This window comes from Pistacia vera, unplaced genomic scaffold (assembly GCF_008641045.1).
Source record: "Pistacia vera cultivar Batoury unplaced genomic scaffold, PisVer_v2 Contig237, whole genome shotgun sequence".
NCBI lineage: Eukaryota > Viridiplantae > Streptophyta > Magnoliopsida > Sapindales > Anacardiaceae > Pistacia > Pistacia vera.
Window position 1 is genome coordinate 23,728 of NW_022196043.1, and position 72,089 is coordinate 95,816.

A 72,089-nucleotide genomic window follows, 5' to 3' on the forward strand; every position below is an offset into this window, starting at 1 on the left:
AACAATGACTGACTCGTTTGTTGTATTACATTGATATAAATACCCACATTGTATATACTGGCGCTATGATTTTTTCTAATATTGTGAGTTGTTTCTCTTCTTTTAAAAAACTCTCACCTGGTATAACGGCAATATGCATTACATCTCCAAAGCGAGTCCAAGTTATGTCGAGGAACTTGTAGATTGTTAAAAAAGTGTTGGAGTTGTCAACTATTTCAGCATTATTGGGTTATGCAAACGCATTCGAGGGTCTTGCTGACTGGTCAGCAGGTGGGGGCCTCGCTCCTCGATGAGCGAGCGGGGGTCATGGAGGCAGCGCCCCCAAGCCCGTAGGCGGTTTGGGCCTTTTCCATGTATAACTGTTGTAAGATTTTTTTAAGTTATTAATTCCTTATTGGGTTGGGCTTAGGAATAGGAATCCTTGTAAAACCAGGTTTTGTCACTTAAACCTGGATGTAAACATGTTTTTCTCTTGTTATGAGTGTGATAGCAAATCATAGGGCAATTCATTCATTGTAAACGAGAGAGAGGTGAGGAAATATTGCAATAATATTGACTAGGCTGGACGTAGTCCATATTGGGTGAACCAGGATAAATCGCGCGTGTTATTTTCTCTGTGTTTATTATCTGTGATTTGCTTTATTGTTGTTTTGTTCCCGCTACTGTCTCTATTTCATTCAAAAAGACATTACCGCAAAAAGAATAGGAATCCATAACATCCCATCTTTGAAGACAATAAACATAATAGCACAAAACTCTACCACCATTGATTCCACTAAGAAAAGAAGTAAGGTTAACCCCCAAGCCAAACAAAAGGCACCCGCTGAAGGAAATCCACTTCTTCACATCAGGAAGAGATAATGGTTATGAGCATTAGTATGGAGAAATAGGACAATAGTAATGCTATAGTATCTGATATTGCAAAAACTATGAAGGAAGCTCTTCGGACAAAATGTGAAGTCCCTGTCTCTTCATTAGTGCCACCTGGTATTGTGAAAGCTGCAGTGAAAACTAGTGGCAATAAGTATTGCCCCCATGATGTTTGCATTTGCAATGTCCTTAGTCCATTTCTCTGCTTCCTTTCTTAACTCTCTATGTTGTTCAGTGAATATAGCTTTCCCTTATTATTTTCAGCTTCAGCATCCATTGGATGCAAAATTCTCTTCACTCTCTACAATATTACGATATATCTATCAATCAAGGGAAAGAAATATTATTTTTTCAAATGAAAGAGGGGATTTCATTAATATTCACCTTGAACCACCGCATCCGATAAACATTTTGAAATGTGCTGCAATTAATTCAGCATTGGGTGTATCTTGTTCTGGCAACTTTGCAGCCAAATGCAAGATGTTGTTCCCTTTCTTATCTGTTTTCTTAACTACCAAATTTTTCAACAGACCTATGGTGTAAATAATTTTGAAAATGTTATAATGACGATACCTAAAAGCATAAGGAAATGTGGTGTAATTATTTTCGTCAACTTCAAACATCAGATAAGGATATTCGTGGAAAATTATGTCTAGAAAATGGATACCCCACATCTTAGGACGGTCTCAAAAATCGCCACCCATCCAAATGGGGTATTCTTTCGATAAGAGTCCCTCAGAACCATCAAATTAAGCTGCAGTGCATAAACCGTTCTTATGCACTCCAAGTCCCTGATGGTAATTGAGGAATGTGGTTCTTTTCGTAGCCTATGGACTGGAGACCGCGTGGGTTGACCCAACTGTATCAAAGCACAATTGGAAGAGCCTGTCATGTTGGGATCCGAGCTTCATGCGATGATTTCCTTAGAGACCTCGGGGGTTGAATCCTCAAGGATTGTTGAGCCCATGGGCGAATCGAACATCTGATCGATTGTATGACTGCTAGAAGAAGACATGGTTATAGCTCGCTTCAAGGTACATAAAATATAAGCAAACATGTGCTAGAGCTCGAAAAACTCAATGACCAATCCACACTTGTTTTCAATTTAGGCACCTAGAATAGCTCACATCACACAACGAACGCACGCAACCTACCCAGGATTTTGGCAACCGCAGCAATAAACCTTTCCTAAACCCAAGATCGCTGGAGACGCACCCAAAAACCCTATTAAAACCTTAGAACATTCAATGTGGAGACAATAGTGGCCATCATTTGACGCGAAAGTTAGAAAAACGGATAAAAAAAGGGAGAAGAACCTTACCGAAACAAGAGGAGTGTAAGAACTCGCCGGAAAGAGCACCTTGATAATGATGAAATAGCAGCAGAATGCACAAGAACGCCAAAAAACTTTTGTGATTTGAATGAATATTCTGACGACTTCACTAGCTTTTATAGTGGTTTGCATGGGAGACGAAAGGGCCGGGTTCAATTGTAGCTATTGATCTACGGTGAATCTCAACCCTTCATTCGTTGGGCAATCTCAACCCTTAGACATGGCCATGTGTCGACCATCCCCGAGGAGCGACAACCCGTTAGACTATTACACTGGTAACCATCGTTGCACGTTGCCTCGACTTCGCACGTGGACAGTTGTAGTTGCCCACGTGTGACGAAACGTGACTGACAAAGGCGGCCGCATTTAATGCGATATGACCACACAGAAATTACATAATTGCCCTAACTTTTCATATTCTGAATTTGTCAGGTATCGCGGGAAATGAAAATCCAAGTGTGAAATACGTTGACTAGGTATGAGGTTGACCCTTAGAGCTCGACAAAATTTGCATCCAGTGATCCACTGACGATGCTGAGCTTGATCTCAAATCAAGCATTAGTCTTCGAAGCCCGAAATGAGCATCGAACACTATAGGGCAGATGTTGTGTGTGATTTTCCCACCAAGCTTGGGCCACCACAAGGATGTAACTGGAATCGAGATCAATCCGACTCTACTGGTTGTCTGACTCAGCATAATCTCGTCGACATATATATAGCTCGACCCAGCACAAGCTAGTCACAAACAACCCGAATGATAATTCAATCAATTTCTAGATAACTTCAGATCCTAGATATTGCGGGAATGACTAGATCAACATCAATCTCTGCACAATCACAACACCCAATCGCGAGAATATCATCATTGTAGTTCAGATCAATTGTAATTCTTTTATTTTCACTCTTTCCCTTATATAAACCTTGTATATAAACCCCCTCAAATGATGAAAATGTGTTACAAAATTTTGATAGAATTTTTATCGTACGCTCTCACAGCAAATACAAGAACAGGGGACGTATGCTCAAGAGTTTACCTCACTGAACCACTTTAAAAATCACTTTGCCATTTGTTTTATTGCATTTATAATTCACCCATTGCTGATTATCCGTAATCATGCACACATCAATTTTGATCCCGCCAAGGTCAATCAGATCACTCTAGTTAGTGCAGATTTCTTTATCAGCAATTTTTATATAAATTTTATTTCATCTGATTTAAAATGCCACTTTTACATCTAGTTATAGAATTAAAATTTTCATCAAAATATTCTATTGTATTTTTTTTTTTTTTCAAAAGGACTAATAAAGGTATACTATTAGTAGCATTCATCGCAAGAACAACCACTCTTATTTGTAAGATATAGTTCTAATCCTACAAAAATAATATTCTATTGGATAAATGGCCACAAAGATGAGTGTTAAACGTTGGTTATAAGGAATTAACACTCATACTTTTATACAAAATAAGTTCACGCTACAATGATTATTTCAGTTAAAAAAAAAAAAAAAAAAGACCAAAAATGATTATTTCATCTTGTAAATTCATGCTAAAATAAATAATTATTAGTAAAACAATGAGTGACTCGTTTATTGTATTACAACGATATAAATAAGTGAATAATGAAAGCTAAAACATAAATACTCATATTTTAAATAATGCTGCTATGATTTTTTGTGATATTGTGAGTTGTTTCTCTTCTTTTAAAAAACTCTCACCGGGTATATGAGCAATATGCATTACATCTCCAAAGCGAGTCCAAATTTTGTCGAAGAACTTGTAGATAGTTGAAAGACAGCATTTACTCCACAAGAATGGAATCCAAATATCCCATCTTTGAAGACAATATAACATAGTTGACAAAACGCTACCACCATGGCTTCTACTGGAAAGATAAGGTTAATCCAAGCCAAATCAAAAGGCACCCGCCAAGGAAATCTATTTCTTCACATCGGAAGAGATAACGTTATGAGCTTAGTATGGAGAAACAGGACAATAGTAATGCTATAGTAATCTGATATTGCAAAAACTATGAAGGAAGCTCTTCGAACAAAATGTGAGTCCCTGTTTCTCCATTATGCATTGGTATTGTGAAAGCTGCAGCAAAACCACGGTGGCAATAATATTGCCCCCATGATGTTTGCATTTGCAATGTCCTTGGTCCATTTCTCAGCTTCCTTTCTTAACCTCTGTGTTGTTTATTGAATATTGCTTTAGCATTTCCCCTTTTTAATTTTTAGCTTCACATCCACGGATGCAAAATTCTCTTCACTCTCTACAATATTTGATTTATCAATCAATCAAGGGAAAGAAATATTATTTTTCAAAAAAAGGGTGTTTAATTATATTCACCCTCGAACCACGCATCTCGATGGACATTTTGAAATGTGTTGCAGTTGATTCAGCACCGGTATATCTTCTTGCGCTGGCAACTTGCAGCCCAATGCAAGATGTTGTTTCCCTTTTATCTTTTTTCTTAACTACCAAATTGTTCAACGACCTAGGTGTAAATATTTTGAAAATGTTATAGTGACGATACACTAACAGCATAATGAATATGGTGTAATTATTTTTGTCAACTTCAAACATCAGATCAGGATATTCGTGGGAAAATTATGTCTGAACCGAAGTTTCCTTGTTTTGCAGCCTTGATATTAGCGACCAGGTTTTCTAATATTTTCAAAATTGAGTCATCCAAGCGCATACTCTTTCCAAGGCATTCAACTAGTTCAAAGCTGAATCGGGAATCTCTTCACCTCTACTAAAACAGCAAAAGTTTAGTTAAGCCAACATTAGTTCTAAACAGAAAGTTTGAGGACATGTATTATTATCCATAAACAATTATATTAGTTCTAAACTGATAAAAGAATAGAAGAAGGTTACCCAACAGACAACAAAATTTATATTTATACTATAATTCCTAAATAAATCCAAATTTTTCATCCCAATGTCATTTACTACATCAACTTTTTATTTACATATCAAGAATTATTTATTTAACTCTTTAATACAAGAAGTACCTTTGTTAACTAGAATTTGACTTTAGATTTTCAGTCTAATTTTAAATTGCAAACGGGAATTTTCATTTTCACATATTATTAGGGTGATTCTAGCAGTGCACCCCAAAAAATATCTTAATTTTCACTATTTCAATATCGTATTTGATAAATTAAAATAAAAACCTCGTCATCACACCCCGAACAAAGTTAAATAATTCAGAAAGACAAACATTAACAATACCCCCAATTGACTTTCCATTTGGCCTTCTTAGTCCGATCTCCAGCACATCTTTTCCTTCTCTGTTGCTCCCATCATTTAGCCGATCCCTAAAGCTCATCGGCTCATTCTTCTTCCCCAACACTGAATTTATGACCTTTCTTTCACTTCATTATCCTGCTTTGAATCAACAGAAAGCACCTTTGTTCTTACATACAATTGCTTTGATAATTTACATAATATAAAAGTTTTGTAAGGCAAAGTATAGTTTTCTCATCTTACAAAATAATATATAAAATTTCATAAATTATGGCTTTAGAAGGACAAATTCAAAAATGTTATAATAACAAATATTATCTTACAACTAAAAAATTCAAACTAACCATTTCCAATTAAAAAATTCTTTAAAATTATTTAAATATTATATATTTTTTGGATAACACAAAGAAAAAAAAAATTGATCAAGGCGAAGATGTTAATGATTAGAGAGAACTAACAAAGTAGATCGTTGATTTCCCGCAAAGTCTTACTCAAGCTCAAATCGCCAGTAAGTCTCGTACATGTAATCGTGCCAAGTGGTGCAATACTGTCTCCCCATGTTCACCAGTTATGAGCTTTTTGTGGGTGCCTCTCTACAAAATCCAACGCAACATTTATGAAAAACACAATCACATCATAAATAATATAAAGTGATTCTTTTGGTAATAGATTTGCCTAATCATTTGTCTATTAAGGTAAAATACAATGCTCTTTAAAAATTGACCTTGAGTATGACTTAGGTTTTTGAAATTCATCTAAATAGCCCAAATATAATAATTAAAAACTTACATACAACCATGTGGTACTAAATCAGTCGACAACACAATTTTGACGCGATTCATTATCATCTAATAACTCATCTCGAGTGGCTTCATAAAAGTATTCTACCATCTCTTTGTTTCCCATCACAGCTGCTTGGAGAAGTGGTAAAATGTAATTATCACCTCGGTTCTTTACGACGTCTTCATTCTTCTCCATCATGTCTTTCTCACGGTTCTTTACCAAGTCTTCATTCTTCTCTTTCAAAGCTTTGACGATGTCAACCTCCCCGGATGAAACAGCAAGAAAAAAGGCTGTGTTGCCAGCATTATTTTTTATGGATAAGTCATCTTTGTTCATATGCTCAAGCAACTTTTTCACAAAACCAGTGCGCCTTGCTGCAGCTGCAATGTGTAGAGCTGTGTCTCCTTCCTTTGATAGCTTAGCTGTCATATTAATTTCATGTTTCATGTCAATTCCTTGAAATCTGTCCCAATCACCTTTCAGTGTAGCCCGGTACAGTGCGAAGCGTTTATTCCTCATTCCAATTTCTGTCAAGTTGAAAATATACTAAGTTTATGCTTAATATTTTGTTAAGGATACGCATGCTTCTTGACGTGCAGTAGTCTATTTGGGTGTAACTGTAACCCTGAATAACCTATCAAAATTATATTAGATTAATTCTAATGAAATACAAAGCTTCATTTACTTGAGAAAAAGAGGCCGCCGATACATAAATTTATCCAAGATAAAAATAATAATAATAAAGTAGATCTATTGTGGAAGATTAAATTTGTTTTTCCTTGAAATTCCCACATAGTTACATTGAGATCTAATTGTCCTTCGAAATATCCACATTACACCCTAAGGATTTAAATTAAAAGAAAAAAATTAGAGTTAGCAAAATTTTGAGATAAATCTTATGTTCTTATATAGTAGTGTAGGATATTATTCCTATAAAAATAATGCATTTTAAAAATATAAAATAAAATAATAAACAATCTACAGGATACAGGATACCATCAAATCTTACCGCCATGAGGAGGGGATGCGACAAGCTCAATCCCATTTTCATGTAGCAAATAGTTTTCCTCTATGTCAATCCTCACTTCATGAATAGACATTTTCCCAGTAAACCCGGCAAGGAATTTAAAATATATTTAGATCTAAGTCTAATTTAAATTATAAGCCTACATATTTTCAGTTGAAAAGAGACTTTCAAATTACATTGAAGAAGTGGTTTTGAAAGCTTACCTCTTTTGGAGTATGGCTTGCTATGTATCTTCAGCTTTTAAAAGAAAAAATCGGATGAAAAGCCTAGATAGTTCAGCGAAAGACTGAGGTAACTAGCTTATATATATACACTTCCAAAGACAAGGTGATTATGTTTAAAAATTTTCTCTGGTGGCATGCATTGACCAATTACTCAACTGAAAATTGGTAGTCATTTTTTAATATTGATTGTACAACTCATTTCAAGATATAACACAATTAAATATTATAAGATAGTAATTTAACTAATAATTGTGTTCAGTAATGTTCACATTGAATCAAAGGACAACTGTTCACTGGATAATATTTAAATTTCTTGAAGGAGTTCTTTCAATGTTGGGATTTTAAAACCAATCCTTAACAGCCAGGTGTATGGTAGCAATATTAATTAAGAAAACTCATATTTACTAATGTTCAATTTTTTCTAATATCAATCAAAAATTTTCAATAAAATTTCTGTAGATAAATCCCTAGCTTAGCAAGAGAAACCAAATTTATAAAGTACTCTATAGAAACGATGTTACATGAAATTCAGAGAATTTAAATCGAATACCCAGTGACGGAGCCAATTAAGAACAGGAAGAGAACAATTATTTTAGGGTTTTCAAAAAGATAGAAAAGACACCAGAATAAATATTTATTTATAAGAGGTTAATATATAGATGGGTTTATGTATTATTATTTTGCTTGCATGATTCAAATGACCACTGAAGAAACAATAAATATAGACAACCATAATAATATATATATTTTTATTTCATTTAGCAAGGTAAAAAGAGACAACTCACTTCAGTATTGGCTCGAACAAATATATAGAATTAATATGTCGACTTTCCCAGCATGATGTTGTTGATTAATGATAAGATAAGTGTTGTTACATAGATTAAATTATAAGTTAATTAATATTAAAACATAGTATGAATTAATTATAGAACAATAAATCATGTGGAGTTTTTGTTACAAACGAGGATTACGATCCCCCGATCCTTGGAAATTATCGAGATTTGAGTACTTATAAAAAAATTCCTTGAAGATCATCTAAAGATAATGTGAATTTCAGTTGGGAGAACGACCGTTTCCCTACCAAGGTTTGGAAAACAACACTTTTCCATCCTTTGATGTTCAAAATGACACTTTCCCACTCTTGTTAGACTTTGTTATGTTTTGGTTAATATTTGATTAAAAAAACAAAGATATTCTTAAATATTTGACTTTATAAATTTTTTATTATTTTTTAATTAACCAAAAAGTCAAATAATAAAAAGTCAAAAAAGAAAAAATAGTTAACCCTGACTAAAATATTAAGAGTAATGCTATAAAATTATTTAAAGTTAAATGATTTTAATATTTATTTATAATGTCATCAATATCCTATCACTATTATTTAATAATCTATTAAATTTATAATGTTTTTCATAATATAATATTTTTCATTTTTACTAATTAACATTGGAAATCAATATTTCTAAATAATTAAATAAACAAAAGGAAAAAATAGTATTTTTACATTTGAATTAATAAATAATCAAGTAAAGATTTTAACTTAACTAAAATTTCATTTATAATAAATTAATTAAGAATAAACTATTTAAGAGTATTTTTGTCTTTTTAATTAAATATTAACAAAAAATACTTACAACATCTAATGAAGGGATGGAAAATGATATTTTGAAACTTGAGGGATGGGAAAATGTATTTCGCAAAACCTTAGGTGAAAATGATACAATTTAAAAGGTGCGAGACGGTTGACTTTTCAAGATGCCATGTGCTTTACCATATATGACATATGGCATTCAACAATAAATAATTAATAAAATAAACAAGTATTAAATAATTAATAATTATAGTATAAAATAAGTGTTATTATATAAGATTATAAGTCGGTGTAAAGCACGTAGTATGAACTATTGAATGCCGTTTCTCTATTGACTTGTTTGCAAATGACAATTAGATAAGTAATCACATGGAGTTCTTGTCTTCTCTAAATATTATAGTAAACAATTTATGCTAATTCACAGTTTAAATTTATCGATATAAATAATGCATGTAACATATATAATAATCTTTTATTAATAATACGCTGAATCATACAATTAATTAATACACTGAACATCACCAATTTTACAAATACAAATTTGAATTTATGAATGGTGAGATGGATGTCATGTGCTTATTTCATGGCAATTTTCTTGTTCTTTCTCAATATATGTATTGACGGAGGCTCACATCAGGGAGTTATATGTTATCCTAACGATCTTTTCAATTCATCTGTTAAAAATTAAAACCTTAGGGTGGTCTCATATTTATAATAACTGTTTTAGATTTTGAATCAACATTATCTTGTTCTTTGGTCACAGAACAAAGATGGCGGACCATTAGATTTTATGTGGCCTAACATAAGGGGTTGCTTCCACTTTGCTTCAACTCGATGGCAACTTTTTGTTCTTGTTAACCTTTTTGATCCCAGAGAGCTGTGTTCCTCTCCATACTTCATCTTATTAACCTTTTTTAATTTTGAAGCAACATCTTTATGTATTAGAAAGTACTTTAAATGGGCTAAATATAAATTTTTGAAAATTTATTTTTAATAATATTGTATACTGCAAGGGATATTAAGGTAATATGGTAATTGATAAGATTTACTCACTGCCACATTTAGTTATAGAATTAAAAAGTCAATCATAATATTCTATCGTTTATTTTTTTTTTTTTTTTTTTTTTTTTTTTTAAGGAAAGCCAAATAAGATCAATCTAGTTGGTAAGACATGGTTCTAATAAGACAGTATAAAGCGCCACAATTGGGTAATCTATTTCCGATTTAATAAAACGGAAAAATATAAGTATTACATCTTATATCATTCATGATAAGAAACAATGAGTGCACGTGACTCATTTGTTATATTACATTGATGTAAAATAAGTAAATAATGTCACCAGTTTTTATAGGTATAATGCATCACTTCTCCATAGATAGTCCAAGCTCTACCCTTGTACATGGCGATTGCGAAAATAACCATTACAGTAAGAAGAACAAGCGTCCATCGCAACTTATCTTTGAAGACAATGAACACAGTTGCACTAAACGCTACCATTACTGCTTTTACATAGAGTAGAAGTAAGTGTAATCCCAAAGCCAAATTACCAGGCACCCGATTAAGGAAATTTGCTTCTTCACATTGGGAAGAGATAACAGCTAAGAACACTATTATAGAGAAAGAGGACAATAGCAATGCTATAGTATCTGATATTGTAAAAACTATGAAGGAAGCTCTTCGAACAAAATGTGAAGTCCCTGTATTTTCATCGGTGCCACCTGGTAACGTGAAAAGTGTAGCGAAAACCACAGTGGCAATAAGTGTTGACCCCGTGATGTATGCAGTTGCAATCTTCTTGGTATATTTATCAGCTTTATTCCTCAAATCTTCGTGCTGTTCAGTAAATAAAGCTCTAGGAGTTTTTCCATCTTTATTTTTAGCTTCAGCATACACTGGATGCGTAATTCTCTTCACTTCCTACAGTAGTTATGAAACATTTATCAATCAAGGCAAAAAATATATTTTTTTTTCCAAACAAAAGACGCGGGTAAATTAATATTCACCTCGAACCACCACTTGTCAATTTGCATTTGAATATGTAATGCAGGCGATTCAATATCAGGTATATCTGCTGGTGGCAACTTTGCAGCCAAATGCAAGATATTGTTCCCTTCTTTATCTGTGTCCCGAACTACCATATCCTTAAATCGACCGATGTCATAAATGAAGTAGAAAATGTTAAGGCGACGATACATAACAGCAAAATGAAGTATGGTGTAATGATTTTCATCAACTTCAAACATTAGATCAAGATATGTGCAGAAAATTCTTTTTAGAAACCGAAAGTTTCCTTGTTTTGCAGCCTCGAATATTAGAGACCAAGGTTTTCTAATAATTTCCAAAATTTGGGAGTCATCCAAAAGCATAACTTGTTTCCAAAGATGTTCGACTAGTTCAAAAGCTGAATCGGGAATCTCTTGACCGGTATCTGAGACAAGAAGTTTAGTTAAGCCAACATTAGTTTACAAAAAAATTGAGGATGAAGAAAATATTAGAGAAGCGATTAATTAATCCTAAACCGAAAAAAGAAGAGAGGATTATGGCACATTTCTAATAAAAGATTATCCAGGAGTAATTAAATACCCATTTAATTAATATATAAGATAAAATAGGAACTTGATTTATCTTCTTAATGACACACTAAAAGTGCTCATAGACAATAATTAACTTTTGTTAACTGAAATTAACTCTATATTTTAAGTTACACATGAGAATTTTCATTTGTATTTAATATAGGGATGATTCTAGTAGTGCAACCATAAATACCCACAAAGCAGTTGACGATTCGTCTCATTAATCCGATACCCCCAGCCGAGCCTTTGCTTTCTCTCATTCATCAGTTCATCCCTCTCATTCATTCGATCCCTCAAGCTCAGCTCATTCCTCTCCTTCTCCCGCTTCCTCCCAAACATTGGAGGACATCTCTTTATCACGTCTCTTTTTACTTCATTATCTGCTCTAAAATAAAATGAAATTAAGCACCCTTTTTTCTTACAATTATATATTAATATAATGATTAAAAAACAAAAACTAATTAAAGCAATCTGAAAGTGCTAATGATTAGAGAAAACTAACACGTGTAGATGGCTGAATCTTTGCAAAATCTAATGGAGTTAAAATCTAAAATACGTGTCAATACAGGCATTCGTGCCAAGAGATGCAATGCTGTCTCCTTATTTTTACCACGTGCAAGAGCTCTCTCTGGATGCCTCTTCACCAAATCCAATGCAACATCTAGGAAAACAATGATCAACATCATAAATTATATAATTAATATATGATTAATTGAGGGGTTGTTAAGTTGAATATGTATTAAGTTGTTTACCCCAAGGGCTCAACCGGGTGGTTTAAGCTGACCTACCATGTTCGACTCGTAAGATTAGAGTATGACTTAAGTTTTAACTAGCTAGCCCGAATATACATATTAAAACTAAACTTACCATACAAACCATGGTTTATTAGATTGATGAGCAAGTGGAAGCAATCATTATTATCCAATAACTCATCTCCAGTGGCTTCGTAAAGATATTCTACCATCTCTTTGTCTCCCTCTAGAGCTGGCTTGTGAATCGGTAACATATCATTGTCTCCTCTAATCTTTACTATGTCTTCATTCTTCTCCATCATAGCCTTGACAATTTCAACCCTTTTGGATGCAGCTGCAAGAAAAAAGGCCGTATTGCCAGCATTATTTTTTACGGCTAAATCCTCTTTATTCATTTGTTCAAGCAGCTTTTTCACAAAACCAGTGCGCCTTGCTGCAGCTGCAATATGGACAGCGGTGTCCTAATCCTTTGATAGCTTAACTTGTGTATCAATATTATCTTCCTTGTAAATTCTTTCAGTAGTGTTCCAATCGCCTTCCAATGCAGCCCAGCACAATTTGAAGTGCCTATTTTTTTTTTCAATTTCTGTCAAGTTGAAAAATAAACAATTTTATGCATAAAAATTTTGTTACACATAATAAAAGGGATGCTATAGCCTATAATCAACATAATAAAAAGACTTCTTTGAGAATGAGATAGAATTTTGCAGCAGGCACACTGATTCTTCTTCTATCGTGGAAGAGTCTACCAATACATTCACATTAAACTCTGATGGAAGTTTGATATATAAAAAATTTATTATGTTTACTTTGTAATTCCTCTTGATAATTTCATTGAATAGACCATTATAACGTATTAAAACAAATTTTTTTTCTAAAATCAAGTAACTAAAAAAAAAAAAAAAAGACATTTATGGATAAATTATTAGCCATAAATAAATAAATATATATATATTTAGAATTACAAAAGAAATAATAAATGCAATAAGTGACACCCATATGTGTAGGTGAAGATATCATATCAGGGACATCCTATAAAATAAATAAAATAGTCACATTGTTTGTTATCTAAGTTTTAATGAATGTTTGCATTGTATTATAGAATTATATCTTGTGTGCTAATATGAATCTTCTATGTTTATGTCCTTAAAGAACAAAGAGCCTTAAAGTGACATATCAGTTTCCCCCAAAAATTGGGAAAAAAAAAAAAAAAAATTGGGTATTCTTTGCCTTTGATTTATGACTTTGATAACAAAAAAGAAAAAAAAAGTGTTTACTATTGAGAGATTCAATTTCACACATGATCATCTTAAGATGAGAAAGTCTTCAATACATTTTATTGTAATACAAAAATCCAATGATTCTCTCTCTCTCTCTCTCTCTATATATATATTGATATTGGATTGATGTGATTAATAATCATTGGTTAATTGTATTGTAACATTATGTATATAAGGTTTTCTTATAATACACAGTGAATCAAGAATAAGAGGAATTTGTGAAATTAACCATCAATAAAAATTTAATATCTATTTTTAACCCTCAAACTTCATAAGCACTTCATAATTACATAAAAACAAGAGAGATTAATGGAAAAAAATTAACGCCAACTTAGGAAGTGCATATCACATCTACCCTAAGACACTAAAGGGTATTCAAAAAATGCATTTTACTAAAAAAGAAAAATGCAGCATTAATTGCAATGTCAAATCATACCATCCATTTTTTGATAAGGTGGAGCAATCACAATCTCAACATTTTCTTTTTTTGAGGCGCTTCCTGATGCAGCAACGTAATCCTTCATGATTTATTTTCTCGTTTATTCTTGGTAAATCTACAATGAACTTTATAAGTATTAGATAATAAATTTTGCAGCATAATATGAACCTTGTGTTCTAATTGGATTCAAATTGGGAATGAATAGTAATTAGAATAATAGTCATTCATCTTAAGTACTCCAATATCTTATTTATATGTACCATAATAAGAAAAATCTTAGCTACTGTAATAATTATATATGCACATTGCAGCAAACTGAAAGAACAAAAATAATGAATCTAACTTAAGACTTTACAAATCAAAGAAGAAGAAGAAGAAGAAGTAGTGGGCTGAAAGACTTGCCTCTTTTGGCACCCTGGATACAATCTGCTGCTAGTTAAATTTATATTAAAAAAAAAAAGGCCTGAAGTGAAGAGTAAGAGAACAATATAGGGAAGAAGAAGAAGTGGGTTGAAAGACTTGCCTCTTTTGGCACCTTGGATACAATCTGCAGCTAGTTAAATTTATATTAAAAAAAAGAGTGATGCTATGGGTACTAATGAATGAGTACTAATATGTGTACTAACTAAAGCATAGTACCCGTACTATGCGCATAGTACGGGTACTATGCTTTAGTTAGTACACATATTAGTACTCATCCATTAGTACCCAAAGTATTATTCTTTGTTGAATTAGTAACGGATTACAAATTTTGATGTTGGGCTAAAGCCGAACCTCTCTATTCATTTGTGCGAATAGTACGGGTACTATGCTTTAGTTAGTACACATATTAGTACTCATCCATTAGTACCCAAAGTATTATTCTAAAAAAAAAGGCCTGAAGTGAAGAGTAAGAGAAGAATATAGGGCTCAAATGGCCTAAAGTGAAGAGCTAAGAGAAGAATATAGGGCTCAAATTACCTTAAGTGAAAAGCAAGAGAAGAATATATGGCTCAAATGGCCGGAAGTGAAGAGTAAGAGAAGAATATATGGCTCAAATGGCCTGAAGTGAAGTTTAAGAGAAGAATATATGGCTCAAGGCCTCATAAAGTGAAGGAGATACCAAATGATGATAACATTTCCTAAGAAGAATGTAGGGATTTCTGAGAAGAATGCAGGGATTTCTGCAATTTGTGTCTTCCTAAAGGAGAAATACTATGTCTAATTAAATTCCCATGTGGGATATATTAAAGTTGTTCTATGTTTTTTACCAAACTACTTATCTAATTCTTTCAAGTTTTTTTTGAGAAATATTTCAAGTAGTTATATTTTAGTTTTAGCATTTATATATAGGTGTCAAATATTGGTTTCAATGAAGCAAACTTAATATGAAGTTTATAAGTTGGTTACATGATCAGAGGTTTTACGTGTGAGTGATTGAGCAATTAGATAAAGAGTTGGGATTTGTTTATCATGATTTGATAAATTAAATGAATCTTTGTTCATTACTCAGCATTTCCAATACATAATGAAAAGATTGTTTTGCAGTGAGCTAATACAAGTGATGATTTGAACTAGAAAAAATACTAACATTTACAAGTGACTAATCATATCAGAAAGAAGGGGGAATTAGAGCAGAGGAAACAGGGTGACAGGAACACAAGCAACAATGGCTATTGGAATAGCTATCCATGCAAATTCATTGCTTAGAACAATGAAAAGAGTGGCTCCAAATGCTACCATCATGGTTGCTATAGAGATGAAGAGAGCTGCAAGCCCTATTATCAGCCTGTTTGGTAATGAATGCAAGAAATCTTCTTCTGCATAGCGCGAGGTGAGAATGGAGAGGAACATCAATATTGAAGTGGCAGAGCAAAATAGTGCCAATGCATCCGATATGGCGAAAACCAAAAATGACCCGTGATGTAGAAAAACAGGCTTGCCCATAAGATCGTTATTGCCACCTGATACAGTGAAGGCTGCAGCAAACATCACAGTTGCAATAAGTGTTGCGACAACCATACATGAAGATGCAGTGTCTTTCATCCACTTTTCCCCTTAGCGAACAAGTCTTCTATGCTCCTCCGAAAAAAAAATATGAGGTGTCCTCCCCTCGGAATTTTTGGTTTCTCTATAAGATGGTTGAACAACTTTTTCGACTTCCTGCCAGATCAAAAGGAACAGTCCATCAAGATTCAGACCCAGAAAGAAAATGGTTAATTGGGTTCAGGTTTTGCTCCATTTACATGTTATTTCCAAACAAAGATAATTACAGTGAAGTGCAAGTTTTATAGTTGAAAAGTAATTATTAACCTTGAACCAATGCAACTCTCGTCTAAGTTGCAGAGCTGCATCAGAATCAATTTTGAGTTTATCTGGGTGGGCAAGCTTTCCAGCCAAATGCAACATGTTATTGTTATTTTCATCTTCATAAGCCGCTATCAAATCTTTGAGCTCCAATCTCATGAATCAGATCAAAAATGTTTTCCTGACGATGCAACACTGCAATGTGAAATATGCTTCGACTGTGATCATCTACTTTCCAAATAAGGTCAGGATACTTCTGAATCAGCACTTTTATGAATTCAACATTCCCCAACTCTGCAGCAGTAAACAACAATCTTGAAGGTTTCCGAAGTAGTTCTCCAATTTTGGAGTCATCTAGCAACAACACTTGCTCCCACAGTTGCTTCACCAATTCTAGAGCTTGAAGATGCATCAACTTTTTTGTCAATGGTTGCCCTGAAACGTGGAACTGAATGTGCAGGACGCAATCACCTCTTTGTCCAAAACCTTTTATTTTCTAGAAGGAATAAATAAGCAGATAATGATTAATGCGCAAGAGTAATGGCAGTGAGAAATGGCCAGTAATGGAGTTACTAACAAGAGTAAATGCACCTCTGCCAAATTCCAAGCCGACTTCCACTTACAAATGCTGAAGGCTTCCGTGCCAATACATGAAGACCCGTCTCTGTTCTTCCATCTCGAGCAACAGCTAACTCAGGATGATGATTAATTAAGTCCAATGCCACATCTGTCAAATTAACACAACACAATCATCAATTTGCTCCTCTAGAAGTTATAAAGTTTCATCATGAAAATAGCGAAGGTAAGAGGTGGATACCATAGAGGTCTGCATTGATGACAGCAACAAGAAGCTCAAACGGATCTTCTTCTTTTAGATACTCTTCCTCAGTCACAGAATAAAGATACCAGACCATTTCTCTGTGGCCCAACAAAGCAGCCATACACAACGGCGTTGCTCCCTTACTGCCTCGAATTGATGGCAACCTTCTGTTCTTATTAACCATCACTTCTGCAATCTTTTTTATTCCGGATATGGCAGCAAAACAGAGGGCTGTGTTCCCAACCTTGTTCGGCAGTGCCAGGTCTTCAGCTTTCATAATGTTCACAAGCTCTTGGACAAATATTGTATGTCTAGCTCCAGCAGCAATGTGAAGAGCTGTTTCCTGGTTTCTTGTGATGCTAGCACATACTGCTTGTGGATTCAAAATCAAAAACTCCCTTGCAAACTCTCAATCGCCTTTAAGCGCCGCATTATGCAGAGGAACAAAAGCAGTAAAGTAATTCCTTTGTACATCACCTGCAAAAAAGAAAAAAAACAGCAAGACTATGAGAGCCATGCTGGAGTATTTTTATTTCTCCATCATATAATTTACATAAGTATTAATTGGAGGAAATTGAATGAAATTTGCAACAGCATACCAGTCTCTGCTGCTCGTGTGTTTGGTTCCGCAGAAATAGAGGGCATTTGATTGCTTGAATCTTGAAAGGGCCAAATTGATGGATCTAAAACGACATGGTCATCAAATCCTTTAGGTTCCAGAAAGTCTACTGGGCTTTTTACAGCTTGATGATGTGGTTGAAGATGAAAGTGTTGAATATCAGAGGAAAAATTGAAGGAAGATTCATAATGGCCATGATCAAATGTTGCTGGCCCAAAAGCATCTTTCAGGCTCAAGTCATCGTCAGAAAATATGCCTAAGCTTGCATCATCTTCCCCAGAAGATTTGCAAGAGGAATTTGCAACAGATTTGATCTCAGGGAAACAAGATTGAATTGAAAGTCCCCTCCCATATTGTGATGAAGGAAGGTTGTTCAATATCATTATCTTCAATGAAAAGTACTGCCTGAGAACAAGCAAAATCAGTAGTACAACAAAAAATGTAGTGCTTTATTAGGAATTAGGACATCACCGTTTCTGGTTCTGAGCAGCTCAATCGGATAAAAGACTTTGAACCTCCAAGCAACTACAACCAAGAACAAGATGAATTATAAATCCAAACATGTAGTGCCGTAAAATGATTGGAATGTCAAAAGCAAAAGTTGAAACAAAGAGTAAAGTTATTTTCTTGTGTTTGAAAACTGATGGTTGCGATCTTCTTCCACCAACTTCACTAACGCTGCCTCGTTTTCTTGTGGCTCTTAGTTATTAAAATCTTAAGGAACTGACTTGACCCACGTATGCAATTGGATTGGTCAACGCCTTCACACTAAACTTGATTCATATAATTGAAAAAACTGACACCGCTGACTTCTGAGAAAGTTCGAAACTGGATATTAAGAGATGGGACCGCTTGGCTCTTGGTTCTAGTTCTGCCGTTTGCATTTACTGGAAAAGTCTCTTACGGGGATCTTTCCATTGTCCAACCCGTTGTAGGTATGTAATTCATTGACAATTGAAGTACGTAAGATCTAGCTATTTGCATGTAGCTCGCTTTTATTGCATACTTTATTCTATTAAATCTAATGTTGAATGGTAAAGCACAAAACGGTGTGGCTAGACATTACTTAAACGATGCCATCTCATAATAAAGCTCCAAGATTGATCATGATCGTTGATTGCTTACTAAATCTGACGGCCAAGGTTCTTCAACAATGCAAGTATAAAAGAATACCCTTCAATCAAATTACACAGCCTTTACACACTATGTTTTTGCGATTGAGTTCTTCTTTGTTAGGTTTTCTGATTTCTTGTTTCTCATAGACTTGTAATCTTGTGCAATTGTTGTAATCGTGTTTGGGGGTTGTGCTTCCTTTAAGTTGTAAAGATCTAGGTTAATATTCTCATATAAGAAATGTAACGAATGAGTCTTTGAGAGGATTACAGGAAGTGAGTGATTTGATTGAGTTTAATCTAATTGTATTTATAACGAATCTTGATCTCTAGTGCATTAAGCTCCAAGTTTACTAGAGCTCAACGTGGATGTAGCTTATCCAATTTGAGTAAGTGAACCACGGTAAAAATTCCTGTCTTCTTATTTGATTTTGCAGTTTAATTCTTGATTAATTGCATGAGATTGGGTGTTTCGAGTTTGGGAATCTTTCGATAAACTCAAAAACTAAGGGTGTTCGAGTTTGGGAATCTTTCGATAAACTGGGAATCTTTCGATAAACTCAAAAGCTAAGGATTACAATACTAAGTAAATGCCATCATTGCTGCTATTGATAATAAAAGTGTTGCAAGTCCAGCAACCAGCTTTTTTGGTAACCGTGAGAGGAAATCTTCTTCTGAATACCGGGAAGTTAGAATGGATAAAAAGGTTAAGATGGAGCATGCGGAAGATACTAGCGAAACTGCATCTGCTATAAAAAAAAATTTTGAAGGAAGTTTTTAGAACAAAATGAGGAGTCCCTGTCTCGTCTTTGGTGCCACCTGGGACAGTGAAAGCTGCTGCAAAAACCACAGTGGCAATAAGAGTTGCCACAATCATGCAATAGTTTGCAGTGTCCTTCATCCATTTCTCTCCCTTTTCCTTTAATTCTCCATGCTCCTTAGTAAATAAAGCTCTAGGAGTTTTCCCTTCACTGTTTTTATCCAGGGCATCCAATGGATGCATAACTTTACTGACCTCCTACAAATAGTGTTGTAAAAGATCTTATCAGTTAGCGTGACGAATATCGTTTTATAAACAAAGGAGAACCATAACATTCACCTTAAACCACAGCAACTCTCGCTGCAGTTGCACAGCAGCTCCTGATACGACAATAAGCCGATCTGGTGGTGCCAACATTCCAGCCAAATGCAAGATATTATTGTTTTTTTTATCCTTGGAAGCAACTATCAAATCCTTAAAAGTACCTATCTCATGTATGAGTTTGAAGATGTCCCTATGACGATTCATAACAGCAAAATGAAATATGCTATAATTATTTTCATCAACTTCCAGTATCAAATCAGGATATTCACGTATAAGTATAGTTAGAAACTCAATGTTTCCTAGTTCTGCAGCAACAAATATCAGTTGTCGGGCAGTTTTAATAATATTTGAAATTGCAGTCTCATCTGACAGTATGACTTGTTCCCAAAGGCGTTGGATTAGTTCAAGTGCTTTTGGAGGCAACTTGGTGTTGGTACCTGAAACTACAAATTTGATTAGCCAACATCAGCATACAGAAATCTTTAGGCCGGTTAACAATGACAGAAGTCATTGCAATTCATTCTAAATAAGTAAAAGAACATAGGAGATTTACTACCTAAACAATTCGCAAGGAAAACATTTCCTAGGCAATACTTAACTATATATGTAATGATCAAGTTAAACTAGGGATTTGATTAACACTCCGAGTCACACAATAGAAATGTCCAACAATATAACCTACCATAACCACAACATTACCACTTCATTATGCTATAAAAGAAATCACATTATTGCATAAATGCCATATGGCCAAAATTTTGATTTGTGAAAAGTCTGGAACAAATTCTATATTGCAATAATCAAGATAAATGAGCAGTTTGAAAATATATCATAAAAATCCTTTAGCACCAGAACACACTTGCAAATGATTCCTTGGCAAAAGGTGCTGGTAAGTATAAGAATATATTGTGAAATTATATCAAATCAACTTGCTAAGAAAATATTTAGTAATAGCAGGTTTGCAAAAATGGTTTCTGAAACAAAAGGAAAAATTAAAACTGAAAGGTTAAAGTGCAAATTTTCATATCTGTTCGCGCTCCTAATCACAATTGTCAAGTAAACATATATTTCAACTATAAAACCAAAAACAGTAACTTATATATTAAGGCATGCTGAATATGTCAAAGATTAAAGGAGACTAACACAAATTGACACATTGTTTCCAAAATCCTTGCTGAATTTGAGAGGCAATAGGCGTTCGAGCCAAGCCAAGCAATGCTGTCTCCTCGTTTCCATCACAAGCGACGGCTAACTCTGGGTGTTTCTCTAGCAAATCCAGTGCAACATCTGCAAACACAACAACAGTCATTAGAGATGATGTAGTATCAATTGTAAATAGTGGAAGTATGAAGTTGCTATACATAATACTATATTAATTATGTTTCATAAAAGGAAAATTTTCAGATTTGTATTCACCAAGGCACTTGTGTTATGAAAGGGTTCTTTCATCAGTTTTGTCAAATCATATGTCTCTTGATGGGAATTCACAGCGTTCCTTAAAAGAATAATGGGACATTTGTCAAAAAATATACAAGGGAGGATATATTAATCTGACCACCATACATGGAATTTCAATCCTATACCAAAGGTTTCAATCTTACATTGTAAAATTCAATTTAAAAGATATCAAGTGTACTACAATTAGCCAAAATATAAAGAATACCTTTTACATACCATACAAACCGTTGCTTATTAGAGTGATAAGCAATTCAATGCGGTCATTGTCAAATAATGACTAGTCATCAGTGGCTTCATAAAGGAACTGTACCATCTCTTTATGGCCAAACAAAGCGGCCATGTAAAGTGGTAACATCTCATTTCTACCTCGGCTCATTGCTAAGTTTCTACTCCTTTCCAGGACATCAGCTAAGTCTGTACTCTCCTCTATCATGTTGGGAAGTTCCACCTTCTGGGACTCAACAGAGAGACAATAAGCTGTTTTTCCAGCTCCTTTCTTTGTAGTTAAATCCTCTTTTTTCATCTTATTCATCATCACTTGAGCAAGTTCCACATTTCCAGACACAGCAGCAAGACAAAAAGCTGTATTGCCTGCATAATTTGTAGTAGCTAAATCCTCTTTATTTAAAATATCAACCAGATTTTTCAAAAAATCAGTTTGCTCTGCTGCAGCTGCAATATGGAGAGCAGTGTCCCCTTCCTTAGATATCCTCACTATTATATCATTTTTATGTTTCTTGAAAATACACTCAGCCATGCTCCAATCACCACTTAGTGCAGCTTGATACAATTTTAAGTGTCTAATTCTTGTTTGCTTGTCTGTCAAGTGGAAGCATTTATAACAAGTTTTATCAATAAAACTGTTGATTCTTTAAAATATGCATATAAAAATACACATATAGGCACCAATATCAATCTATATTCAATAGTAGCTAATATCGTGCCTTTGGAAAACAGTTTCTTGCCAAGTTTCCAAAGTGATTGGTAATGAAGCTAAAAGATTTTCCCCACGGTAAACAATCCATCTGAAGAGAAACAATAGCATAGGTATAACACATTGTAAAATCTAAGCATACCAGCCAATTGACCATAAGGTGAAGCAATGACAATTTCAACTTCTTCATTTGAACCATTTCCGGATGCAAAGGTATCCCTCATGATTTCAATAGTTGGCATTTGTTGTAAACCTACAATGAACTTTATACTGTTAGATAACTTGAATTTGATAGATTTCTCTTTTATTACAAAATAATACTTCCATCAAATTTTTAAATAGTAATTGATTTATCAACATTTTAGTTAACATTACCATATAAAATGAATGATGCAGATAATATCATAAGATAAACAAGAGTGTTGCATTAGTTATCATAGCCATAGTATAAAAGAATCGTAAAGCAAGAAGAAGACATTAGATGCATTTCATCAAATAATGCAGAATCTTAGAATTTCATAATGTCATAACTATTTTGATGTTTTAGTATAACTTACAATTATATTAATGTAGTTCTACCACAACTACAGAGTACATAACAATGTAAACTGTGGTGCTTTACATGTTTGAGGTATTGACAATGACCTCCCCTATCGTTTGGGGAAAGTGTCTAATAGATCCAAAAGCTTTTTAATGTAGAAAGGCCTCCCTTCAAGTTCATTAATTAATGAAAAATTGTCATCTTAAATCATCTTAATAGCCCTCAAATTTTTCTTTACATTGTTAATAATTAATAAAAGGCCTTGAAAGGAGGACTCCTAACAATTTAACAACTTTATGGTGCAGCTAAACATTCCTCAAACCTCAGGGAGGTCATTGCAAATTACCTTAGTCTAAACTTTACCTTCTCCCCACTACAAGATATTTCAATCTAGATGATAAAAAGTTTCTGACCTTCATAAACAGACTTTTTTATGAACTGCACATTTTGCACAGGCAAAATTTAAGTGTAAATTACTGAGTTATACGAAAATTTGGACAAATATTAGCATAAATTTAAGGATTACAAGGAAAATTCTACAGAAAATGAAAAAAAAAAAAAAATTGAAACTTTTTTGCCCTTTTGGTAAGACTGATAAGTATCCAAAGCTATTGACAATGGCAGTCCTAAAACAACAAAAATAGAAACTTGACAAAATAAAACAAAAATATACTGGTTTCAAAAAGCTTACCTTTTTTACGGCTTAAGATGCAATCCCTAGCTCGAAATGGGAAAATGAAGAAAGAAAAGCTTCAGGTGAAAAGCAATGAGGAGAATAACGAATCTGAAAGCTGAGAAAGAGTGAAGTAACGTAGTGGCAGAGAAAAGAACAATGGTACACCATCACCACCTCAAACAGAAGTCTCAGCAGCTCTACTCTGTAGCAGCGCTCTCTTATCTGTTGAAACCGAGACCAAGAACTACACAGTAGCTATTCACAGTAGGTTGGAAAAGTGACGCACCTGGCCCGGCCCGGCCCGGCCCGTCGGGTTAGGCTGCGGGCCGGACCGGATTAACCCTCTTTTTTTTTATTTTTTATTTTATTTTGTTTTGTTTAGTTAACTTTTCAAACGAATAATAAACGATTTATAAATGAATAAATATAATTGTTTTTAATTAACTTTTCAAATATCAATAATTAAATTAATTTTTTGTTAACATTTCAAATATTAATTCAATTTTAATACACTAAAATTGTAATATAAGAAAAATTAGATTTATTCATTTATCAAAAAATAAAATAAGAAATTACAACAATTATTGCCTCGTTAAAAACATCACCAGGAAAAACTTAATGGGACAAAAACTTGGTAAAGAAAAAAGAGTGCAATAATTGATAATTAATTTACAATTTACAAAACAACTAATTTGGAGGTGGTTGACTAGGACATCTCTCATCCATATCATCTACATTACAAAATTGAAATGATTCTATTAAAATATCGTCGACAACCTCGTATTGATCTTGATGGCGTGACCATTCCCAATCTCGAAGACATGTGAGGACTTCAATCATTTTTAGAGAAAGTTTAGTCCTCCTTTCATTTAAAATTCTTACACTTGTACTAAATGTTTGTTCGGATGAGACGGTTGCGACAGGAACAGCGAAAACATCCAAGGCAAGTCTTAATAATACCGGAAAAATACATTTTCTGGTTTTCCAATATTCTAAGACATCAAAGTTGGCTCTTTATTGTGGATCTGTTGGTAACATTTCGGGGGTTACCAAATATTGTTGAAGCTCATTACTCTGTGACTGTATGGAAGACAGTATATTAGTTGTTGTTGTTGGTGGTGGTGCTTCTGAAGAGGAGGTTGTGCTTCAGATTCGGGTCCTCTTCGGCCTGTTTAGTGCACTCCAAGAGTAGAAATCTTCATTTGTTTCTTCTGATACAAGTTCCCTAGATATTTAGCCTCTTTGCGGGTTCCCATACCTTATTTCATATTGGAAATATACATTTGCAAGACAATTTTTTACCTCTCCTATTTGATTAGCATATGCTTTGTTTTGTAAATTTTTACTTAAATTGTCTAAACCTGCTAATTTAATTCTAGGATCAAATATAGCACCTAAACAATAAAGAAAAAGAATGGGTTTCCAATATTTTTAAAAAAAAAAAATTCATTGCCTTTATTGGTGCCTTTAAAATTTCATTGTTTTTGTTTTTTGTAAATAACTCGAAATTTTTTATAATTGTATGTATTACCAATGGACTAGTAAGATAATACACACCAGAAAGTTGTAAAGTTGATTGGTAAAAACTTTTAGGAAAAGAATGAAATATTTTAGCTATATACCAATCATTTTCTACCAAATAATGAGGACCTCTATTATTTGCTATAAAATAACTAATTATATTTGCATAAGATAAACATGAATCAAGTATTAAAGAAGTACTATTCCATCTAACAGGTATGTCTAATGCAAAAGTTCTAGGAGACATACTTGATTTTATACAAGCATCTTGAAATTCAGCATTTCTTTTATTACTACTAGTAATCCAAGCTAAAGATTCTCTAATTCTATCAATATTATCTTTAATTGTTTTCATACCACTTTTCACAATTAAATTAATAATATGACATGCACAACGTTGGTGAAAAAACTTTAAATTATTATAAAAAGGATAATTAATTTGAAAAAAATCTATAGTTGTACTATTAGCACTTGCATTATCTAAAGTTAAACTTATCATTTTATTAATAACATCATAATCTTCTAAAACTTCAACAATTTTATTATAAATTTGTTGACCACTATGATCCACATCCATTAATCTAAATCCTAATAAAGATTTATTTAATTTACATTCATTATCAAAATAATTACTAGTCACACAAATATAATCTTGTTTAGCTTTACCACTCCAAATATCGGCAGTTAGAGCTACACTAATATGACAACTATGTATTTTAGTTTTTAATTCTTATTTCATTTTCCCAAATAATTTTATTAAATCATTTCTAGTTGCAGTTTTAGAATAACTTTTAAATTATGGAAAAAATGAATTTTTAATAAATCTTTCAAAATATTTATCTTCAGCCATATTAATAGGTTGATTAGTTGCATCAATATATAAAGCTAATTGTTCCCTATATACATTAGAATTATAATGTCAAGTAGTATTCATATTAGTTATTTGAGTTTGATTGGTTTATCTATTTCCATGTTGAACAATATGTTTATTAGCATGCCTTTTTAAAGTACTAGTATCATTACCTGAATTAGCTTTATAAATATTTCCACAATACTTGCATCTTGCTTTCTTCACTTGAACTCTATTTTCTGCCTCGTAAAACTTATCGAAATGCGCTCAAATGTCTTATATATGTTGGTCGTCGCTTTCGACAGCAATTGATGAACCCGCTTTAGCTTGAGATGAAGTTGGACGAGGACGACTTCTAGAACCACCGGGACCTGTAGCAGCATGGGGAGGAATCGGGGGAATATTATGAGGTGTATCAGATTCTGAGACTGTGAAAGTGGGACTATTTGAATTTACTGCATTTATGTTAGTAAATTTAGGGGAACTAAGATAGTAGTTTCATCATTGGAATTGACGGGATGGAAATATCTATCTATTGTAGTTAAAAAAAAAAAAAAATTGATATAGAAGAAATATAAAAATTAAAGAAGGAGAATTGGAATTTGGAAATATGAATTGAAAATTACAAAAACTAATAAAAATTAAAATGAGAACAATTGAGCAAATTGATAAACAAAGAGAATAATTGAAAGATTTCAATAGTATTAGAGATTAGAGAAAATGAGAGAATTTGAGATGTGAGAAAATATGAAAGTTTAGGGCCTATTTATAGAAAAAAATGGGAAACAAAAATAACGAAAAAGGTCCCTCTAACAGCTATAAAACAGCTATATTTTAAGGGTAAAATGGATATTTGAAAAAAATAATTAATTTTTTATTTTTTTCGGCCAACCCGACAGGTTCTTTCACACAAAATAAAATAATAACCTGCTGGTTGGCGGGTTGCCATAGAACAACCCAACCCACCTGGGAGTTGCATGCGGCTCGCGAGTTGAACCCTCTCTAATGTAGGCTGGGTTAGGGTTGACCTGCGGCCTATTTGTTTCACCTAATCACACAAAGAAAAGGAACGCCCTTTACTAATTAACCCTCTGTTTTCAGTATATTACATCTGTACCACAGAAACTGTAAAGCATGCACGAAAGAATTTTTTTTTTTTTTTCCTTCTACGGTCGACCTTTTTCTCTCTCTGTTTCTAAAACAATAAAATATTCATGTAACTTTTGACTCAGGTGCTGTGCTTGCCTTCTTCACTTGTCATTTGTCAACACTCAGCATTCTTCTTTCACCGTACAAATATGGAAACACTCTGACCGACTCATCAAACTTTTGACTCTCCAAATCGCGCTGCGCATGATCACAACAACATCTCTTCAGATCTACATTTGAGCTTTCATCCTCTGCTCCCATGACCAACGCCGTCAACTTCTCCACCGCTCTTCGCACACCCTCTTCTTCGACCCCTGCTCTCCGCAGATCGACGGCGTTCAAGCGACAAAATCTCAGACCCACTCGCCTATGTCCTTCACTGAGCCCGACACTGACTTCGAGCTTCAGTCCCCGTCAACAGTTCTGCTTTTGGATTAAAACTTGAATTTTGCTATTCAATTCAGTTATCAAAATGGAGGATACCTTTTTCTGAGGGAAATGTTTAGTAAAGTTCGTGGTTTTATTATTATTATTATTATTATTATTAATTGGAATAAAAAGGTTTTAGTTTTAAGAAAAATTGTTATATTTAACAGAGCATGAGCAAGTAGTGGCGGAAAGAAATATACTGAGGGATCAACTGGCTCGGAGAAATGAGGAAATTAAGAAGCTTAAAGCAGTTATTGATTCTGCATTGAAGGATTTGAGCAATGTAGTTACTCGTTTAAAGGAAGTTTCTCCTTCTAATGAAGAAGAAGATGGAAGAAAAATAGCTCAGCAGCCGATATCCTCTGAAGTGAAATCAGCTAACAAATGTGAACCACAAAAAGTTGAGCCAAAAACGCCTGAAGTAAGAGCAACAGGAAAACGCAGAAACGATATATGGGGACGGTCAAGTGGTGATGATTCGTTGCCACCTTCGAAAAGGTCTCATCTCAGCCGGAGCACAGGTTGGTCCTTTCCTTAGTTTTAGATTTTCTCAAGTGCTTGGGGGCTCTCTATGGAGTTTGAAGTCTTTTTGCTATAGAGGATTTTCTCATTGTACTTTTACTTAGTTTAAAGCAATAATGTTGGCTATTATACCTCCCATCAGTTACTTATCGTCGACTCATTGAATAATAAAATCTAAAAGTAGGTTCATAGATAAAAAACACAAACTCATAATATTCATGTCTTTTTCCTCACATTAAAATATAAAACCGAATAAAAAAAAGCATAATTTAACCTTAAAATAAACTAAATTGAAATAAGCAATACACATACTTAAAATAATAAACATAAAACTTAGCTAATTGTTGCACCTTGAATAATGAAGGCTTCAATAATTTCAGTCTTCAAAAGAGCAAATAGTAAAGAGAAAGAGAATGAGAGAATGACAAAGTAAAGAATTATTAACTTGTTTGCAAATGGCAATTAAACAAGTAATCACATGGAGTTTATGTCTTGTTTAAACATATAGTAAACAATTTATGGTAATTCACAGTTTAAATTTATTGATATAAGTAATGCATGTGACATATATACTAATCTTTGATTAATAACAGATGAGCTGTCTTATAATACCACACAAGATGAGTCGCAAATTATTAAGACTTATCTTATACAAAATGAATCATATAATTAATTAATATACTGAACATCAACAACTACATAATCACAAAATTTTATAGTTGACATTATACATTTATAAATATAGATTTGAATTTATGAATGGTGACTGATGCCATGTGCTTATTTCATGGCAATTTTCTTGTTCTCTCTCAATATATGTTGAAAGTTTAAGACTACCTAAGTTCATTTAAACATATGCGAAATAAGTTGATTGAGTTTATTTATACTTGTGGGAATGATTATTCATCATCAACACATTAAAAATCATTAAGGACATAAAGTAAAGCACATAAGAGGTTTTTACATGGTTCGGCAAATTGCCTACATCCACAGGATTGTTCAAACGAAGCAAATCCATTATAGCAAACATTCAAAATTCATTACAACGTCGAAGTTAAGCAAAACAAATGTAAAACACTCTCTGTTTCATAACACTCTAACTCTATCCTTTGGTTGATCCAATGTTTTGTCACAGCTTACTTGAATCCAAGAAACCTCTTGAATAGCTTGAGCTCCACTCAAGCTTCAAATGCCAAAGACAACCTTAAGCTCCACAACTTGAAATCCCTAGAAGCTGTCATCAATGGAACCATGTTCCAACAACACTCAAACAGCAAAGTTAAGATAAGTATTTTGAGCATCAAAAAAATAAAATGAACCTAACCTAAAATGAATAAACTCTTTGAAGAATTTCAGAGAACAACCAAAGGAATATTAATGTTCAAACGTAAATGCAATGAAGAAGAAGATAATATAGAATCCTTGCTTAACGATCCACTAAACATCCAGCTGACAAAGTCTTACACATGTTTGGCTATTTTAGAAAAGTTTTCAACAACTTGTTAGGACCACTTCTGAAAAGACAAAACAAATTTCCAAGACCACATTTGAAATACTTGACACTTATATTTGGACCACTCACCCATATTTCATAACTGGAGAAAATCCTAACAACCAATGAAAACTCAACATCAGTACTAAAGGTCTGATTGGACAATTGATTACACATCTTACTGTAATGTGTTCACATATTTTGCTAGAAGATAAGATTAAGAAAATGTATACACATTTATGCAGAATGTTATGACGTGTAAACTACGGACACAAATGATGCTTAATCAAATAAATGTGCAAACATCATATGGTTGTCTGAAGATTCTGATCGGATTTGAAAAGAAAATTAACAAGAATTAAAGAATGCGTGAAAAACAATTGAGAACCTTTTACTTCTACAGACATTAATCAAGAGAGTGCTTCTAAAGAGTCCATTCAGAGCTGCAGAATGTTCTCCCCACAAGCTGATACCTCTAATACTCCTTTGGGCAGTCTTAGTTTTCCCTTATCCTCTCCTGAGAATATGCCTGTAGCATCCACTTCAACACAAACCAATCCTGGAATTCAGCTTGAGGTTGTTCTTCCCATCCTAGCTAATAGCAAAAATGTAAATGTTCATCCAATGGTTACCCAATCCAAGGGCCGTGTTTCAACTAATATACCTCAGGCTCTTCTATCTACACATACAATAATCCCTGAACCTTCCTCAGTTACTGAAGCTTTAAAAACTCTAGAATGGAAAACAGCTATGGAGGCTGAATATCAAGCTTTGCTAAACAATCAGACTTGGAAATAAGTTCCCTATGTAGATGGTATGAACATAGTAGGCTGCAAGTGGGTGTTTAAAACCAAGTTAAACTCAGATGACTCTCTTTCGAAGTATAAAGTTAGGTTAGTAGCTAAGGGGTTTCAACAAACCCCTGAACTTGATTATTTTAAGACCTTTTCCCTAGTAGTTAAGGCAACAACTATTAGAATTATTTTATCCTTAGTAGTGTATAATCAATGGGAAGTGCAGCAACTAGATGTAAATAATGCATTTCTCAATGGGGAATTGACTGAACAAGTTTTTATGATGCAACCAGAAGGGTTCTCTGATTTTTCTCAAACAAGGCGGGCCTATTAGTTGCAAAACGCACTATATGGACTCAAACAAGCTCCAAGAGTTTGGTTTGAAAAGCTAAAACAAGCTCTATTAAGTTGGGGATTCCAGAATTCCATTTCTGATGTTAGTATGTTTTTCTATAAAAAGGAATCTGCTGTAGTCTATCTACTGGTGTATGTAGATGACATATTAGTTACTGGAAACAACTCTCAGTTAGTTTTGATCTTAACACTTCTCTTAACACTTCCTAATATTGTCAATATTATTAACTCATATTGACGGAGGCTCATGTCAGAGAGTTATATGTTACCCTAACGATCTTTTCAATCAATCTATTAAAATTAAAACCTCAGGGTGCTCAATATTATCAACTCATATTTATAATTACAGTTTTAGATTTTGAATCAACATTATCCTGTTCTTCGATCACAGAACAAAGATAGCGGACCATTAAATTCTCTATGGCCTAACATAAGGGGTTGCTTCCACTTTGCCTCGAGTCGATGGCAACTTTTTGATCCCAGATGCTGCAGCAAAATGGGGAGTTGTGTTCCGCTTCATACTTCATCTTATTAACCTTTTCTAAGTTTGAAGCAACACCTTTATGTATTAAAGGTAATATAATACTTAAACTTCACACCTTTATTCTGTGAAGTTTAATCAAGATTGTAAAAGAAACAAAACTCTAGGGATTGAATACAGATAGGAAAAACAGGAGAAGATTATTTATTTTCAATTGACTGAGAACATCTTTTATATTACAAAGACAGCAATCCAAGTGAACCCTGATCTCAACCATTGGTTCATACAACAAGAAACACAAGTTGAGCGTGAGCTATTCGTAGGATCTGTTGTGCTTTCTACACTAGTGATTAACAGGGCTCTTTCACCAGGAAGATGATAGGTCGTTTAACAGGAAAGATTTGGACTAACGATTCCAGTAACAGAGTTAGAAAACTAAAGCTCTGAATTACAGCTTAGACGTTAACATCTGTTTCTTATACCAACAGTAGCTTAATAACTTTGAACCTATATGAGAAAGTTTGTATTTAACTATGAAACCTGTGCCTCTTTCGGAATTAAGTTTAAATGCAGCACCCCGACCACAACATATTCCCTGAAATATCAATATAAGATCAATAATCAATCTAGTTAGTAAGACATGGTTATAATAAGACAGAATATATTAGATTATGTAAATAAGTAAATAATGTCACCGTTTTCATTGACGAAATGAAGCGTTTCTCCACCAGCAGTCCAAGCTTTACCCACGCACATTAACTTTGTGAAAACAGTCATTACAGTTAAAAGAACAGGCACCCATAGCGACCCATCTTTGAAGACAATGAACATAGTTGCAGAAAACGCTAACATCATTGTTTCAATGGAGTATTGAAGTAAGTTTAATCCCAAAGCCAAATCACCAGGTACCCGCCCATAGAAATCTGCTTCTTCACATCGGGAAGAGATAACAGCTAGGAACATTAGTAAGGATAAACAGGACAATAGTAATGCTAAAGTGTCTGATATTGCAAAAACTACGAAGGAAGCTCTTCGAACAAAATGTGGAGTCCCTGTGTTTTCATTGGTGCCACCTGGTACAGTGAAAAGTGCAGTGAAAACCACCGTGGCAATAAGTGTTGACCCCATGATGCATGCATTAGCAATCTCCTTGGTCCATTTATTAGCTCTTGCCCTTAACTCTTTGTGATGTTCAGTAAATAAAGCTCTAGGAGTTTTCCCTTCATTATTTTTAGCTTCAGCTACCACTGGATGTAAAATGCTCTTCAGTTCCTGCAATACTTACGAAACATCTATCAATCAAGGCAAATAAATATTATTTTTTCAAACCAATGAGGGGAGTAAATTAATATTCACCTCGAACCACCACATCTCAAGTTGCATTTTATAATGTAATGCAGGCGATTCAATATCGGGTGTATCTACTGGTGGCAACTTTGCAGCCAAATGCAAGATATTGTTCCCTTCTTTATCTGTGTTTCGAACTAACAAATCCTTAAATGGACCAATGTGATACATGGCGAAGAAAATGTTACGGCGACGATACTTAACAGCAACATGAAGTATGGTGTAATTATTTTCATCAACTTCAAACATTAGGTCAGGATATCTGGAGAAAATTATGTCTAGAAACCGACGGTTTCCTTGTTTTGTAGCCTCGAATATTAGGGACCAAGGTTTTCTAATAATTTCCAGAATCTGGGAGTCATCCAAAACCAAAAGCATAACTTGTTTCCAAAGACATTCGACTAGTTCAAAAGCTGAATCAGGAATCTCTTGACCAGTATCTGAAACAAGAAGTTTAGTTTAACCAAAGCCAACATTAGTTTCAGAAAGTTGAGGATGAGGAAAATACTAGAGAGGAACTTGATTTATCTTCTTAACGAGACACTAAAAATGCTCATCATGGACAATAATTAACTTTTATTAACTAAAATTTAATTCTATATTTTAATTTACATGAGAATTTTCATTTGTATTTAATATTGGGGTGATTCTAGTAGTGCACCCATAAATATTAAATACCTCCATCTTCACTATTTTTATACCTGACTGTTAAAAAATAATAAAAAACCTCGTTAAAGCTAAGGTATTAAAAAAAAAAAAAATCAAACAAATACCCACAAAGCACTTGTCTTTGCGCCTCATAAACACGATACCTCCAGCCCAGCCATTTCCTCCTGCTTTGCTTTTTCTCATTCATATGTTGCTCCTTCTCATTCATTTGATCCCTCAAGCTCAGCTTATTCCTCTCCTTCACCCGCTGCATCCCAAGCATTGACTGACATCTCTTTATCACGTCTCTTTTTACTTCATTATCTGTTTTAAAACAAAATGAAATTAAACACCTTTTCTCTTACAATTATATATATTAATATTATGATTAAAAAAAAAAAAACTAATTAAGGCAATCTGAAAGTTATAATGATTAGAGAGAACTAACACAGGTAGATGGCTGATTTCTTGCAAATGTTAATGGCGTTGAAGTCTAAAATACGCGTCAATACAGGTAATCGTGCCAAGCGATGCAATGCTGTCTCCTCATTTTTATCACGTGCAAGAGCTATCTGTGGGTGCCTCTCCACCAAACGCAATGCAACATCTAGGAGAACAGTGGTCACCATTATTAATTATATAGACTCAAGTTTACACATGTTGGATTCAGATATTTGCTAGCCTGAATATAAATATAAATACAAACCATGACTTATCAGTTCTAATTAATACTACTTACCATACCAGCCGCGGTTTATGAGGCTGATAAGCAATTCAATGCGATCATTATCATGATCTAATATCTCATCTATAGTGGCTTCATAAAGATATTCTACCGTCTCTTTGTCTCCAATTAGAGCTGCCTTGTGGAGCGGTAAAATATCATTGTCTCCTCTAATCTTTACTATGTCTTCATTCTTCTCCATCATAGCCTTGACAATTTCAAACCTTTTGGACGCAGCTGCAAGAAAAAAGGCCGTATTGCCTGCATTATTTTTTACGGCCAAATCCTCTTTATTCATATTTTCAAGCAGCTTTTCCACAAAACTAGTGCGCCTTTTTGCAGCTGAAATATGGAGAGTGGTGTCCCCATCCTTTGATAGCTTAACTTGTGTATCAATATTATCTTCCTTGTAAATTCTTTCAGCAGTGTTCCAATCACCTTCCAATGCAGCCCTGTACAATTTGAAGTGTCTACTTCTCCTTTCAATTTCTATCAAGTTGAAAAAAGAACAAGTTTATGAATAAAATTTTGCTACACATAATAAAAGGGATCCTATAGCCTATAATCAATCAATATAATAAAAAAGACTTTACCTTCTGAGAATGAGATAGAATTTTGCAGCAGCAGCACTGTTTCTTCTTCTATGGTGGAAGAGTCCACCGGTACATTCACATTAAACTCTGATGATTAAAATTAAAAAAAGATAATTAAGTATAGTTAACAAGGTTACATGTAGGGTTTTGATATATAAAAAGTTCTTTATGTTAACTTTGTCATATTTGTAATTCCTCTTGACAAATTTATTGAATAGACCATTATTACCTATTAAAACATTTTTTTTTTTATAATTAAGTTAAAAAAAATGCATTTATGGATAGATTATTAGCCATAAATATATATATTTTTTTTGGAATTACAAAGGAAATAATAAATGCAATAAGTCACACCAATATATCTAGGTGAAGATATCGGGGACGTCCTACAAAATAAATAAGATGGTCACATGGTCTGTTATCTAAGTTTTAATGAATGTCTGCATTGTACTGTATAATTATAGCTTGTGTGCTAATATGAATCTTTTATCTTTATTTCTTTAAAGAACAAAGAGTCTTAAAGTGACAGATCAATTTCCCCCCAAAATTGAAAAAAAAAAAAAAGTGTTTACTATTGAAAGATTCAATTTCACACGTGATCATATTAAAATGAGAAAGTCTTGGTACATTTTATTGTAATTAAAAAATATAATGATTAAATATATATATTTTACTTGGATTGATGTGATATATAATCATCGGCTAAATATTGTAGTGTAACACTATGTATATAAGGCTTTCTTATAATATAGAGTGGATCAAGAATAGAAAGATGAATTTGTGAAATTAACCTTCAATCAAAATTTAATATCTATTTTTAACCCTCGAACTTAATAAGCACTTCATAATTACATAAAAACAAGATAGATTAATGGAAACAAAAAATTAACACAAACTTAGAAAATGTATATGACATTTGCCCTTAGACACCAAAATGGTATTCAAAAAATGAATCTTACAAAAAAATAAATAAATAAAAACAGATGCAGCATTCATTGCAATGTCAAATCGTACCATCCATTTTTTTATTAGGTGGAGCAATCACAATCTCAACATTTTCTTCAGTTGAGGTGCATCCTGATGCAGCAGCGTAATCCTTCATGATTTATTTTCTTGTTTATTCGTGGTAAATCTACAATGAACTTTATAAGTATTATACAAGGAATTTTGCAGCATAATATGAACCTTATGTTCTAATTGGATTCAAATTGGTAATGAATATTAATTAGAATAACAATCATTCATCTCTAGTACTTCAAGATCTTATATATAATAAATTCAGTATATAATCTTATATTTGTAGATGCAGCAAACTTAAAGAACAAAATAATGAGTTTAATTTAAGACTCTACAAATCAAAGAAGAAGAAGATCGAAGAAGAAGATTAGAATAACAATCATTCATATCATGTACTTCAAGATCTTATATATAATAAATTCAGTATATAATCTTATACATGCAGATGCAGCAAGCTGAAAGAACAAAAATAATGAGTTTAATTTAAGACTACAAATCAAAGAAGAAGAAGATTATAATAACAATCATTCATCTCAAGTACTTCAAGATCTTATATATAATAAATTCAGTATATAATCTTATGTATGCAGACGTAGCAAGTTGAAAGAACAAAAATAATGAGTTTAAGTTAACACTCTACAAATCAATTGAGAAGAAGAAGAAGAAGAAGCAATGGGTTGAACTATTGTTGTGAGGATGATTGCACTTACTTGCCTCTTTTGTCACCTTGGATACAATATGGAGCTAGCTAAATTTATAGAAGAAAAAAAATGGCCTAAAGTGAAGAGTAAGAGAAGAATATATGGCTCAAATGGTCTGAAGTGAAGAGCAAGGGAAGAATATATGACTCAAATGGCCTCCAGTGAAGAGTAAGGGAAGAATATATGGCTCAAATGGCCTGAAGTGAAGAGTAAGAGAAGAATGTATGCGTAAATGGCCTGAAGTGAAGAGTAAGAGAAGAATATGTGGCTAAATTGGCCTGAAGTGAAGAGTAAGAGAAGAATATATGGCTCAAATGGCTGGAAGTGAAGAGTAAGAGAAGTATATATGGTTCAAGGCCTCATAAAGGAAGTCATGAAGTCAAGCAGCGTCATAAATAACATATTCTCTATCAAAGAAAAGGAGATGCTGAATGATGACAATATTTCCTAAGAAGAATGTTGGGATTTCTGCAATCTGTGTCTTCCTAATAAAGAAATATTAGGTCTAATTAAATTCCCATGTGGGATATATCAAAGTTGTTCCAAGTTCTTTACCAAATTACTCATCAAATTCTTTCAAGTTTGGTTATTCGTATATTCCCTTCCTAGGTAGCCCTTTCCCAAGTTGCCTCTTCCGTATCATGGGCTCGTTGGCCCACTCTGGATGACTTCACTCTAGGTGGCCTACTCTCCCAGGTCGCCCCTTTTGTAACATGGGCTCGTTAGCGCACTCTGGACAGTCGTAACATGGGCTCGGATGGGGTTTGACTCTGATACCATTTGATAGGAACCCACTCCCAAATTAATTCCCTTCTTAGCCCCTTCTAAAACATCGTTAGCCATAGCCTAATGTCCCAAGTTGCCCCTTCCAAAACATCGGTGAGGTTTGGCTCTGATACCATTTGATAGGAACCCATTCCTAAATTGATAAAAATTGGGCTAGATATTGAGACTTTGATGGGAATTGGGTTGGGCAGTGATCCTTTTGTGAGCTTGGGTAGAACTCTCCTTGGAAAACCAACTTGCCAATGAATGGTGCTCAAGCCCTTATAAACCACATGCCCATACTTTTTCCATCTCAATGTGAGATCCTAACAATATATTGGTGTCAAACATTTGTTTCAATGAAGCAAACTTAATATGAAGTTTATAAGTTGGTTACATGATCAGAGGTTTTACGTTGGAGTGATTGAGCAATTAGAGCAAAAGCTGGGATTTCATTACTCAGCATTTCCAATACATAATGAAAAGATTGTTTTGCAATGAGCTACTACAAGTGATGATTTGAACTAGAAAAAATACTAAAATCATACAAATGACTAATCATATCAGAAAGAAGGGGGAATTGGAGCAGAGGAAACAGGGTGACAGGAACACTAGCAACAGTGGCTATTGGAATAGCTATCCACGCAAAGTCATCACTTAAAACAATGAAAAGAGTGGCTCCAAATGCGGCCATCATGGTTGCTATAGAGATGAACAGACCTACAACCCTTATTATCAGCCTGTTTGGTAATGAATGCAAGAAATCTTCTTCTGCATAGCGCGAGGTGAGAATGGAGAGGAACATCAATATTGAAATGGCAGAGCAAAATATTGCCAATGCATCCGATATGGCAAAAACCAAAAATGACCCGTGATGTAGAAAAACAGGTTTCTGGTTCTGAGTAGCTCAATCAGATAAAAGACTGTGAACCTCCAAGCAACTACAACCAAGAACAAGATGAATTATTGTTATAACCTAAGTCTAATAACCAAATCCGCAACACAAACAAACACAAACAAGATTCAATATCAAAGAACTGCACACACAAAAAATCAAGACACGAATTTACCGTGGTTCGTCTATCCAATCTTGGATAGACTATATCCACGTTGAGCTCCAAAAATACAGATACTCACAACACTAAAAGAATATCCAACGATTACAAGAAGACAACCATACAAATCTGCCAAAACAGATCAACTCTCAACTTAGGCCTATTCACTCAAGAATCTCTCAATAATCTACAAGAAACAGAGGACAAACCCTAATTTTTCTATTTGACAAAAACACGTTGTTGATTCACATCATTGTTGCTTTCTTTATATATGCTCGTATCAGTAAATATCAGCTCTTGGATCTGTCTTGATCTGACGGCTAGAATATCACCATTGAACTTAAATGAAACGACCCCGTTTTGGCTTCACATTATTTTTTCAGTCTCCACCTTGAAGCCAACTTTCTTCCTTCCATTTATTTCCCCTTTTTTTTTTCATTGTTGGACTCCTTTTTAGTGCAGTAAGCTATCCCATTTCTTCTCAGCTCTGAAGGAAAGAGTTTATCTGATATGAAGCAAGTTCAAGCAGTGCTTGAACTTGGTTGTGGTCACCACTTTGGTTCCCATGTCCACTGGATTATCTTCAATAGGCACCTTTAAAAGATTGATTTCTCCCTTTGCAACCAGGTCTCTGACGAAGTGATGCCTGACATCCACATGTTTTGTTCGTTCGTGATACACTGGGTTCTTACTCAAATGGATGGCACTTTGATTGTTAGAGTAAACTATTGCTGTGCCATTCAACAGATCAGCTTCTTTCAGAATCCCTTGCAACCATGTTGCTTCCTTGAATGCATCTGAAACTGCTACGTACTCTGCTTCAGTGGTGGATAGTGCAACCAGAGGTTGCAACTGCGCTTTCCAACTAACACAGTTGCCTCCCCGTGTAAAGTAATAAGTAGTTATGGACTTCCTGGAGTCTTGATCACCTGCAAAATCTGCATCTACATACCCAACCAGATCAAGTGATGCATATCTTTTACAGAAAATTAAACCAATTTGAACAGTACCATTAATGTATCTCATCAACCATTTTAAAGCATTCCAATGTTCATTTCCAGGATTTGACATGAACCTGCTTAATAGTGATATTGCAAATGCTGAATCAGGTCGGGTGGATATCATGGAATACATTACAGAACCTATGGCATTAGAATAAGGGACATTCTCCATTTTCAGTCTATCTGAATCTGTTTTTGGGAATCATGACTTACTAAGTATGAAATGATTTGCTAAGGGCATTGTCACTGCTTTGGATTCATTCATACCAAATTTTAAGACTAGTTTCTGTAAGTATAAGGATTGATGGAGTTTAAGAGTATTTGTACTTCTATCTCTATCAATCATCATTCCTATATTTTCTTTGCCTTCCCTAAGTCCTTCATATCAAATTCAGTGTTCAATTTGGCCTTTAAAGCATTAATTTGAGACATGGACTTGCTAATTATTAACATGTCATCTACATATAGCAAAAGATAGATTGACATGTTATTCATACAGGCAAAATAGAAACAGTTATCATACATGCTTCTAGTGAATCCATTTCCTATTATGAATTCATCAAACCTCTTGTACCATTGTCTAGGGGACTGTTTGAGTCCATACAGAGATTTATTCAGTAGGCATACATAGTCAGGCAGTTTTTTATCCTTAAAACCTACAGGTTGATTCATGAATATTTTCTCATCCAACTCACCATGCAAGAAAGCAGTTTTAACATCCAATCTTTCTATTTCTAAGCCATTTTGAACAACAATTGCTAGCATGATTCTAATGGTTTTAAATTTAACTACTGGAGAAAATATTTCAGTGAAATCAATACCTGCTCTTTGAGTGTAGCCCTTAGCCACTAATCTTGCTTTGAATCTTGGTGGGTCAGATTCATTTATCCCTTCTTTCAGTTTGTACAACCATCTGCACTCCACCAACTTCTGATTCTTTGGCTTTGGAACTAGTGTCCAGGTTTTGTTTGAGTTCAATGACTCCATTTCTTCCTCCATAGTAGCCACCCATTCTTTTCTATCCCTTGAACTCATTGCCTCATCATAAGTATTGGGTTCTGATCGATGTATCTTTGAACCAGCTAGGAGTACTGTATAGATTAGGTCAGCATAGCTGTACCTTGCAGGAGGTCTGATCTCCCTCCTGACTCTGTCCCTGGCTAACTGATATTGGGCCAGATTACCATGCTGATCCACTTCAGCATTGTCAGTAAGGTGATCTTCATCCTCCTGTTCTTGATTATGTTGTGGTTGATCTTCAAGTAGATTAGTCTCATCTGTTTGGATGTATTGATCAGGGTTAGTTTCAGGCTCCACCTCAAAATGAGTTGTCCTAGTTTGTCTAGAAGTTTTAGACTCTTCTTGTGAGCTACTTGCACTGTTAGTACCAGATTTGCAAGGAAAAACTATTTCATTGAAAATCACATCCCTACTAACAATTACCCTAACTCCTGGGGCAGCCCTCTCCCATAGCCTGTAACCCTTAGTTCCCTCTTGATATCCTAAAAAAACACACTTAAGGGATCTTGGCTCTAACTTTCCATCTTTGGTATGTGCATATGCAGCACATCCAAAGACTCTTAGGTGTTCAAGAGATGGTCTCCTTCCAGACCACTTTTCTTCAGGACACTTAAAGTCTATTGAGTTAGAAGGGCTCCTATTTATAAGATAGGCTGCTGTACCTAGTACTTCCCCCCAAAAGGTTTTTGGTAGACCAGCTATGAATAAGAGACATCTAACCCTCTCTAGAAGGGTTCTATTCATTCTCTCAGTAACCCCATTCTACTAAGGGGTTCCCCTAACTGTCCTATGCCTCAAGATTCCCTCTTCTACACAGTAAGAGTCAAACTCCTGATTACAGAATTCCAGGCCATTGTCAATCCTAAAGGTTTTCACCTTTTTGTTAACTTGGTTTTCAACCAGGTTTTTCCAGCCTTTAAACTTGGTTAAGGCTTCATCTTTGGACCTAAGCAGGTGCACCCATACCTTTCTGCTATAATCATCCACAATGGAGAGGAAATAGCAATTCCTTCCATGTGATCTAACCCTCTCTGGAACCAAAAGATCTGCATGTACATAATCCAACCCTTTTTTAGCCAGATGAGTTCCCTTTTGGAAACTCATTTTATGCTGTTTTCCCAACACACAAACTTTACAGAAAGTTAATTTAGATATGGGTTCCTTACCAAAATAGCCTTGTTAGCTTAACACTGTCATACCTTTTTGGCTTATGTGGCTAAGTCTCAAATGCCATTTCTCTGCAGCAGTCAGATTAGTAGATGATAAAGCAAAATTTATAGTGAATGCACAATGTTGACGACACAGAATGTACAGCTCATTTTGTTTGACCCCTTCAAGCAAAATTTCATTATTCTTATACACAACTATGGACCATTTTTCTGCCTTATAACTACATCTAGCTTCATCCAAAGTTCCTAAGGAAATCAGGTTTCTTTTAAGGTCAGGTTTATACCTTACTCTGGTTAACATTATGATTTTACCATTATTCAACCTAATGGTTATGTTTCCTATGCCTTGAACTTTACAGGAGTGATTATTGCCCATGAAGACAGTTTCTAACTCTCATTTCCTAAAGTTATGGAACCATTGGATGTTTGGACTCATATGAAAAGTGCATCCCGAATCTAGAACCCATTCCTTATTGCTAGCTTGGTTTGAGACAGTGAGGGCTTTTGAAATTTCAATGCCAGTGCTAGTGCTAGCTAAATTACTCTCTGTATTGTGCTGTTTTTGTTTCTTTATCCAATCATAGCAGTTCTTCTTAAGGTGGCATGGTTTATTACAGTGAAAACACTTCCCAGTTTCTCCCTTAGACTTGTTATACTTCCCTTTTTTCTTAGTCTTAGGGTTTATGTGTTGTTGGAAATTCTTATTACCATCCCTTCCTAATTGTCCAGGAGCTGTCCTACTTTTGACAAACAAGTTGTTTCCATTCCTTTTTTGTATTTTCAACTCCAATTCCCTAGATTTCAGGCCAGCTATAATCAAGTCAACACTGGGAACTGTCCCAGTGTATTGTAAAGCATTTTTCACCACTAAATACTCATTAGGCAATGAATTTAATAGTATCATCGCCAAACTAGAATCTCCTAACTCCTGATCTGTACCTTTTAACACTAATGTCATCTTAAGAAACTCATCAATGTTTTCTTCTACAGACTTAATAACATCTATTTTATAAGAGAATAAAGCTCCTTTAAGAAATGCGAAGTTTGGTGCAGACTATAAGGGATAAAGGGATTCGAGTTTACCCCAAAGTGTGAGCGGTGTTTCCATGCCATCTACCTTTCGCAGGATTGCATCGGAAAGATTCATTATGATTAGATTGTAGGCTTCCTCATCCACTTTAGCCTTCTTTTTTAGTTTCTCTTCAGACCACTTGATGGTATCTTTTTCCAGAGCGAGCCCTACCTTATTATGTGAAAGAAGGGCTTTCATCTTCTTTTTCCATGTATTAAAATCAATCTTCCCATCGTATTGGGAGATCTCCATACGAGTAGTGCTCATTGTATTGTAATAATTGGGCAGAACAATCTAAGGAGTACGTGGCGTTGTTATACCAGAAGTTGCCAAGTACTGCCAGACAGTTTTTAAGGCAATTACTGGTGTTCCAGCCTAAATACCCTTAAACTGTATCAAACAAAACTAGACACTAACAAGACGAAAGTGACAAGAGTACTACAGCCCTTAGACAATACCAAGATTTCTCCCTTGACTCGTGTTTGTGACTCAGACTAACCAATTCGACCAGATTCAAGGACGATTCGAAACCCTAAAGCTGTATAAGCCTTCAATCCGAAAAACCCCTAAATTCTAACAAAACCCTAATTTCGATTTTGCACGAATTTCATCGATCCCTTGTGTTTGTAACCTAATCTCACGAATTAAACCTAAGACTTAGCAAGATTCGAAGTCCTAATGATCTAGGAACCTTGCAATCAAAAAAACCCCCAAACTGACAAACCCTAAATTTTTGAATTCGTCAAACACAAATGATTTCTAAACCTAAATCCCCCTTAGAACTTTAGCTCTGATACCACTGTTATAACCTAAGTCTAATAACCAAATCCGCAACACAAACAAACACAAACAAGATTCAAGATCAAAGAACCACACACACACAAAATCAAGGCACGAATTTACCCGTGGTTCGTCTATCCAATCTTGGATAGACTATATCCACGTTGAGCTCCAAAATACAGATACTCACAGCACTAAAAGAATATCCAACGATTACAAGAAGACAACCATACAAATCTACCAAAACAGATCAACTCTCAACTTAGGCCTATTCACTCAAGAATCTCTCAATAATCTGCAAGAAACAGAGGACAAGAATCAGCCTCAAGAAGGAAACGTAACCCTCTCTAAAACTACCCAGATTATACCCAGAAAGACCCAGCAAATACTCAACCCTAGTTGCTCTCTCTTTTGCTCTCACGAACCCTAATTTTTCTGTTTGACAAAAACGCATTGTTGGTTCACATCACTGTTGCTTTCTTTATATGTGCTCGTATCAGTAAATATCAGCCCTTGGATCTGTCTTGATCTGACGGCTAGAATATCACCACTGAACTTAAATGAAACGACCCCGTTTTGGCTTCACATTATTTTTCAATTATAAATCCAAAGAGGAAGAGCTATAAAAGCAAACATGTAGTGCCGTAAAATGATTGGAATGTCAAAAGCAAAAGTTGAAACAAAGAGTAAATTTATTTTCTCGTGTTTGAAAACTGATGGTTGCGATCTTCTTCCACCAACTTCACTAACGCTGCCTCGTTTTCTTGTGGCTCTTAGTTATTAAAATCTTAAGGAACTGACTTGACCCACGTATGCAATTGGATTGATCAACGCCTTCACACTAAACTTTATTCAGATAATTGAAAAAACTGACACCGCTGCTTTTTGAGAAAGTTCAAAGCGGGATATTAAGAGATGGGACCGCTTGGCTTTTTGTTCTGGTTCTGCCGTTTACATTGACTGGAAAAGTCTCTTACGAGGATCTTTCCATGGTCCAACCTTGATGTAGGTATGTAATTCATTGACAATTTAGGTACATAAGTCTAGCTATTTACATGTACCTCGCTTCCTTTTATTGAATACTTTATTCTATTAAATCTAATGTTGAATGGTGAAGCACAAAACGGTGTTGTTGGACATTACTTAAACGATGTTATCTCATAATGAAGCTCCAAGATTGATCCTGATCGTTGATTGCTCCCTAAATCTGATAGCCAAGGTTCTCCAACAGTGCAAGTATAAAAGAATACCCTTCAGTCGAATTACATAGCCTTTACACTCCCTGTTTTTGTGATTGAGTTCTTCTTTGTTAGGGTTTCTGATTTCTTGTTTCTCATAGACTTGTAATCTGGTCCGATTGTTGTAATTGTGTTTGAGGGTTGTGTTTCCTTCAAATTGTAAGGATTTGGGTTAGTATTTTCATCTAAGAAAGGTTACGAGTGAGTCTTTGAGAGGATTACAGGGAGTGAGTGATTTGATTGAGTTCAATCTAGTTGTATTTGTAACGAACCCAAGTTTATTGGAGCTCAATGTGGGTAAAAATTCTTTTCTTCTTGTTTCATTTTGCAGTTTGATTATTGATTAATTGTGTGACATTGGGTGTTTTGAGTTTGGGAATCTTGCAATAAACTCAACATCTAAGGATTACAATACTAAGTAAATGCCATTAATGTCCTTCAAAATACAGTTTGAATTTGAAGCAAGGGCTGCTTGGCCCCCTTGACATTAGATTAAAATGTTCAGATTTGTTCATGATTTGATAAATTAAACAATACTGTTCAATGAGTGTTATTGTCATTAAAATTAGGCTTAAATGTAATGAATTGTGACTGAAACTAACCTAAACGCCTGTACTCGGGGCATGATTAACTTCTGATTTACTTCCCCTCCTGTACTTGCATTTCCAACAAATAACGAAGGGATGGTAGAATATATGGAGTGAGTCCCGTAGTCAAGGATTTCAATTTAATCAAACTATTACTTCAATGGGTTATAAGACCTGAGAGTTGCAGCATCAGATTATGGACAAATAGAAAAATTACTATAGCATAGATTCAAAATTTGTGTAGTACCATTAATTGTTCAGTACACTGAGTTACTTCCTCTTCTTCGACTCCATTGCTTTCCCTTGGCAGAAAAGGGTACGTTTGTGTGGCTGGAAAAGAGAGCCACTTACATATGTAGAACGCACACATAAAAAAGGAGACACCATTGTCGCTTAGTGAACAAAAGGACTGGTATAGAAGCAATTACGGTAACAAGAACAGGGACCCACAGCACCCCATCTTTGAAAACAATAAAAATAGTTGCACAAAACACTACCATCATTGCTGCTATTGATAATAAAAGTGTTGCAAGTCCAGCAACCAGCTTTTTTGGTAACTGTGAGAGGAAATCTTCTTCAGCATTACGGGAAGTTAGAATGGATAAAAAGGTTAAGATGGAGCATGCGGAAGATACTAGCAAAACTGCATCTGATATAACAAAAAATTTGAAGGAAGTTTTTTGAACAAAATGAGGAGTCCCTGTCTCGTCTTTGGTGCGACCTGGGACAGTGAAAGCTGCTGCAAAAACCTCAGTGGCAATAAGAGTTGCCACAATCATGCAATAGTTCGCAGTGTCCTTCATCCATTTCTCTCCCTTTTCCTTTAATTCTCCATGCTCTCCTTAGTAAATAATGCTCTAGGAGTTTTCCCTTCACTGTTTTTATCCTGGGCATCCAATGGATGCATAATTTTACTGACCTCCTACAAATAATGTTGTAAAAGATCCTATCACTTAGCGTAACGAATATTGCTTTCTAAACAAAGGAGAACCGTAATACTCACCCTAAACCACAGCAACTCTCGCTGCAGTTGCAGAGCAGCTCCTGATACAACATTGAGCCGATCTGGTGGTGCCAACATTCCAGCCAAATGCAAGATATTATTGTCTTTTTTATCCTTGGAAGCAACTATCAAATCCTTAAAAGTACCTATCTCATGTATGAGTTTGAAGATGCCCCTATGACGATTCATAACAGCAAAATGAAATATGCTATAATTATTTTCATCAACTTCCAGTATCAAATCAGGACATTCACGTATAAGTATAATTAGAAACTCAATGTTTCCTAGTTCTGCAGCAACAAATATCAGTTGTCGGGCAGTTAAACTATATATGTAATGGTCAAGTTAAACTAGGAATTTGATTAACACTCCGAGTCACACAATAAAAATGTCCAACAATGTAACTTACAGTAACCACAACATTACCACTTCATTATGCTATAAAAGAAATCACATTATTGCATAAATGCCATATGGCCAAAATTTTGATTTGTGAAAAGTCCGGAACAAATTCTATATTGCAATAATCAAGATAAATTAGCAGTTTGAAAATATATCATAAAAATCCTTTACCGTCAGAACACACTTGCAAATGATTCTTAGGCAAAAGGTGCTGGTCAGTATAAGAATACATCGTGAAATTATATCAAATTTAACTTGCTAAGAAAATATTTAGTAATAGCAGGTTTGCAAAAATGGTTTCTGAAACAAAAGGAAAAATTAAAACTGAAAGGTTAAAGTGCAAATTTTCATATCTGTTCGCGCTCCTAATCACAATTGTCATGTAAACATATATTTCAACTATAAAACCAAAAACAGTAACTTATATATTAAGGCATGCTGAATATGTCAAAGATTAAAGGAGACTAACAATAATTGACACATTGTTTCCAAAATCCTTGCTGAATTTGAGAGGCAATAGGCATTCAAGACAAGGCAAGCAATGCTGTCTCCTCATTTCCATCACAAGCGACGGCTAACTCTGGGTGTTTCTCTAGCAAATCCAGTGCAACATCTGAGGACACAACAACCATAATTAGAGATGATATAGTATCAATTCTAAATAGTGGAAGTATGCAGTTGCTATATATAATACTATATTAATTATGTTTCATAAAAGGAAAATTTTCAGATTTGTATTCACCAAACCACTTGTGTTATGAAAGGGTTCTTCATTAGTTTTGTCAAATCATATGTCTCTTGATGGGAATTCACAGTGTTCCTTAAAAGAATAATGGGACATTTGTCAAAAAATATACAAGGGAGGATATATTAATCTGACAACCATACATGGAATTTCAATCCTATACCAAAGGTTTCAATCTTACATTGTAAAATTCAATTTGAAAGATATCAAGTGTACTACAATTAGCCAAAATATAAAGAATACCTTTTACATACCATACAAACCGTTGCTTATTAGAGTGATAAGCAATTCAATGTGGTCGTTGTCATATAATGACTCGTCATCAATGGCTTCATAAAGGAACTGTACCATCTCTTTATGGCCAAACAAAGCGGCCATGTAAGGTGGTAATTAACATCTCATTTCTACCTCGGATCATTGCTATGTTTCTACTCCTTTCCAGGACATCAGCTAAGTTTGTACTCTCCTCTATCATGTTGGGAAGTTCCACCTTCTGGGACTCAACAGAAAGACAATAAGCTGTTTTTCCAGCTCCTTTCTTTGCAGTTAAATCCTCTTTTTTCATCTTATTTATCATCACTTGAGCAAGTTCCACATTTCCAGACACAGCAGCAAGACAAAAAGCTGTATTGCCTGCATAATTTTTAGTAGCTAAATCTCTTTATTTATATTATCCACCAGCTTTTTCAAAAAATCAGTTTGCTCTGCTGCAGCTGCAATATGGAGAGCAGGGTCCCCTTCCTTTGATATCCTCGCTCTTATATCATTTTTATGTTTCTTGTAAATACCCTCAGCCATGCTCCAATCACCACTTAGTGCAGCTTGATACAATTTTAAGTGTCTAATTCTTGTTTGCTTGTCTGTCAAGTGGAAGCATTTATAACAAGTTTTATCAATAAAATTGTTGATTCTTTAAAATATGCATATAAAAATACACATATAGGCACCAATATCAATCTATATTAAATAGTAGCTAATATCATGCCTTTGGAAAACAGTTTCTTGCCAAGTTGCCAAAGTGATTGGTAATGAAGCTAAAAGATTTTCCCCACGGTAAACAATCCATCTGAACAGAAACAATAGCACAGGTATAACACATTGTAAAATCTAAGCATACCAGCCAATTGACCATAAGGTGAAGCAATGACAATTTCAACTTCTTCATTTGAACCATTTCCGGATGCAAAGGTATCCCTCATGATTTCAATAGTCGGCATTTTTTGTAAACCTACAATGAACTTTATATTATTAGATAAGTTGAATTGGATAGATTTCTCTTTTATTACAAAATAATACCTCCATCAAATTTTTATATAGTAATTGATTTATCAACATTTTAGTTAACATTACCATATAAAATGAATGATGCAGATAATATCATAAGAGAAACAAGAGTGTTGCATTAGTTATCATATCCATAGTATAAAAGAATCGTAAAGCAAGAAGAAGACATTAGATGCATTTCATCAAATAATGCATAATCTTAGAATTTCAGGATGTCATTACTATTTTGATGTTTTAGTATAACTTACAGTTATATTACTGTAGTTCTACCACAACTACAGAGTACATAACAATGTAAACCGGTGCTTTACATGTTTGAGGTATTGACAATGACCTCCCCTATCGTTTGGGGAAAGTGTCTAATAGATCCAAAAGCTTTTTAATGTAGAAAGACCTCCCTTCAAGTTCATTAATTAATGAAAAATTGTCATCTTAAATCATCTTAATAGCCCTCAAATTTTTCTTTACATTGTTAATAATTAATAAAAGGCCTTGAAAGGAGGTCTCCTTACAATATAACAACTTTATGGTCCAGCTAAACATTCCTCAAACCTCAGGGAGGTCATTGCAAATTACCTTAGTCACTACACGATATTTCGATCTAGATGATAAAAAGTTTCTGACCTTCATAAACAGACTTTTTTATGAACTGCACATTTTGCACAGGCAAAATTTAAGTGTAAATTACTGGGTATACAAAAAGCTGGACAAATATTAGCATAAATTTAAGGATTACAAGGAAAATTCTACAGAAAATGAAAAAAAAAAAATTGTTTGAAACTTTTTTGCCCTCTTGGTAAGACTGACGAGTATCCAAAGCTATTGACAATGGCAGTCCTAAAACAACCAAAAATGGAAACTTGACAAAATAAAACAAAAATATACATTAAAAAGAAGAACTGGTTTCAAAAAGCTTACCTTTTTTACGGCTTAAGATGCAATCCCCCGCTCGAAATGGGAAAATGAAGAAAGAAAAGCTTCAAGTGAAGAGCAAAGAGGAGAATAACGAGGCTGAAAGCTGAGAAAGACGGAAGTAAAGTAGTGGCAGAGAGAAGAACAATCACCAACTCAAACAGAAGTCTCAGCAGCTCTACTCTGTAGCAGCTCTCTCTCTCTCTCTCTCTCTCTCTCACACCCAAGACCAAGAACTACACAGTAGCCATTCACAGAGAGAAAAGGAACACCCTTTACTGATAAACCCTCTGTTTTCAGTATATTACATCTGTACCACTGAAACTTGCCCAAAAAATCTATATATTTTTTTACAATAAAATATTCATGTAACTTTTGAGTCCGATGCTATACTTGTCTTCTTCCACCGCACAAATATGGAAACATTCTGATCGACTCATTAATCTTTTGACTCTCCAAATCGCACTACGCATGATCACAACAACATCTCTGCAGATCTACATATGAGCTTTCATCCTGTTCGCCCATGACCAACGCCGTAAACTTCTCCACCGCTCTTCGCACACCTTCTTCTTCGACCCCTGCTCTCGGCATATCGACGGCGTTCAAGCGCCAAAATCTCAGACCCACTCGCCGATGTCGTTCACTGAGTCCGACACTGACTTCGAGCTTCAGTCCCCGTCACGTTGAGGAAACACTGTTCTGCTTTTGGATTAAAACTTGAATTTTGCTATTCAATTCAGTTATCAAAATGGAGGATACCTTTTTCTGAGGGAAATGTTTACTAAAGTTCATGGTTTTATTATTATTATTAATTGGAATAAAAAGGTTTTAGTTTTAAGAAAAATTGTTATATCTAACAGAGCATGAGCAAGTAGTGGCGGAAAGAAGTATACTGAGGGATCAACTGGCTCGGAGAAATGAGGAAATTAAGAAGCTTAAAGCAGTTATTGATTCTGCATTGAAGGATTTGAGCAATGTAGTTACTCGTTTAAAGGAAGTTTCTCCTTCTAATGAAGAAGAAGATGGAAGAAAAATATCTCAGCAGCCGATATCCCCTGAAGTGAAATCAGCTGACAAATGTGAACAACAAAAAGTTGAGCCAAAAACACCTGAAGTAAGAGCAACAGGAAAACGCAGAAACGATATATGGGGACGATCAAGTGGAGATGACTCGTTGCCACCTTCGAAAAAGTCTCATCTCAGCCGGAGCACAGGTCGGTCCTTTCCTTAGTTTTAGATTTTCTCAAGTGTTTGGGGGTTCTCTATGGAGTTTGAAGTCTTTTTGCTATAGAGGATTTTCTCATTGTACTTAGTTTAAAGCAATAATGTTGGCTAATATACCTCGCATCAGTTACTTATCGTCGACTCGTTGAACAATAAAATCTACATTTTAAATCCAGATTTGAGAAAAATTATGCAGGCCTGATTTTTGTTGGCCTCTAGTCACTGCTCCTTCGTCTGGCTTGGTTGCCGTTCATATAAGAACAAAGTGTCTTTATTTGGGTGGAACAGAGACTACTTTTATAGGTTGAATATGCTGCATCGAGAAGAAACCCTCTGTTGCTTAGTGAACCCGATGACTAGCACAGAAGCCATTATGGTGACAAGAATTGGAGGCCATAGCTCCCCATCTTTGAATGCAATGAAAATAATTGCACAAAATGCTACCATTGATACATGAAGTGTTGCCAGTCCAACATAACTTTCTCGGCAACACAGAAACAAAATGAAGTTAATGCTCTTTGTTTTAAGTTTTGATTAATATCAGCATCAAACGATGTATGCTTAAAAAAAAGGATAATACTATACTTATAAAGTCCTCCTACAAAGATATATATATAAAATGATGTGTCATATTATGATTGGACAGTGAATTTGACTTTAGTTAAAAAGTTGACTTTATAAATTCACTCTCTCAATCATGATATGACACATTATTTTATACACATATCTTTGTATGAAGACTTTGTAAATGTAATATTATTCTAAAAAAAACATTTGCGGCTTTCAGCTTGCGGTTTGAGTATTTTCTTGAAGCTTAGAATAAGCATATTCTAAATGTTTTTTTGGAAAACTTCTTGTCTATATAATTATATTCATGGGTTGCGACCTTTATGAAACATATACTTTAGAATATAAAGGAGAAGGTTCTGTTTAAGTTCAATTGTGTACGTTAGAAAGTGACATAGCGAATGGCTGATGCAAGATTAATCTGAAAAGAAAATAATTGTTTGTGGAGATGGCAATCAGCAGAATCCCACATATTGAAGAAAGTATTATAAGGTGCAGGAAACATTTCGCAAACGGCTGTACAGTTAGGCATGGTTTGAGCAGAAGATGGGAATAACCAATTTTGTGAATTGGTAAGAGCTTGTTGTAGCTAGCTTCTGGTGGGCCTTATGCTACTACTGATATGGGGTCCAAGATGGATCAGGCTTATTAAAGGCATGCAATGTTATGGCAAATTCAACATAAAGTTGGGCTGGGATAGAGAATCCATTGGGAAGGTCTGGGTCCTTGAATTAGATCTTGTTAATGTCAAATTTGATCTCTCTTTATTTCGGTTGAGATTTTGAAAAATTTGATTCGTTTTATTTGATGGTTTCTTAGTAAATTTGATCACTCTTTAGAAAACATTAATATTCAAAGAACGATGCATAGGGTTGCACATTTATATAGATCATTTGTCATGGGTTTGAGTAAAACTCTACATTTAGAGACAATTTTGGGACGCATTAATATGTGAAAACGGTCCTTACCTTCGAAAAGTCTCTTTTAGTCCGAGCACAGGTCGTCATTTCCTTGTTTTAGCTTGATTTTAAGGTTTTTGCTAGACACTATTTTCTCTTTGTACTTTCATTTATCTGAGAAATTTTATCTTATATGAACAGAAGATGAAATTAAATTTCTGGGTTTTGAATTTTAAATAATTCAGTATCAAATGAGCATTTAGAGAGACATTTGCGAGTGGGCTGGCTTTCAGGTTTCGTTGCAGCTAAAGAGAAGCTTATCCTAAGCAACTTTTCAGAAAAAAAACAATTGGTGGTCGAGATATTATATGCATGGGTTGCGTGCTTTATGAAGCTTTTTAAAATATCAGTGATGAATGGTTCTGTTAAGTTCCATTTTATATATTAGAGAGTGACTTATCAGATGGCTGAAGCAAGATGAGTCTCAGGGGAAATGTAAGAAAAAATTGATGTTTTCATATTCTTCTAAAGATTAATCAATGTCTATTCTGTTACGCAATTTATTTTGATAGGGTTCTTAATCTCAATGTCTATTATGCTTATAATGGTACTATTAGACTTTAGTCTGATTTATTTGTTAGCTTTTGATTCTTACAGAAAAGCTTGTTTCCATATCCCTTTTGTTTAACAGAGAAATTAACAAAATTATCATTTACAGTAAAATAATTTGTGTTCATTATTCTTTTTTAGTGTGTACTTGAACCGGTTTCCGTAACTACAAACACATCTAGGAGGTACTTGGCTGGAAATTGAGACATAAAAAGTAAGATATGTACTACAAGGCAAAGGATAGTTTGTGCGTATTGCAATAATATTTCCTACAAATTATTGAGGTCTGTTTGGTTACAATTTTGCTTTCAAAATCTCCAATATTTGGTGTAGAACAAATGCATGTGAACAACTTTGTTTCTCAGGCATTTTGACATTACATGTCTAAAAAAAGTTAAAAAAGAGAAGGAAAAAAAAAATGTTATTTTCACAAATAAAAAGAAAATAAAAAACGAGAGAATTGTAGTAAATGTTTTAGTAATATCAAAGTTATTTAATGCAAATATATAATTTTATTATATTAATGTCATTAAAGTCTTATATTTTAATGATTCTAATATATATTCTTACAACTCATTTTAAGATTTTATTTTTATTTTATTCATACATGGAATTTTGTCTCATGCTATCAATGACGATATGAATGTGAAAAGAAGAAAAAAAATGTAAAAAATTTAAAGCGAGATTGGGAATAGGAAGGCATCCTCTCCTTGCCCAAATGAATATTGATAACATCCCTAATTTTAGTCATCTAATTCCAAATTGTATGTCTGCTGAAAAATTTATTATCAAAAAGGAATGCATAGGTGTAGATTCCTCCTGTTCTATAAATACATCATATGAGTGAGAATAAATTTTAAGTTATGAGAGAAAAAAATTTGAGGTATTTTATCTAATAAAAGATGTAAGAAAAGTATGACTTAAACATCTTGGTAATTGAGTGATAAAACACAGAACTATTTACAGGCTATGTTCGGTAATATTAGACTTTAGTCCGGTAATTGACTGATAAAACACAGATACTAGATCATTCGGTGCATATATGTTTTCGTTGTGCATGATTATAACAGTAATATTACACGTTAGTCCAGTTTATTTGTTAGCTTTCGATTCTTACGGAAAAGCTTGTTTTCATATCTCTTTCGTTTAACAGAGACATTAACAAAATTATCATTTACAATAAAATAATTTATGTGTTGAGTATTCTTTTTTAGTGTGTACTTGTACTGGTTTCATATAACTACAAATACATCTACGTTATTATCTTAGTGATAATATATATGAAAATTTTGTCCTGTCATATTAGTGATATAACAAGTACAAAAGATAGTATGAATATGAAAACAAGAAAGAAATACTATGAGACATATTGAGATCAATCATGCACTTGGATTTGTTGGTAGATATATAAACAAATTGGTTTAGGAAATATAATACTTGCGACTAAAATACATCACATGTCTTCAAAAGTTTATGTACAATTATTTTACTGTTTCACATGTCAATTACATATTACTTTATATTCTAAAATAATTAAGAATGTTAAACATTTTATCACTATTAAAAAGTTTCATCTATAAGATCTAGTTTTGCTATCTACTGATGCAATATATATAATGTTTTAATAACACTTATAAAAGAGCAATTGAAATCTCTTTTGTAGAAAGTATTGAAACTCATAGTTTTTTATGCTAGATTTTTTTATTGTTTGAAGAATGTCTAAGAAAAGAAGTTAATGTGCAACAAAGACATGATGTATTAGTCATGGATTTGCGGTGTAGACATATAGAGACAACCTTGAATATAAAATATAATAAAGTTATAAGTTTTGGACGGACGAAATTTCTCTAAGACATGGCTGATCCAAAGAAGTCACATAATGGGGAGAGAGGGGGAGTTAAAACAAATAACATGATTAATAACAAAGATTAAAATAAAGTTCGCAATAGACTTAACGAATAAGAATAAAATAAAGAGAATAATGACAAAGATAAAATAAAGTGATTAATATTAAGTTTTGTCTTATCTTACACGCGAAAACAGCTACTAAAGATATTGTGAATGTGAAATGAAGAAAGAAAGACTACGGGACTAGGGAGGTGGCCATATTGAGATCAATCATATAGACACAAATTATTTCATATTTATGAGAGTTGACTATCTAAAAATTTATATTCAACACCCTTTTTGTTGCCTCATACAACTATCATTTTTCGTTTATTGGCTTATACTACAATATAGTTCTGTTCTTGTCCAATGTCCCAATAAATCATAGGTCCTCCTTGTTCTGTATATGCGTAAGATAATATATCTGACATAAGATAAGCTCATGTATAATATGAATATAGCAGCACATATAAAAACACTTCACATTAAATTGAAAAATTAAGTGCCAACTACTTGAAATATACAGTGATACAAGATATGAAAGAAAATCTGAGATTTGAACGTAATAAATTACATACATATTTATTATTTGACTAGGACCGCTATAGAATAGAAACTTCAAAGAAACATGGTAACATAGGACAAAGGTTTGGTTAGTAGCTGTGTCGTAATCAATTCACATGAGTTTTTTCTTTTTTTGGCGGATATACAGATGGAAACATTATTTCCATTATATTAATTTGCCATTGAAATACAATAATGAAAATGCTTTTTGTATGCCTATTTTGCGTTTGAATTAAAGAAATATTTTATACATTCTCAAATGTTTTTTTGTAACACTGAATATGGTGTTAATTAAAATTATTTTTTAGTCTAGGTGTCAAACATTTTTTTTTTTTTAAATTGAACTTTTTGTTACTTCAGTACAACACTTAATTTAGTTTTCAATGTTTTCATATTTATTTATATCAATATCAATTAATTTCTTATATTGACTGTTTTTATTTGTAATATTAGCTTTTAATTTATCTTTATCCATAATAAAAATTAAATGAGAGTGAACTAATAATATTAAGATTATAATTTTCAAATATTTTTAGTTATTATTATAATTTTAATGAACTATTCCAAAAAACAACGGTATATTCACGGATATTCTCTAGTAATCCCATACCTTGTAAGAGCAAATCATAAGACCATCCGACTAAGTTCTCATAGGTAGATGAGTCTGAATTTCCCACTACACCAAAAAAAAATAAAAAATAAAAAATAAAAAAAAATTAATTATTGACTACAGTTGATATTTCTTTGTTAAATTGAGGTCAGATTTAATTTTTAATATCTATAATAGTAATGTATTAATACAGACATATATCATCAAAATAATTAAGGCTGAAATACATTTTCCCACCCCTAATTTTGTCGGAACAATACTTTCCTAATTAAGTCTTGAGATTTTGATTTTGATTTTGTTTTGGTTAGTGATGAATTTGGAGATGTAAGATGAGGTGAAGTTTTGATGCTTATGTGTTTGGAGATGATTCATTGTGGAATTTAGTAGATCATTTGTCATGGGTTTGGGTAAAACTCTACATTTAGAAACAACTTTGGGACGCATTAATATGAGAAAATGATTCCTTACCTTCGAAAAAGTCTCATCTTAGTCAAAACACATGTTGGTATTTTCCTTAGTTTTAGCGGTAGAATTTTAAGTCTTTTTGCTAGACAATATTTTCTCTTTATACTTTCACTTTATCTGAGAAATTTTTACCTTAATGTAATAGAAGATGAATTTAAATTTCTGGATTTTGAATTTTAAATAATATCAGTGCATGTTTAAATAATATCAGTGCATGTTTAGAGAGAAACATTTGCAAGTCGGCTTGCGGTTTGAGTGTTTTGTTGCAGCTTAAAAAGAAGCTTATTCTAAGCAATTTTTCAGAAAAAAAACTTGTTTGTCTATATAATTATATGCATGGGTTGCACGTTTTATGAAGCATTTTAAAATATAAGTGATGAATGGTTCTATTAAGTTCCATTTTGTATATTAGAGAGTGACTTAAGAGATGGCTGAAGCAAGATAAGTCTGAGGAGAAACAATGCTAAGAAAAATATTCTTCTAAAGATCGATCAATGTCTAGCATGTTTAAGGTTTAGAATTTAGGGTTTAATATCTATTATATTTTTATTGTGCATGATTATATATAATATTAATATTAGAGTTTAGTCCGGTTTACATATTGGATTTTGATTCTTACAGAGAAACAGAGAAATTAGCAAAATTATATTCTTTTTTTTAGTGTGTACTTGTACTGGTTTCACATACCTACAAACATATCTAGGAGGTACTCGGCTGAAAATGTAGACATAAAAAGTAAGATCTGTACTACAAGACAAAGGATGGTTTGTACGTCTTGCAATAATTGTCCCTTCAAATTATTAAGGTCGGTTTGGCTACATTTTTGCTTTCAAAATCACGGTGTAGAACAAATGCATGTGAAAACATGTTTGCCAGGCATTTTGACTTTACATGTCTAAAAAAGTAACACAAAAAAAAAAAAAAAAAAAAAAAACTTGTTTCCACTGATAAAAAGAAAAGAAAATTAAAAATCTTATTGAATTCTCAATGAAATAAGATTTCAATTTTTAAAAGATATATGTGAAAAGGTGAATGATTTCTAGAAGTATTATTATAAGAGCTAAAATTTAACTTCCTCACGTCTAAAAAATAAATATTAATAATATATATAAAATAAAAAATATTTATAATATATTAATTTCATTAAAAAGTATTTTAGGATTTTATGTTAAGATCGTTATTATCTTAGTGATAAATGAAATTTTGTCCTGTCATATTAGTGTTAATAAGTAGGGCGAACGACTTGTACATACCCAAAGTTTACTGTAATAACAAGTTGGTATCCAAAAGGTTTTGAAACGATAAATAGGTACCTTCCGTCATATTCTGTTAGTGATTTTTGTTTATTAATAGTGAAAAGACTAAAATGCCCTTCAAAGTTTCAATTTTTGTTTTTTATAAATTTAAAAATTTCTAAAAAACCCCCTAGGTTTGCTAATTTAATTAAACACCCCCACATATAAAATGTTTGTTAAATGACAAAAACACCCCCACCACCCCCAGTGCCAGATTCCGGCCACCATCGCCGGAATCTGGCCGGAAAACTGTATTACGACACAGATCCGTCGGATCTGTGTCGTAACGTGCCGATCTTGCCTTTTCCGGTCAGATCCGCCACGGATCTTGCCGGAAAAGGCAAGATCTGGCCGTCGAAGCAGCAGCCAGATCTGGCCTTTTCCAGCCAGATCCGTGGCTGATCTGGCCGGAAAAGGCCAGATCTACTGCCAGATCTGGCCTTCGACGCCGCAGATGGAGTTTTGCGGTGTCGACGGCCAAATCTAGCCGTAGATCTGGCCTTTTCCGGCCAGATCAGCCACGGATCTGGACGGAAAAGGCCAGATCGACGCGTTACGACACAGATCCGACGGGTCTGTGTCGTAACGCAACTTTCCGGCCAGATTCCGGCGGTGGTGGCAGGAATCTGGCACTTGCCGGTGGGGGGTGTTTTTGTTATTTTATAAAACTTTTATATATTGGGGTATTTAGTGAAATTTGTAAACTTAGGGGGTTTTTTGAAATTTTTAAATTTATAAAAACTAAAATTCAAACTTTTAAGGGCATTTTAGTCTTTTCACTATTAATAAACAGTAATAAACAGAAATCACTAACAGAACATGACGGAAAGTACCTATTTGTCATTTCAAAACCTTTTGGGTACCAACTTGTCGTTACGATAAATCTTGGGTATGTATAAGTCGTTCTCCCTAATAAGTACAACAAACAGCATGCATGTGCAAAGAAGAAAGAAAAAGACTATAGACATATTGCGATCAATAATGCACTTGAAATTTCTTGTGGTAGAACGTATTCAAATTCTTTTTTATGCTAGACTTTTTTGATTGATTTTTTTTTTTTTTTTTAATAATATAAATGCCTCAGAAAAGAAATCAACGTGCAACAAAGGATTTGTGGTGTAGGCATATATAGAGACAGTGTGAATATAAACTTTTCTTATTATTGTGTTGTTGTCTTTATATATAGACTTAACTACAAACATATTTAGAAAGTATTGCAGATAAAGGAAACAAAAAGTAAGATATGAATAGATCACAAATTTGTGATAGATATAAATAGAGACAATTTCGATAAAGTTTTCAAGTTTATAAATAATTCAGATTAAACAATAGCATGAGATTATAATCGGTTTGGTTATCCTTTTCTGTTGGAGTTGTTGACTACTTCAACAATAACGGGGCACATAGACGCATTTGGGGGTCTCGTTCCCTGGTGAGCAAGCGATGGTTGAGGGGGTAGCGCCCTCGGGCCTGTAGACGGTTTAGGCCTATTCCATAAAGAATCATTGAAGGATTTCTCTTAGTATTTAATTTATAATTGGGTTTGGGCTTAAGAAAAAGGAAATTCTTATAATATTAGGTTTTATTCTTTAAACCTAGTATATAAACTTCTTTTTCTTTTATATATGGGGTGAATTAGGATAAATCGCGTGTATATTTCTCTCTTTACTCGATTGATATTTGTGTGTGTTTTCTGTCTTGATTTCATATTACTCTGGATTGTTTCATTTCCAAGGGCGAAACAAGATTTTAGTTTGGGGAAGGCTGAGTTTTTAACATAATATTTATTATATTTAAATTTTTTTTTTTTATGAATATGATGATACAATCAATTTTTATTAAAAGAAAAAAGAATTGTACAACTTATTTAAAAATGTAAAGATTTTTTTTTCATCAAAGTTAATTCTCCTTATAATAAAGTAAAATTATATGCAATGTAAATGAAGTAGAACATCTATAAGTTATGCTTTATTAGAAATAACATTATTTTGAAAAAGAGTGAAATGAGAGAGTTGGAGATCTATGTTTATAAATTATAGCTGTCTTGTTATATATTAATTATAATTTTTTTAATGAAGAATAAGACAAAAAGGGAGATTTTTTTTTTTAATAAATATTGATAAAATAAAAGAAAATTTTACTTTATTAAAGGATTGATATACAAATTATGATTATTGAATTATCCTTTGACATGGAGTGATTAAAAACAAAAAGAGAGAGAAAATTTTGGAAATAAGAATAGAAGTATGAAATATAAAGAAGTATATAAAAGAATATGATTTTGTTATTAAATAAGATTTGTTAAATTTGTTTTAATAAATAAATGGGCTTCTATCTCTTTAAAGATTATCACATAGATTTTACAAATATATCAAAGTTATTTAATACAAATATATATTTTTATTATATTAATGTCGTTAATGTCTTATATTTTTATGATTCTAATCACATCGATGTTGATGATAAGTACAAAAGTTCATATGAATGTGAAAAGAAGAAAAAAAGGATTACAACAAGACATGAGATTTGAGATCAATCATGCACTTGGGTTTGTTGTTACAGATATAGAGACAAATTAAAGAAATAATATATGAATACGTGATCACGTGTTTTAATTTTAATTACAATACAATTTATTATAATACTACAATATATTTAATAATATTTCAAATTTCTTATTCCAAACCATTTATCATCTTATACCGTCCAAATACGTAAATAGTATGTTTATATGATAAAAAGTCGAGTATTGTTTTAGGAAACGGTATACACTGCTTTAGAACGCTCTCTCTTTCTATTTATGCTGTTAATTAAAAAACAATTATTTGAATGCGGACAATTTAAATTTGGATTTTTATTTACTTGTGTCAATAAATTTGGATTTGATTAATTAGTTTTTCGAGTTTATTAGCGTTAATAAATCTTTAATCGGCGTCAACAAACTGGATCCCAATTTATTTTTGTAGTAGTGGGTTGCGAATATCATTTACTCTTTTGATAGAATAAGGTGACTATTCAAGATGCATACATTTATCCTATATATATTTGACAAGGATGTAGATAATAAACTAGTAATTTATTTGACCATTTCATCCTATAAATACTAGGTGTGCAACGGAAGAGTATCAATAAGAGTAACGAGATGGCTTCATGTCAAGTTAACCTCCCACACAACTTAGACCTCATTCTTGAGAATGCTGATGATCAATCCCTGAAAGACAAAGCCCGTGATAAGCTGATTGATGAGCTTCATGCTGGAGTTTTCTTGAACAACAAGAAGCAGGTAAGTCCTTGAATCATCTTCATATGGTTACTATTAACAATTTAGTAGCAATTAACTTCAATACTAATACTTAATATTGATTCAATATTGCAGAAGTTTTGGGTTTTCAAAGATTCAAACCGCTTATCAACTGGATTTTTATTGAGCAAGTTATGGCAAATTTACCACTGATTGTTCAGTGGAAATCGAGAAACAGGAAAAATCGAAATGTGTGATGATAAAAGGAATAGTTCGGAAGTGGGGATACATTTATCAAAATTAAGCGTGTAATATACCGAATTAAAGCCCTGTATGTCTAGTTTCTAACAATTCTAACCTCTTATCAATTGGAGTTTTATTGAGCAAGTTATGACTAATTTACTACTGACAGTTCAGTAGAAACTGAAATGTGTTTAATGATAAAAGAAATGGTTTTTCAGTGGGGCTAAAGTTATCCAAATTAAGCGTATAATATATCAAATTAAATTGCTATCTGTTTAGTTTTCAAATATTCAAACCGCTCATCAACTGGATTTTTATTGAGCAAGTTATGGCTAATTTACTACTGACTGTTCGGTGAAAATCTAGAAAAATGAGAAACCAAAATGTGTGTGATGATAAAAGGAATGATTCGGAAGTGGGGCTAAAGTAATCCAAATTAAACATATAATATATCACATTAAAGCCCTGTTTATCTAGTTCCTCTCATCAATTGGATTTTTATTAAGCAAGTTATGATTAATTATCTACTGACTGTTCAGTAGAAGCCAAAATGTGTGTGATGATGAAAGGAATGATTCGGCAGTGGGGGTTACAATTATCCAAATTAAGCGTATAATATATCAAATTAAAGCACTGTTTATCTAGTTTCTAAAGATTCAATCCTCTCATCAATTGGATTTTTATTGAGTAAGTTATGGTCAATTTACTTTTGATTGTTCAATGGAAACTGAAATGCGTGTGATAATAAAATGAATGGTTTACTTAACCCAAATTTAAGGGATTATTATATTATGATTGATAAGAAATATTTCAAATAACACCTATTAATTGGAAAACGGAATCAGCCAAAATTAATTCATTTAACATATATACTCACACATCAACAGGGCATAAACAATTAATCATTCATATAACAAATTAAAATACATGAATGTTTTTACAGAAAACATATTCAAAACAATTGAACCCTTTCTACTAATATAGATATGACACATACTCACAGTTCGGTTGACAATAAGATCATCCTCGATTTGATCTTAGTAAAGTACATGAACATTTCCTTGAAAACAAGCATAACAAAATTTAATCAATCTTCATGTTAAGGAACAATTATTCATTTGTATAACAACTGTTACCTAAAAACAAAATCAACAAAAGTTAATTAATCTTCATATTAAAATTGTTAAGGAATACACTTACCGTTCGGCAGGACTAACACAAATAATCATTTAAATAGATTGACCGAACAAAAACAATCATTCAATCAAATAATAACTGTTAAAATAGTTAGGAGACATACTTACAATTTCGTATTAAAATAGTTAGAAGATACGCTTATAGTTCAGAAGAACGAATCAAAATAACAACTCATTTGACAATGTCAATCGGACATTGATAAGCATTCATAATATCTATATATTTGTTATATTTCCTCATGTTTTAATGGTTATAAATGCTTAAATCTTGGATTTTGATTATGTTTCGTATTTTGTGGAGTAGATTGAGGAGTTAAATCAAATTGAATTCAAAATCAAGAGTTTTGGAGAAAAAAAATCGGAGCTCAAAAAGAGATACATTCCAGAAGCGGATTTTGCTTAAGCGTGGGCACGTCCTGTTTCCCAGAATGTTCATAAAAGCAGTCAGCAGATGAAGCGTGGGCGCGCCTTACTGGATCTGAGGTTTTTGACCTAGGGTTACGAATTTGTAGGAGAAAAAGATATGCATGACAGCTGGAAAGATTTATTTACCCATTCTTAATCTCTAGGATTTGCCAAGACTCCTTATTTTGGTGGGATTTGCTTTTAATTAGTTTCCTGATCTAGATAGGGTAACTATTATTAGATGGAATTATAAATAGGGAGATTATTCACAAGAAAAAGGAGACATCTATCTCTACCTCTCTCTTTTCTCTTTTCTTGAGGCATTCTTTTAATTATGTGTAGCTAAATACTTTTCTTCCAACTGAAGGATAATTGAAGTTTTAGTTCTTCAAGAATTGTGAGATCTAAATAATTTTCAGTGTTATTTTATTTCTTTACTATTTATATATCTTCTATGTTTATTAACAATTATTGTCTTGATTGATTGATGCAAAGGGCCCGTTGTTCAATTATCAGGTTGATAAATTGCCATTTAGAACTTTAAATCCGTAATTGTTTAAGTGTTCTAATATTAGTGGTAAAATAACATAGTTGATTATAAAGGGATTTTCGATTTATGTTATGAAGATGTATAATCTAATCTAAATGAATCGAGCTTGTGTATTTGTTGGCTAGAATTGGTAGTCTCTCTAATTATTAATGCTGTCGATAGATTAAATCCTAAGAGCTTGTTTAGGGTTGTTTATTGACAAGGGAAGTAATCAAAGAAATTGTTTTGGTTATCGAGGAAGTAAGGAGAGATAGGTTGTTAGAGCTTGTTAATAACCACAACCAATTTAGTGAAGAATAGAAGATTTTATCCTTGTATCTGTGATCAATTCTCTGAACCAATTCCGAAATTATACCTTTGGTTGGATATTTGCTTGATATTGATTTCTCCTTAATTTTTAGTTGATTATAATTGCTTTCTTTTATCTCACTTCGAAATCTCAAAACCCCCCTTTTTCTTTGCTTTAATTTTCATTAAAATATATCTACCCAATTTCTGTGGATACGACCTTGCTCATCACTATTACAATTTATATTTTTGAGAGTGAGAATTTTATTATTTGTTGGATTCGACACCCACCAAATTTTTGGACATCCTGCCTTATTCCATGCCAATTCTTGAATCTTTGACCTGTAAACAATAACAAAAACAAAAACAAATAAAAAATCATCGATTAATAAAATCATGAAGAACAGACATGTTATTGACACAAACTAACATGACCTATAAACAATTAACAAAAGACCAGACGTATTGTTGACACCAACCAACATATTGCGATAATACACAACTGAACATACGCCTCTTTTATAACCCCTTATTTAGACTTTTTGAATGCCAACACAATTAAATACGAATTGAATACAAAGAAAGGTTTGCAATGTCAATACAATGCACCTGTATAATTATTAATAAACAAGTATGTTTTTACTACCAATGCAATGCACCTATGTAATTCAATGTTTATGTCTATTTATTTACACTTTGGAATGTCATGCAGCAATTAATATTATCTACATCATCACCAATAAAATTCAACCACATGACAATCACAAATCCAAGGTGTCCTTATGGTTAGACCTTTAGAATGCCAAGGCAATGCACTTATATAATTAGTATTATTATTAATTATTAATACAACAATGCAATGCACCTATGTAATCCAATTTTTATGTCTATTTATCTAGACTTTGGAATGCTAATGCAGCAATTAATATTGTCTACATCATCATCAATAAAATTCAACCACATGACAGTCACAAATATAAGGTGTCATTATAGTTAGATCTTTAGAATGCCAATGCAATGCACCTATATAATTAGAATTGTTCCCATTTTTTTAATTAATTAATAATTATAGATGGAGTAATAAATACCAATCCAATATGTCAAAATAGAATAATTTGATTGGCTTGTCAATCGAATATGTCAAAATTGAGCAATTCTAGAGCGTTCAAAATGTGTCACACGGAGAACAACCCGCATGGGTATTCAGCTTTATATATATTGATTTTATATGTTTAATGATAAAATGAATGGTTCGGCCACAGGTCTATAGTTATCCCAATTTATCATGTATTGTATCAAATTGAAGCTCTATCTTTCTAGTTTCCAAAGATTCAAACCGCTTATCAATTGGATTTTTATTGAGCAAGTTATGACCAATTTACTACTGATTGTTCAGTGGAAATCGAGAAACATGGGAAACCAAAATGTGTGTGATGATAAAAGGAATGGTTCGGAAGTGGGGCTACATTTATCAAAATTAAGCGTGTAATATACCAAATTAAATCCTTGTATGTTTAGTTTCTAAATATTCAAACCTCTCATCAATTGGAGTTTTATTGAGCAAGTTATAGTCAATTTACTACTGACTGTTTAGTAAAAACCAAAATGTGTGTAATGATAAAAGAAATAGTTTGGTAGTAGGGCTACAATTATCTAAATTAAGCGTATAGTATATCAAATTAAATATTACCTGTCTAGTTTTCAAATATTCAAACCGCTCATCAATTGGATTTTTATTGAGCAAGTTATGACTAATTTACTACTGACTGTTCAGTGGAAATCGAGAAACAGGAGAAACCAAAATATGTATGATGATAAAAGGAATGGTTCGACAGTGGGGCTACAGTTATCCAAATTAAGTGTATAATATATCAAATTAAAGCCCTATTTATTTAGTTTCTAAAAATTCAAACCTCTCATCAATTGGATTTTTATTGAACAAGTTATGATCAATTTATTACTACTGACTATTTAGTGGAAGCCAAAATATGTGATGATGAAAGGAATGGTTCAACAGTGGGGGCTACAGGTATCCAATCTGTATAGTTTCTGAAGATTCAATCCTCTCATCAATTAGATTTTTATTGAGTAAGTTATGGTCAATTTACTATTGATTGTTCAGTGAAAACCGAAATGCGTGTGATGATAAAATGAATGGTTTACTTAACCCAAATTTAAGGGATTATCATATTAGGACTGATAAGAAATATTTCAAATAACACCTATTAATTGGAAAACGGAATCAGCCAAAAATAATTTATTTAACATATATACTCACACATCAACAGGACATAAACAATTAATCATTCATATAATAAATTAAAATACATGAATGTTTTTATAGAAAACATATTCAATGCAATTGAACTCTTTCTACTAATATAGATATGACACATGCTCACAGTTCGGTTGATAATAGGATCATCCTCAATTTGATCTTAGTAAAGTATATGAATATTTCCTTGAAAACAAACATAACAAAATTTAATTGATCTTCATGTTAAGAAACAATTATTCATTCGTATAACAACTGTTACATGAAAACGAAATCAACAAAAGTTAATTAATCTTCATATTAAAATTGTTAAGGAATACACTTACCGTTCGGCAGGACTAACACAATTAATCATTCAAATAGATTGACCGAACAAAAACAATCATTCAATCAAATAATAACCGTTAAAATAGTTAGGAGATATACTTACAATTTCGTATTGAAATAGTTAGAAGATACGCTTACAGTTCAGAAGAACGAATCAAAATAACACCTCATTTGACAATGTCAATCGGACATCCTGCCTTTATTCTATGCCAATTCATGAATCTTTGACATGTAAACAACAATAAAAACAACAATAAATAAAAAATCATTGATTAATAAAACCATGAAGAACAAACGTGTATTGACACAAACTAACATGACCTATAAACAATTAACAAAAGACTAGATGTATTGTTGACACCAACTAACATATTGCGATAATACACAACTGAACATACACCCCTTTTATAACCCCTTATTTAGACTTTTCGAATGCCAACACAATTAAATACGAATTGAATATGAAGAAAAGTTTGCAATGTCAATACAATGCACCTATATAATTATTAATAAACAGGTATGCTTTTACTACCAATGCAATGCACCTATGTAATCCAATCCTTATGTCTATTTATTTAGACTTTGGAATGCCAATGCAACAATTAATATTATCTACATCATCATTAATAAAATTCGACCACATGATAATCATAAATCCAAGGTGTCCTTATGGTTAGACCTTTAGAATGTCAATGCAATGCACCTATATAATTAGTAGTATTATTAATTATTAATACAACAATGCAATGCACCTATGTAATCCAATTTTTATATCTATTTATTTAGACTTTGGAATGCTAATGTAGCAATTAATATTGTTTACATCATCACCAATAAAATTAAGACACATGACAATCACAAATATAAGGTGTCGTTATGGTTAGACCCTTAGAATGCCAATGCAATGCACCTATATAATTACAATTGTTCCCATTTTTTTAATTAATTAATAATTATAGATGGAGTAATAAGTACCAATCCAATATGTCAAGATAGAACAATTTGATTGACTTATCAATCCAATATGTCAAAATTGAGAAATTCTAGAGCTTTCAAAATGTGTCACATGACGAACAACCCGAATGGGTATTCATGAATCTTAGAGCTAAAAATATCTCATTAAACCACACAGTCAACGTGGTAAGAGAGAACAATTCTAGAGCTCCAAAATAAAACAATTTTAGAGCTAAAAAAAAAAGAAAAGAAAAGAAATAAAAAAGTGTCATATGTGTCACTTAAATAGGTATGCTTTTACCTTTGGATTTGGAATATCAATGCAGCAATTAATATTTCTCTACATTATTACCAATAAAATTCAAGCACATAACAATCATAAATCCTATGTGTCAAAATGGAACAATTCTATGAGTTCCAAAATATGTCACATGGTGAACAACCCATATGAGTATTATATATATGAGAAAATTTAGCTGCCCGGTCCCCCCAAGTCTGCATTTAAGAAAATGGCCTTGAGACTGTTCATAAAATATTTTATAATTTNGTTGAAGGTTTTCTTGTTGTCTCTTTCGAAAATAATTAATGACTGATTGAGCATCCCCAAATTCTAGCTCTTTCAACCTCACCGACTGCAAGTGATTCCAACAATCTTTGGCATCAAATCCTACTGTCGCACCACCAAATATTGAGGGAACATTTCCTACTTGTATATTCTCCCTATTGAATGCCTCAGGCAGACTTTTAGCTGCTTCTGGTATATGCCTATTTGACCTCATACCACTTCCTCTTTTGTGGAGTCACAAATCGCATATGTGCTTTGCACCCTTGTTTTATGTATTGCAACTTCGAGGTTCCACCACCAATAACATCATTTTTGATAATCTGAGTGTCCGAAGCAGTGTACGCGTATCTCAACTAATCTTCAAAGTCTTTTGAACACCCTACAAACTCAAAAGATTTTGAAGATTAGTCACAATGTGGTAGCTAGCCTCAAAGTTCGAATCCAATAACTCAATGAAAAAAACAAACTTTCTTGACTATTAGACTAACTTCTTGGGGTTCACCAATGACATCATCTTCATTATGGAAAGATCTATTCATCTTATCTACAATTTTCCGGTCAAATTGTTTGATATCATCAGCATCAGCTTCAGCTTGTAGATTCAAATTTGTTCCTGCAAAATTTCATAAATTAGATTTAATTGAAAACATTAATATATATAATCAACATAATATTTTTTTAATTAAATAAACTTTAATTCAAAACCTTAATTTCTATAAATTTCATAATTTCATAAAAAGAATACAAGATATGATTTTACATTCCAATTTAGTTTTATATAATTTAATATAAAAATTAAAATCGTAAGTATTAATTAAGACAGTNCCAATTTAGTGAAGAATAGAAGATTTTATCCTTGTATCTGTGATCATTTCTCTGAACCAATTCTGAAATTATACCTTTGGTTGGATATTTGCCTGATATTGATTCCTCCTTAATTTTTAGTTAATTATAATTGTTTTCTTTTATTTCACTTCAAAATTTCAAAACCCCCCTTTTTCTTTGCTTTAATTTTCATTAAAATAAATCTACCCAATCTCTGTGGATACGACCTTGCTCATCACTATTACAATTTGTATTTATTTGAGAGTGAGAATTTTATTATTTGTTGGATTCGACACCCACCAATAAGACATGTTTATACGCCGTAACTTAACTTGATAGTCCCAGGGGTCTTTTCTCAGAAGAATCCCCCCCAATGGGTGGCAATCTTTAAGACCCTCTTGAGATGCAAGGGTATCTATTCCCCCTCATTATTTTATCGATAGCGTTTTGAGGCGGTTCGACATCATTCCTCTCTAGCTATTTGAGAACTTATACGTCATAATCATAGGTCTGTACATAGCGTACATGATCGTTGAATTGGGCGAGCCATTCGCTGAGGAGCTCGTCCATCTGTACAGGCTCAACAAAGGGTAAGACCAGACGTACTACCTTTCCAAGGCGAGAAAGGTATGTTTCAACAGGCTGGTCGATGGTCCAAAGAAGGTCCCACATTGGGACTTTTAATTTTTCTTCTATGAAGTTTGGGAGACCGGCGTTTTTGCTTTAAAAGCGAGTAAGACTTTGACTCTCAGTGCGTGTGAGGATCACTTTCAAACTTTAGGTTTAAGCTAACTGAATTGTTTTGCTTTGTAGTTAATGTCGAGCAGAACTATCTCCCTTTCGCAAGCTTGGAAAGGCTCTAGTGATTCAATGACCTTCTTGACGGACAACATAACGTCAACGAGATCATCACGCTTCCTCACTTAAGGGCATATGGCTTCTATTGGGACAACGCCAAGTTTCTCACCCAAAATTTTGTCGAACCTGTTGTCACGGCCACAAAATTCAACTTAAATACCGTAGTTAGCGGTAAACAGGGTCGAATCCACAGACAGCAAGACTAATGACCTAATATATTATTTGAGTTAACGAAAGAGAAATTGGCAAAATGATTGATTAAAACTAAGGAAACTAATTAATTGCAGCAAACTAAAAACATCAAATAAATTGCTAACTAAAACATAATATTAAAAGCGTTGCCGCTACGGGTTCGGTTTGACTCAAGACCAACTCTCACAATTCCTCTCCTCGCTCTTCAATTTCCTAAACCTACAGGGCTAGGCAAATCAATAAAAACTAGCTAGGTATAATCTATCCTATCTCCCCGTCGTCTTAGTTACAGATCGATTGGTTAAAGACTATTGTTGACTAACCAAAAAATGCTAAACCCTTAAACACCACTAGTTGGTACAACGTTAACAAGTACAACCTATCAACTTGTATCATCCAATCAACTAATTACACAACTAATGTATTCCTAGTAGAAATGATATTAAACGCTAATACAACTTGATTGAAATCAGTACCAAAGCAGTTTAAAGTCATAATCAACATTCAATAATCTGAAACTGACATTCAATTATGCGAAAAGTTATATATCAACAAATGTTCTCAATGGACATTATCAATTCAGCACGTCGAGCATCAGAATAATATTAAAGCATCGCAAACAAACTGAAACGAAAACAAATATAATATGAATACAAGAAACTTAACCAAATGTCCAACATTCGGGCTCATCCAACTAGTCGAGAACTGCCGAGAAGATCCATGAGTGTCGATCTTGATCTCGCCTACACCGTAATAGGCAACTAGGAGCTCAGCCGCTCATGGTGGTGTTGACGAAGGCTGTAATGTCGGGAACGGATCTGGTCATGGTGAAGAGGACGTAATTGACAATGAGATGATGTGAAGAAAGGATGAAAATGACCAAGGGAACTCTTGGAAGATGAACAAAAGCAACTCGCCGGAATCCGGCCGCGGCGATTGACGAAGAGGAGATCCAAGGGCACAGGAAGATAGATCAGGTGATGGAGATGATGGATCTGCTGGTTGGAAGGTGAGATGTCGCTGGAAAGTGAGTGAAATCATGGCTGGAAGATGAAGAAGTGCGGTAGCAATTTAGTGAGATGGCGACTGAACAGCGGCGATTTGGCGAGATGGAAGGTAGATCTGGCTGTGGGAAGGTGGTCAGCACCTGGAGAAGTTGAATCGACGTCGGAGAAGCTGAAAGGTCACCGAAAAATGAAGAGAAGTGATGGTGGAGGCGTAACGACGCCGGCGTGGATTGAACAGTGGTGGAGGGTGGTTGGTCAGCATGAGAAGGTGAAGAGTCGCCGGCTCGGAAGATGAAACGTCGCTGGCTGGTGACCAAATTCCGGTGATGGGTGAAGGTCCCTTGGTAGCTCTCCCCTGTTCGCGACCTTTCACCTGCAATTTATACAAAATGTGATAAATTTCTATTTGGTCCCTGTATGATTGAAAAGTGACAAAATCAACCTCTTGAAACATGACATTTTACCCTTTGAATAGCATAAATAGACAAAATCACCCCTAATCCATAAACCACAACCTAATATCAACTCACACCACTTCCAAATTCAGTCCAACTATGCTAAATTAGTAAGAAAAACTCAAAATATGATTTTTATACATAAATTCATTATTTCTCTTAATTGTCTCAATATAACTTCAATTAAATTACACATAGGATCTTTTTATCAACAAAATAGAGTCACTTTCATGACTTTAACATCGCCATTCTTCAAAAAGGTTTAAGTTATTGCTTGCTCGCGTTTATTTCCTTTGTGTAGATAGGTCGCTCACTGTTTGCTTCCTTTTTTTGCAGAAATGTGGACCAAAAAACCAAAGGGCCTCAAGAAGAAGTGTTTTGGGGACGAAGGTAGCCCACTAACCTCGCTGGTGCAAAGCATAGCAGAGGAGAACTTGGGGAAGGTCTAAGTGTGAAGAAGCCCACAACTACCTCGAAGGTAGTTAAGGGGAAAGGTATTTTTGAGCCCCAAAAGGGGCCGACAAAAAAAACACCTAAGTTGACTGGGGGCTTGGGAGAATAGAAAGGACTCGAGCAGTGTGACAGCTCAGGTAAGAACAAATCGTTCAAGCCTCATGCGAGCTTGGGAAAACAAAAAGTGGCCGAGCAGCAGGTTGGCTTGGGCAAAGAGGTCGTCGTATAGGTTGGCGGCCAAAAGAAGACTATGGCCAAGGACTTGGCTAAGAAGAAATCTGCTCATGCAAGCGTTAGGGATGCAGCTCTTACCGAGATGCTGGCCTTGGTGTGCAGCTATGCAGTGAAGGTACCAATAGTTCGCCCCTCTTTTCTTTTTTTCGTATGCTATCATTACTTCTTGATGACTTTCCATCTTATCTTTTTTAGGCTACCATGGTGAGCAGGCTTCTCTATGATGAGTGCTATCTTACCTTGGAGGACACTCATAAAGGGTGGCAACTGGCGGAGACAGTGAAAGAGGATACTTTGGCTAGGGCCGAGGTTGCGAAGAAGGAGAAGGAGAAGGAAGCCAAGCAGGTTGAGCTCGAGCAACTCAATGGGGAAATGACAATCTTTGGGGTCAAGGAAAGGGAGTTCCTGGACAAGCTCAAAGCGAACGAGGCGCGAGAGCTAAGGTTGAAGTCGAGGTCACTAAGGCTGAGAAGAATTTGGCATAGCAATGAGGTGCCAACAACAAACAGAATTTCAAGCTTTCCTTGGCTCAAAAAGCTGACTCGAATTGGGAGGCCAGGTTCAAGTAATCCTTGCTCAACCTTGCC

The 72,089-nt window shown here is 33.7% G+C and overlaps 5 protein-coding genes, 2 long non-coding RNA genes and 1 pseudogene across 9 annotated transcripts; all 8 read right to left on the reverse strand.

Annotated features, from left to right (window-relative positions):
- Nucleotides 1-6,266: 6,266 nt before the first annotated feature.
- Nucleotides 6,267-7,339, reverse strand: LOC116131668. The gene is made up of 2 exons (XM_031417336.1): nt 7,249-7,339; nt 6,267-6,766 (listed from the first exon to the last, which is right to left on the reverse strand). Exons 1-2 carry the CDS (start codon nt 7,337-7,339, stop codon nt 6,267-6,269), a joined length of 591 nt encoding a protein of 196 aa, XP_031273196.1.
- A 3,078-nt stretch (nt 7,340-10,417) lies between these two features.
- LOC116131669 (ankyrin repeat-containing protein NPR4-like) lies at nt 10,418-14,211 on the reverse strand. Its single transcript, XM_031417337.1, has 5 exons — nt 14,124-14,211; nt 12,523-12,846; nt 12,212-12,316; nt 11,086-11,510; nt 10,418-10,999 (listed from the first exon to the last, which is right to left on the reverse strand). The coding sequence occupies exons 1-5, from the start codon at nt 14,209-14,211 to the stop codon at nt 10,418-10,420; spliced, it is 1,524 nt and encodes a 507-aa protein (XP_031273197.1).
- Nucleotides 14,212-15,582: 1,371 nt separating this feature from the next.
- On the reverse strand, nt 15,583-17,509 carry LOC116131670 (annotated as a pseudogene).
- On the reverse strand, nt 17,356-18,543 carry LOC116131683. 2 transcript variants are annotated; one of them, XM_031417351.1, is made up of 3 exons: nt 18,323-18,543; nt 17,832-18,252; nt 17,356-17,709 (listed from the first exon to the last, which is right to left on the reverse strand). In XM_031417351.1, the coding sequence occupies exons 2-3, from the start codon at nt 18,232-18,234 to the stop codon at nt 17,642-17,644; spliced, it is 471 nt and encodes a 156-aa protein (XP_031273211.1). In that variant the 5' UTR covers nt 18,235-18,252; nt 18,323-18,543; the 3' UTR covers nt 17,356-17,641. The 2 variants fall into 2 exon arrangements, with proteins under 2 accessions (XP_031273211.1, XP_031273210.1); XM_031417350.1 differs by lacking the exon at nt 18,323-18,543 and having other exon boundaries at nt 17,832-18,315.
- Nucleotides 18,544-22,253: 3,710 nt separating this feature from the next.
- Nucleotides 22,254-23,750, reverse strand: LOC116131666. 2 transcript variants are annotated; one of them, XR_004128283.1, is made up of 4 exons: nt 23,672-23,746; nt 23,327-23,418; nt 22,582-22,692; nt 22,254-22,324 (listed from the first exon to the last, which is right to left on the reverse strand). It is a non-coding gene; the product is annotated as an uncharacterized LOC116131666 (long non-coding RNA). The 2 variants fall into 2 exon arrangements; XR_004128284.1 differs by lacking the exon at nt 23,327-23,418 and having other exon boundaries at nt 23,672-23,750.
- Nucleotides 23,751-31,917: 8,167 nt separating this feature from the next.
- Nucleotides 31,918-35,662, reverse strand: LOC116131671 (ankyrin repeat-containing protein NPR4-like). Its single transcript, XM_031417338.1, has 7 exons — nt 35,575-35,662; nt 34,561-34,647; nt 33,983-34,456; nt 33,692-33,850; nt 33,373-33,567; nt 32,605-33,035; nt 31,918-32,520 (listed from the first exon to the last, which is right to left on the reverse strand). The coding sequence occupies exons 1-7, from the start codon at nt 35,660-35,662 to the stop codon at nt 31,918-31,920; spliced, it is 2,037 nt and encodes a 678-aa protein (XP_031273198.1).
- A 2,937-nt stretch (nt 35,663-38,599) lies between these two features.
- LOC116131672 (secreted RxLR effector protein 161-like) lies at nt 38,600-39,271 on the reverse strand. Its single transcript, XM_031417339.1, has one exon. It carries the CDS (start codon nt 39,269-39,271, stop codon nt 38,600-38,602), a length of 672 nt encoding a protein of 223 aa, XP_031273199.1.
- An 8,507-nt stretch (nt 39,272-47,778) lies between these two features.
- LOC116131681 lies at nt 47,779-49,696 on the reverse strand. Its single transcript, XR_004128285.1, has 3 exons — nt 49,318-49,696; nt 48,233-48,343; nt 47,779-47,975 (listed from the first exon to the last, which is right to left on the reverse strand). It is a non-coding gene; the product is annotated as an uncharacterized LOC116131681 (long non-coding RNA).
- Between the last annotated feature and the right edge of the window lie 22,393 nt (nt 49,697-72,089).

Bases quoted from the DNA above. Each gene is read 5' to 3' on its own strand.
- LOC116131668 (XM_031417336.1), bottom strand. From the start codon at position 7,339: ATGTCTATTCATGAAGTGAGGATTGACATAGAGGAAAACTATTTGCTA. The intron at 6,767-7,248 runs GTAAGATTTGAT...TCAACTTGACAG, and splicing joins CGCATCCCCTCCTCATGGCG to AAATTGGAATGAGGAATAAA.
- LOC116131669 (XM_031417337.1), bottom strand. From the start codon at position 14,211: ATGAAGGATTACGTTGCTGCATCAGGAAGCGCCTCAAAAAAAGAAAAT. The intron at 12,847-14,123 runs GTATGATTTGAC...TCCATATTGCAG, and splicing joins ACCTTATCAAAAAATGGATG to CTGCAGCAAGGCGCACTGGT. The intron at 11,000-11,085 runs GTGAATATTAAT...TAACTACTGTAG, and splicing joins TTGACAAGTGGTGGTTCGAG to GAAGTGAAGAGAATTACGCA.
- LOC116131683 (XM_031417351.1), bottom strand. From the start codon at position 18,234: ATGATATTGAACAACCTTCCTTCATCACAATATGGGAGGGGACTTTCA. The intron at 17,710-17,831 runs GTATGCTGTTGC...TCTTTTTTGCAG, and splicing joins CACACGAGCAGCAGAGACTG to GTGATGTACAAAGGAATTAC.
- LOC116131671 (XM_031417338.1), bottom strand. From the start codon at position 35,662: ATGAAGGATTACGCTGCTGCATCAGGATGCACCTCAACTGAAGAAAAT. The intron at 34,648-35,574 runs GTACGATTTGAC...TTTAATCATCAG, and splicing joins ACCTAATAAAAAAATGGATG to AGTTTAATGTGAATGTACCG. The intron at 33,036-33,372 runs GTGGGTATTTGT...TTCTTGTTTCAG, and splicing joins GGCGCAAAGACAAGTGCTTT to ATACTGGTCAAGAGATTCCT.
- LOC116131672 (XM_031417339.1), bottom strand. From the start codon at position 39,271: ATGGAGAATGTCCCTTATTCTAATGCCATAGGTTCTGTAATGTATTCC.